Consider the following 71712-nt stretch of genomic DNA (forward strand, 5'->3'; position numbering starts at 1 on the left):
GATCCAAGCCATTGAGTAATCACGAAACTTCTAAGTACCGAAGTGTGGTATCATTTTCACTTGCCTTATCTATCTCATATGTAGATGTGGCACTCTTTGGAAGTACTTTTCCTCCATCCAGAGGTGGTATCTTTAACCGATGAAGATGCACAAGGTAATGTATCAATTTCACTTGAAGCTTACTTGTAGTTTCAGGCTTGGTCAAGTACGGTACAAACCCTATACTAGGAGTCCCCCAAGTCGCCGAGCTAGGAGATTTGTTGAATGAGGTAACAGACAAGGTAAGCAATCAGACTTCCAAGTAAGCAACCTGGATCAGAGGTTCGACTTCAACTTCCGGTTGATTGTTCTCCTTCTCCTTGTGTCGTAAACAGCAACAAGGATAAGGAGAAGCAAATGGAGAAAAGATGATATAAGATACTTTTGCTTTTGAAGAAGTAACTTTCCACAGGCTTATTCTTGAACTGGGCTGGAGGGTTTTCTGGTTTCCTCTAGAGTATAAGGCCGACTCAAGAATTTGAGGGTCAAAACAAGTCCATCAAATCTAGAGTACGTTCGACCCTGATGATATGGGATACTTTTGTTGTTGACAAAGTAGTAGATGTATCGGCACGTGTTATGTTACGCTTGTCTCCACATGCTTCCTTGTATCCTTCTCACTTGCCCTATATGTTCCTCAGGCAGATGTGGTATCTTCTCTGGAAGCATAAGATGTTGAAGATGAGTACTTGAGAGCAATGCCAGGTAAGTAATCAGGCAAGGGGTTCCAGGCAATCAATTTATGACTGGAAGCTTGATTCTAAGTGCTGACTAATTACTCTCTTTCTCCTTGTCTTGCAGGTAAGAACAAGGCCAAAAGAAAAGACAGGGAAAAAGCATGATATGGGATACCTTTGCTTTTAACCCTGATGATATGAGATACTCTTGCTCTGGTGTGGCTTGTTTGCAGAGGTATTATCAGGGGGAAAATAAGCTGAGTATTTCGAGAGACTCTGTTGAGAGTGCCCTTTCGGATATGAAGAAAAATTGAACATTTTTTTATTTGTAAGTCTGCCTGGCTATGGAGGATGAAGGTCGACATATATAGGAATTATCCCAACAGTAAGTGGTAACGCTGTTCCTTTACCCTTCTTGATCATAGCAATGTAGTGGGATCTGCAAGATTCACGTGTTTTAACTTTGTTAGAGCACTGTGAAAAAAGTGGTATGTGGTATCTTGAAAGCTGATGTTGCGTGTGAAGATTGCAGACAAGCTTTATCCAAGGAAATCTAGCTCTCGAAGTTCGGAAAGCGTTGCCTCTTTGGTTTTCGAACAAGCAATCTTGTCGGGGATCTGGCTCTCAAGATTCGGAGAACGGTGCCTCTTCAATTTTTGAGAAAGTAATCATGTTGGGAGTCTGGCTCTCGAGATTCGGAGGGCGGTGCCTCTTCGATTTTTAAGCACGTAATCTTGTTGTGAGTTTGGCTTTCGAGATTCGGAGAGTGGTGCCTCTTCGATTTTTGAGCAAGCAATCTTGTTAGGAGTGTTTTCTCGAATGTAAGTAAAGGTTGGGCATTTTTGCTGGTCTGCCTTGCCACGAAGCACGGAGGTTGACACACATAGGGACTTTCTAGTTATCAAGCAGTGGTGTCGTTCCTTTACCCTTGTGGGTAATAGTTGGGTAGCTGGACCTTCAAAATTTATGTGTCTAAACTTTGTCAGAGATCTTTGGCAAAGTTATCTGTGGTACCCGAGGAGTTGATGTTGAGTGTGGAAAGTGGTGCATCTTCGGAATCCGGAGAGTGATGCCTCTTCGATTTTTGAACCAACGACCCTATTGCCCTTTCTTTTATAAGGGCACCAATTGTGTGCAAGAAGTACATTCAGAGAGTTATTACTTGTAGGAATTTTCCCCTTACTTAAGAGATTTATTGCACCTCATTTCTCTTTCATCATTTCTGAGAATGTCTAGCCCATCTGACCGTCATTTTGACTTGAACTTTGGTGAAGAGGCAGCCATGCCTTCTTAAGACAAAATATGACGCTCATCCTTCTTATCCCCTACTGGTCCTCTTACCATTGGGGACTCTGTGATGAAGAATGATATGACCAATGCGGTAGTGGTCAGGACTCTGTAATGAAGCTCCAAATGATCAACTTTTGAGAATTCTCCTGAGAATTCTCCTGGCCAAGTTTCCAAAGTAACAAAACTTCACCATTTTCCTTTCTAAGTGGTAGCCCAAAACTCCTCCTTCATATATATTTGTTGTGAAAGTTGTTAGGCCCAAAGAAGATGAGGCCTAGGCTTTTTTTTTTTTTTTTTTTTTGAATTTTCGAATTTTTGAATTTCTGAATTTTCGAATTTCCGAAAATATATATATATATATATATACACATATATATTTGAAGCTTTATAAGTGAAGCTTTGTAGGTGAAGCTTTGAGGTTGAAGCTTTGTTGGGCATAAGTGCTCCCCTAGTTGAGTTGTCAAGCTTGAAGGTTTTTTATTATTTGTGAATGCTAGGAGTTCACATGTACAAGTTGTACCATTCGTCTTCTGGTAGGTGGAATGAATGGTGAGTTGCTTTCATCACTTAGTTGGTGGTACGAAGGTGAGTTCTTTCATCACCTTTCATCACATTTCATCACCTGGTTGGTGGCACGAGGATGAGTTCCTTCTTCACCTGGTTGGTGGCATGAATGGCAAGTTGCCAAATGATATTAGAGTACGGGTTGTACATTTCATCACCTGGTTGGTGGCATGAAGGAGAGTATGGGTTATACATTTCATCACCTGGTTGGTGGCATGAAGATGAGTTCCTTCTTCACCTGGTTGGTGGCATGAGTGGCAAGTTGCCAAATGATATTAGAGTACGGGTTGTACATTTCATCACCTAGTTGGTGGCATGAAAGAGAGTATGGGTTGTACATTTCATCACCTGGTTGGTGGCATGAATGACAAGTTGCCAAATGATATTAGAGTACAGGTTGTACATTTCATTACCTGGTTAGTGGTATGAATGAGAGTATAGGTTGTACATTTCATTACCTGGTTGGTGGCATGAAGGAAAGTACGGGTTGTACATTTCATTACCTGGTTGGTGGGATGAAGATGAGTTCCTTCTTCACATTTCATCACCTGGTTGGTGAGAATAAGGGCAAGGTGTCTAGGCATATTATAGCAAGTGTCGAATGACACAAAGTATGTTGAACCCTTTCAAAGCATAGTTGGCTTATGTATGAATGTGTTGGAATGTATGATTGAACGAATATACTGTGAAGCTGTTCGTTTATTTATATAGTCTTATTGACATATACTTAGACTTTGTTTCATGTTGGAAGCATTCATGTTGAAGCTTTGAACCCGAGTGTTTCATTGCTAGGAATGTAAGAGGATTAGGACTGAGTTGTCTAAATCACCTCTTTATTGAATTCATACTAAATAGTCTTCGTTACATAGGATGCCGAACTGCTGAAGCTTAACACTTGTACAATGTGAGTTTACTTATAATAGTACTTCAAGTGATCAGCATTCCATAGATGGCCAAGGGTCTTGCCATTGGAGCTTCTAAGCTTGTAGGAGCCAGGGCGACTGATGCCAACAACTTTAAACGGTCCACCCCAGTTTGGACTAAGTGTTCCTTTACTCGGGACTCTGTCGCAGAGTAATCTTTTATTCAATACCCAATCCCCCACTTTGAAAGAACGAGGTTTGACCCTTGAGTCAAAGTAGTTGGAGATGCACTGCTTGTAGGTGACATTCCTCAAGTGAGCCTGGTTTCTGTGTTCCTCGACTAGATCTAAGTTGAGGGTAAGTTGTTTGTCATTTTCTCTTTTAACGTAGTTTTGGACTCGGAACGTTGCTTGCTCAAGCTCAACTAGGACAACTGCCTCTATACCAAAGGCAAGTAAGAATGGGGTTTCTCTAGTTGATGTCCGATACGAAGTGCGGTATGACCAAAGAACTTGGGGTACAAATTCTGGCCAACAACCTTTAACCTTGTCCAAGCTGGTTTTCAAAGTTCGCTTGATTATTTTATTGATGGCTTCAACTTGTCGATTAGATTAGGGATGAGCTGGAGAGGCAAAACATAAGTTGATGTTGAACTTAGAGCAGAACGTCCTGAACTTATTGTTGTCGAACTGTTACCCGTTGTCAATGACTATCTCATTGGGAATGCCGAATCTACAAAGGATGTTCTTCTATATGAAGTCTTCTATTTTTACCTCAGTAATGGTTGCCAAGGGTTCTACTTCGGCCCACTTTATGAAGTAGTCAACTGCAATGATTGCATAGCGGACCTTGCCTTTCCCTGTAGGCATTGGGCCGATCAAGTCCCCAATGGGCCAAGGACCAAGGGCTGATCACAGGAGTAAGCGGCTCGAGAGGGGAGTGAGGAATAGTTGCGTAGCGTTGACACTTATCACATGAGTGGGATATTCTGATGGCATCTTGGTGGAGTGTTGGTCAGTAATATCCTTGGCGAAAAGCCTTGTGTGCTAGGGATCAAGATCCAACATGATCTCCGCAGACTCCTTCATGTATTTCCTAAATGACAGTTTCCGCCTCTGCGGGCGTAAGGCATCTTAGGTATGGTAGGTTAAAACCCCGTTTGTAGAGTTGGTCATTAATGATTAAGTAACAGGTAGCCTTGTATCGAATCTGCTTAACTTGGACTTCGTCATTTGGAAGGGTGCCATGAGTAAGGAATCTATAAATCGGGGTAATCCAACTATCCCCCTGTTGTAAGTTGCACACTTCCGCAGCCATAGTGCTTGGTGCTGCCAATAATTCGACCTGAATTTTTCTCCCAATGTTGTCTTCCACCGCTAAGGTGAGGCGAGCCAAAGCATCTTCATGACTGTTTGACGCTCGAGGAATTTGGGTGATCTGGTAGTGGAAGTGCTGAAGCAACAATTGTGTTTGTGCCAGATATGTTGCCATAGAGTTATCCTTAGCATCAAAGTTGTTGGTGACCTGGTTAACCACCAAGGTGTTTGGCCAAACGTAAGCCTGCTAGAAGGGCTTCATATTCGGCCTCATTGTTCGACGCCTTGAATTTGAAACGAAAATCATACTCCATCGCCACTTTGTCAGGGGTCGTAAGGACTAGTCCTGCTGCACAATCCTGTTGGTTGGACGAGCCATCAATATATAGACTCCATGCTGGGGCTGTTGGTTCTATTTTCTTAGCTTCCGAGGGTAATGAAACCACTTCTTTAGGCGTATAAACAATGTCAATAGGATATGTGAAGTCGACGATGAAGTCTACCACTGCTTGGCCCTTCTCAGCTGGCTTTGGTTGGTAGGAGATGTCAAACTCACCCAATGTTATCGCCCATTTGATCATTCGCCCGAAAGTGTCAGGACTTTGGAGTATCTATCGAAGAGGATGATTAGTAAGCACGATGATAGAGTGTGCTTGGAAGTAAGGGCGAAGTTTTTTAGCAGACATGATCAATGCTAGAGCCAATTTCTCAATGTTGAAGTATCGTGTCTCTGCATCTTGTAAGGCCTTACTAGCGTAGTAGACAGGTTGTTCGACATTACCATCATTTTGAATGAGAACTTACTACTGAAGCCGATACCGACAAATAGATAATGAGAGTGTCACCAACCTCAGGTTTGGAAAGCAGAGAGGCTTTACTCATGTAGTCTTTGAGGTTCTTGAATGCCTCAGTACATTCATCAGTCCATGTAATGTACTTCTTACTTCCCTTAAGTGCTTTAAAGAAATGAGCACATCTGTCTATGGCCTTAGAGCTGAACCTAGTTAAGGCTGCCACCTTGCCAGTAAGGCTCTGGATGTCTTTTGAAGTTACCAGTTCCTTCATGTCGAAGATTGCTTTAATCTTCTCGGGATTAGCCTCAATGCCTCGTTGGCTTATCATGAAGCCTAAGAATTTGCCAGAGCCTACGCCGAAGGCATATTTGTTAGGGTTCAACCTCATTCGATACCTCTTCAGAATGGTGAAAGTTTCAAATAGGTTGGTGATGTTTTGGTCAGCATGTTTGCTCTTGAGTAGCATATCATCAACGTAAACTTTCATGCTCTTCCCAATCTATTCGGCGAACATTGAATTAACCAGTATCTGATAAGTTGCTCTTGCATTCTTTAGGCCAAAGGGCATGACTTTATAGTAATATAGTCCCCTGTCAATAGTGAAGACTGTGTGTTCTTAGTTCGGAGGGTTCATGAGGATTTGGTTGTATCCTGAGTAAGAATCCATGAAGCTCAGAAGTTCACACCCTGCCGTAGAGTCTATAAGTCTGCATATTAGAGGAAGATGAAAGCTATCCTTCGGGCATCCTTTGTTTAGGTCGGTGTAATCGACACACATTCTCCACAAGACCTTTTGGAGCAGGAGACTTTCCTTGGTCGGATTCTTCTTAAAAATGACAACATTTGCTACCCATGTTGGATAATTGACTTCACGGACGAAGCCTATGCCTTTAAGTTTTTCAACTTCTGCCTTCATTGCCTCGTACCGTTCAGCGTCATAAGATATTCGCTTCTGTCTCACTGGCTTGGTCTTAGGGTCAATACTTAAACGATGACAGATGATATCGGGAGAGATGCCTGGCATGTCCTCATATGACCAGGCAAAGACCTCAGTGTTCTCTTGTAAAAAAGAGATCAATGCCAACCGAATGAGTGGTGACAAGGTGGTGCCAATCTTCACCATGCGATCCGGATAATCTTTTGAGATAGAGACCTTCTCCAACTCTTCAGTGGGTTGTGCTTGCTAGGTGAAAGAGTCATCTCGAGGATCGTCGGGTTGATTGTTGCCACCGTGAAAATCCAAGTTGGCTTCGTCTGGGCTAGTCTTTATGACTTGGTCATGTATAGAAAGGGTTTCCTTAGGCACAGGCAGGTACTGTTGCTTGACTGAAGTGTTGTAACATGATCGTGCACTAAGTTGATCTCCTCTGAAGTAACCATTGCCATAGGGGGTTGGAAATTTCATCAACAACATATGTGTGGATACCATGGCCTTGAGATCATTAATGCATATGCGTCCGAAGATGACATTGTATGCCATTGGGCAATCAACCACCAGGAAAATAGTGGTAATGGTAGCTTTGTAAAGGCATGTACCAATGGTGAAAGGTAAGTGTATACTCCCCAAAGGTTGCATGATATCACCGAAGAAGCTTACCAGAGGGGAAATCAAGCGATCGAGCAAGTGTTCAGCTACATTAAGTGCCCTGAAAGCTTCAGCAAACATGATATTGACCGAAGCCCTCGTGTCCACCAAGATTTTTCGTACTTCAAAGTTGGCTATATGAGCTTCCAAGATCAGTGGGTCGTTGTGAGGGTAGATGATACCTCTTTCTTCCTTAGGGTAGAAACATATTGGATCCTAGTTAGGCTTTTGATACTTACCTCTCTTAATGTCTTCCACGTGAAACACTTGGTGGCTAGACCTTAAAGCTCGTTCACTATTTTTCACAGCCATGTTGGAAGATTTAGATATGGGTGTGCCACCACTTAGGGAATATATCACACTCACCTGGCGTTGGTTACGGTTACCCCTTGGAGGGTGACGGAGGAATTGATCAATTTTTCCTTCACGTGCCAAAGTTTCAATATGATCACGAAGGGTGATACACTTCTTGCCGTCATGGCCGTTATGTTCGTGGTAACAGCAAAACGTGCCCGTGTTCTTTGTGGGCTTGTAATCCGGGTGCCTCGGCTTTGGCTTCGGTATCAGGTGTGCTATGCTGGGGTAAATGGCTACGCATGTGGTGTTCAAAGGTGTGTATGCCTTATACCTCGGGGTAGGGGCTGTCCTGACACGTGCTTGACCCACTGTGTTGACTGCCTGAGGTAAAGGATTATCATGGCGATACCCTTGGTTATCGCGGTAGTGTCTCTTACTCCTTTTACTAAAATGAGACTGGTGAGGATGAAAATCTTTCCTTTTGCCCTGAGATTGATATGTCTGTTAACTTGGCAAAATATTAAGTAAGGCAGGGGGAGGCACCAATGCCGTTTGGAAAGTCAAGGTCTTCTCATTTGGTTAGATCTGGCTTCCACTCCCTACTTGCTGATAAGGGGTGGCTGTGGGGGTTTCCCTTGATATGTCCTTACCTCGGCGGAGGCATGGTTGTAAGCTTGTGCCGTCACCTCAGAGTAAGTCTTTCAAGTGTTGGCATTGATCATGTACTTGAAGAAACAATCACGTAGGCCTGCCGTGAAGGCCTTGAGGGCGGTCTTGTCATCTGCCTCAACGCAGCGAGAATACTCATGGCTAAAATAACCGGCATACTCTCGTAGTGACTCGTCCAGCTTCTGGGGAATAGTGTACAAGTCATCTGCAAAATGCAAGCGATCGGTCTGGAAGATGTGTTGAGAGACAAACAGTTTCCTCAGTTCCTCAAATGAGTCTACTATCTTAGGTGGAAGACGACAATACCAGTTTAAAGGTTCGCCAGAGAGGGTGGCGGGGAAGAGAAGACATCGTTCTTCGTCGGTGTGCATTCGATATGCCATGGTGGACTCAAAGAGGTTAAGGTGTTCAATTGGGTCTTCCCTTCCAGTATAGAGTTGTAAACCAAGCTTTTGTTTTTTTTTTTTGCTTGAATGGGGTGTCGAGGATCCTCCTTGTGAGAGGGCCAGGCCTGGGTTGGTTCCAATCAGGTATCTCCGCCTGACGTTTGGCCTTCAATTTGTTTACATCCTCAAGGAGCCGTAGGACAAGGGGGTCTTGAGTGGAGTCATATACGACTAGGATTTTCTTTCGTAAGTCTCTATCGCCTCTTGAAAGTAGGAAAGTTTGAGCAAGGGCGTGTGATTTTTCCTTGGACTCGCCGTACTGACTCCTAGGGCAAGTCTGTCGGAATACCTCAAAGTTCCATGTACCTTCATGTTCCTCTGGGACTTATCGTTCCTTCCCTAGATTGGCAGCTGGCCTAGGTCGTGGAAGGGGACCGAGTCTTTCAGAAACCCTTGGGTCATTGATCTTTAAGCATATGTGGAGGGGATTCTCTCGACGTTGCTTTAGAAAGTCTCGGTAGTCACGATAAACAGCTTTCGATCCTTCCAACCCTTCTGCAAGGAGGTGTCTTCCTCCACTTCTCCTGCTTCGGGTCGAAGCAGCTGGGTTGAGAGAAGTCTCATGTTGATTAATGTTTTGATGATTAGCTTGCTCCTCATCAAGGATACCCATGTCGAATGAAGGTGACCCTCCGTGTTGGGGGGCACCCAAATGATGGTTGATGTCCACAGGGGCAACGAGCTCGCGTGTTTGAGTACACCTAGTTCTTTTCAAAGAACTTTTCATACTGCTCTTGGATGACCTTATTCTTCATTGCTATCTTGTTGTTCTGAGCTTCTAGCTCATCGACTTTAGCTTGAAGAGCAACCCTCTTTCCTTCCTTCTTTCGTTGCTTCGCACTAAGTGTAAGAGGGGTGTCATTCTGTGTGTTGTGGCTTCCTTCGCTCCCCATGTTGGAGAGGGATGCCTGGTCAAAATAGAGTGTACGAATGGTGGAAACCAGCTTGACAAAGCTGAAGAGAATGGGAATAAGTGTCGTTCCCACAGACGGTGCCAAATGTTGATGCACAAAATCAGTGAGGACTTTGGTACAACAGAAAGTGTTAAGTTTGGAACCTTCGCTAGATTGCTTCGGTTAGTAGTGTGGATAAGTATGTAAATGGATAGGGACAGGGAAGCAAACACAAGATGTACGTGGTTCACCCAGATTGGCTACGTCCACGGAGTAAAGGAGTTCTCATTAATTGTGAAGGGTTTACACAAGTACATAGGTTCAAGCTCTCGTTTAGTGAGTACTAGTGAATGATTTAGTACAAATGACATTAGGAAATATTGTGAGAGAATGATCTCTATTTATAGAAGAGAGTTTCTAGTTTCATTCTAACATTGACACGTGTCGTGTTATGATTGGCTTTTGATGTTGACACGTGTCATGCTATGATTGGCTTCTGATGTCGACACGTGTCGCGTTGTGATTGGCCTCTGATGTTGACACGTGTCGTGCTATGATTGGCTTCTGATGTCGACGTGTCGCGTTGTGATTGGCCTCCTGGTTTGAGGGAAACTCTTTTGGGTCCTCGACGGTATAACGTTGACCGGTGCTCAGTAGTTTCGGGATTGATCAAGTATGGTACAAACAGTTATGATTTTTTCACTAGTGATTGAGTCGTTCTATTCATTTGTGTATGGATTGTACAAACATGTGCGGAATGCCACTACGTTATGCACTATAATTATAGAGGGCTGCTTTAGTGTTTAGGTATACATACATTTTATATTTATTTAAATAAATTATTTTTCTCTTTATTACATTTTTTTATTGCAATTTAATTTTATTATTTTATTACAAAATTTTTAAAATAGAACAAAAAATTAAATTTAAAAAAGAATGTATTTTTCTTTTTGCACGACAAATACCTTCGTCTTGCAAAATTCTAGAGACTAACAAGGTTTCATTGTGCAAGAATAAAATGTCGTCGCGCAAAGTTTCGAGAGACGAATATTAGTCGTCCCACGTTTGTATCCTGGTATTTTGTGCGACGAACACATTCATTCCTAAAAATTTTGTGCAACGAAGGCTAAACTGTTGCGCCTCGTTCTTGCAACCAATGCTATTGTTCGTCACGCAAAGTCTTTCTTCACGATCTTTGCGCGACGAAGTTTCCGTCGCACAAACGTTTGTACGACGAAAATACACTTTGCAGGACCAACTTTTGTTCGTCATGCAAATAGTTAAATGTAATAGTGATAATGATGCGTGATGCACACTGACAGATGGATAGCTGAGCCTTGATCATTGCTACATTTGGATTCAAAGCATGTAAATTGGCTTGCTCCAATTAGTTTGAAGAAAACCAGTAACAATATGCAAAAGGAAGAGATCATGAACAATTTATACATTTTTGAGCTAGTAATAATAATAATCACTAGAGATTTAGCCCACGCGTTACCGCGGGAATGTCAAATGTTTATATAGCAAGTAAAAACTACAGTAGTAAAGATCTCAAGCAGAGTTGATAATCTCATTAACGGGCACAAGCTCCTTACTTCACTTAGCAAGTTCACCGGCAAGGAGGGTATCGCTTGACATAATCCAATCCACATCATACCATGTTATGTCAAAGTTGGTCATAACATTCAGTCCCCGACATTTGATCGTAGATTCGTTGCTATGTCACAAGCCTCAACAACTTCTTCTTGAATGCCTGAAAGGTTATAGATTAAAGATAATCGAAAAAAAATTAGGATTTTATAGAAACTCATAAAAGCATGAGCACAAATTTCAAAGTTGGGAATAAGGTTCTAAAAGACGTTAGGCGCTAGTTGGGCGGTGGGTTGGGGCTTAGCGCCTAGGCGGACTAGGCGGATTTAAGTAAATTTATTATATTTCGTGTAAATAAGTGCTTGTTTATACTTAAAATATATATAATATCATCATAAACTACAAAATAGAATAACATATATACTATGAACCATTGGAACATAATGAAAATATGGAGAACAAGCATATAATGTGTGTTCATTTAAGTATTCAACAAATCTCTTACAATTTATTGAAAAAAATAAAATGCAAATGAAAGTTATCTATTTTCTGTCTAAGTGAGTCGCAACCTGGGTGTGTCTAGGCGGGCTATAGGGGTGCTTAGGCGAGCGTCTCAGCATGTATAGGTGCCCTTTCTTAATTTTCAAATGCCTAGGCATTAATCGGGACGGTGACTAGACATTTAGCGCCTAGGCAGCGCTAGGCGGGTATTTTTAGAACAGTGGTTGGGAAAGCATGGGAAGCCTTTGAAGGAACAATGTTAGCAAAAGCTTAGTGGGCAAGTCAAGTTGACCACCACAACCATATAGCAGTATCCATAACCTAGGTTGCACAGACACAGACACGAATACGGCGACAAGCAACATGGAGACACAGAGTATCACATCCCGGCCCGGGTCCTCACAACATCCTGGGCTCGACTCCGCATTAGCACGATATTGTCCACAGTGGGCCCTGACCACACATTCACGATTTTGTTTATATGAACTCACACGAGAACTTCCTAGTAGGTCACCCATCCTGGGAATGCTCTTGCGCGAACTAGCTTAACTTCAGAGTTCTGATGAAACCCGAAGCCAGTGAGCTCCCAAAAGGCCTCATTCTAGGTAGATATGAGAATATACATATAAAGCTTACATGATCCACTCCATTGGGCAATGTAGGATGTTACACAAAGACATGGCAAATCTCAAAAAACAATGACACAGATACAACTAGGACACGACGATTAAATTATAATAATTTATATATATATATATATATATATATATATATATATTACATATATTAAAAACCATACTAATTTTCCTCTATTATCCTTATCAAAAATTTTAAATATGCCCAATCCAAATACCCAATACCCAATTAAATTTTCAAAAGAAAAAATCAATTTTTTTTTTTTTTAAGAAAAATCAGAGCTTGTTGGTGGGGGGCAACAAATGTGGTGGAGCGAGAAAATAGAGGTTGGGCAACAGATGTGGTTAGAAAGTTGAGAGATTTTGGGGATTTGAAACCATTCAAATTCAAATTGTAGGGATTCTAGTGATCTTCACATCTTAACCATTTATTGTGCGATCAGAAATCATTTGACATTTTTATTTAAAATTAAACACAAATAGTATATGACAAAAATTGACAACAAGATATACAATGAATGACTATGATGTGAGAATTTCTAGGATCCCCACAAAGTGGATCCGGAGAGAATCCGCTTCCAGATTTTAGAGAGTAAAGGCGGCTATCCTTTAGAAGAGAAGGGGATTATTTTATTTATTTTTTAGATGACTTGGCCCAAAGTGCAACGTTTTGGCTAAATTATTAAAAAATAAATACATAAACCCCCTTCTTTTATAAAGACAATGGTTTTAAGAGACAAGAGTGCTACAAAGACAACAATTTTAAGAGACAAGAGTGCTACAAAGATTGGCTTTTTAAAGTCATGAAATCATATCATTCTCTCTTTTTTTTTTTCCTACAATCTAAAAATAATGATAACATGCTTGAAGAATACACACAAAATGGACATTTTGTATTGTAAAAGTGAAAGTTTGAAAAATCACTCACTGAATGTCCCAAGATTCTTATTTCTAGCAAAGGTTAGTAAGGTGTATCCATTGCTAATAATTTATTTATGTTGAAAGGGAATGATTTCTAATTTATATAATTGCTGTGCAATTTATCCTAATTATGCAAGTTTATTTATCCATATACATGACACAAATAATCTAATTATTCCAGTTAGCAAGCTTTATTTATAGCCAATAGGCATATGATTTCTATATGTAATGTGGATGTATGCTTTTTTAGCTTTAGCTCATACTCGTGGCCTGAAATCCATCATTTAGTTTTGCTGTTTTCGCTTTTACTCATACAATAAACAAATGAATGATCAATTTAAAAAGAATGAGAATCACTTTATATGGTCTCTTTTCTTGTTACTAACTGTGAAACTATTAAGTATTTGTGGAGTTGGACTCCAGTGGAAACTGTTTATATATGTTGCTTAGTACGTACACACAGAGCACACACACACACACACACAACTTGCATACATCAACACACACACACACAGAGCACACACACACAACTTGCATACATCAACACACACACACACAGAGTACATGGATACACAACGTGCACACACAGAGCGCGCACACACAAAATTAGCATACATCAACACACACACACACACACCCAAAATCAGCATACATGGACACACACACAGAGTACATACACACACCCACACACACAGAGTACATACATACGTACAGACGCATACACTTATAGACTATATACCTATCAATTGTTAGATTAAATTCAATGATGGTAGAACAAATATTAGATGAAATTCACACACACACACACACACACATATCAAATCCACTCCAGTAAAAACACTGAGAACTAGCAGATGAAATTTATATCAAATCCACTTTATGATAACTATTAGAGATCAGAATGTGTCAATCATATGAAGAAACAATAGTGAGAACGCAGAAAAGTTGAAATTTGAAAACCCCAAATTCTAATATCTATTCGAACCTAAAAATAATTTTTTCAACTGCACAGATCAATTATTGAAAAGTTTTTGAACCCAAAACAACGAAGTCGTTCATAACCCAATAATAATTTACCAAACAAAATCGAAGTCGTTCATGATCAGCAAAACAAAATTGAAGAAGAAAATCGTCAAATTCAAAATTTAAGAAGCAAATGAGAGCGAGTAGGACACAAATGAGGGCAACAGGACGAGGGTGAAGGAGTAGGACATCTCTCTCGCAAGACGCTCTTAGTATTACTGTGAAATTTAGGGGTCCTTGCTAAGAACTCTTAGCGAAGGAGTTTGTTTGAGCGAGTTCAGTTTTATCCCATTAAACGTAATCCCTCTGCCTACCAAACATGGGACTCAACTAAAGCTTAGCTAGTCCCACTTAGTACTGGTTTGGTACTAAAGTGTTTTTATAAAAAATGAGTATAAAACAAAACTGAGCTAAAAAATGTGTTTGGTAAACACTTAAAAACAACTTATTTTCACAGTTTTGGATGAAAAAAAGCTGAAAACGTAAAGTAGCAAAAATGAGCTTATTCTCACAGCATAGCAGAATCAATTTTTTTTCAAAGCACAACAATACCAAACCAGCCCTTAGTGAGGGTAAACAAATGAGTGATTATGGAATACAAGTCCACTGCCTTAACATCGATTACTTAAAAAAATCAATAAGGTTTCACATTGAATTAGTATACGCGTGTGGCAATTGACTCTTTTTATTTATTGTTTATTTTTTTATTAAAATATATTTTAAAAATAATGAACGTGCGAACCACTCACATTCCCACTATGTATTTTTTAGTGTGAATTTTTTTCTTTTTTGGTTGGAAATCCTTAATGGAAGAGGGATAATTTGGGTATTAAAAAATGGATTGCTGCCACTTAGTACAATTTAATGATATTTCTGTTCTATTGTATGTCAAGAGGTTTTATGTTAAAAAAAAATCTATTTAAAGTACATTATTATTAGCCTATTATTGTAAGATTGCTAGCCTTGGATGACCAGGGAAGTCTAACAAGACTTGGAAGCTCCGACCATCTTCTCTTCTCTTCTCTGAGAGAGAAAAAACATCCAGAACCCAAAATCTAGCTCTGCTATCGCCTCACACCTCCCAATTCCTTAGATCCTTCCCATTTCTCTCTCAAAACGATGCCGTCTCGGAGAAGAACGCTCTTAAAGGTCATCATCCTCGGCGACAGCGGGTCTGTCTCCCTCCGTCTCCTTCTCTTTTCGCTTGAATTATTTGTCCGTTTTAGGGTTTTATGTTTTGAAATTGGGCGGATCTTTCTGGATCTTACTTTACAGACTATGATCTGAACCCAAATGTTGGTCTCTTATTACAAGTTAGGAATTCAGTATTTTGTTTTTCTAAAAAGGAAAATTGGATGATGGGTAGTGATGAAATTGTTATATACTTGTTAGGATAAAGATTACTTTCTGTTTTTTTTGGTAAAATAAAGGGGTTTGTTTGATTTGTGATTTGCAGGGTGGGGAAGACTTCTTTGATGAATCAGTATCCTTTGGAAGCTTGGATGTTGAATTAGAGTACTTGGGTCATTTAATTTTGTATGTAATCCTTTGGTTGTTTAGTTGAAGTAATTTTGATTTAGTGGATTTTGGGTTTGCCCTTTAACAAGATTCGCATAGATATGTAAACAAGAAGTTTAGCAATCAGTACAAGGCGACAATCGGAGCTGATTTTTTGACAAAAGAAGTGCAGTTTGAAGACAGGCTCTTCACCTTACAGGTTTTTCTAGTTCTAATGCCTTTTTATTGGATTGGTACTGATTGGACAAATAGTGGCCTTTATAGATTCTCAGCTGATGCCTTTTTGGAAGTCAATTGAAAATATAACTTGTTAATTTTTGCGTGCGCGGGCTAGCATTTTTGCCCCTATATTTGTTACTACTTTCTCTACTGTCACTGTAGAGAAGGATTCACAAAAACTGCTTTGTTTCTGTCCATAAAGACTAGAAATCGCATTAATGATTAATCTGCGTTCACTATTGAGGAAGCTGAACTTTCACCCCTTTTTTTTTTAATATAGCAACCTGAACTTTCATTATGCCTTCATTCTCTCCCCTCTAACCGTTACAGTTGTTAAGATTTTCACACATTTTAAACTGTGTAGCCTTCCTGATAATTGTTGACTGCCATACGTTGTTCAATTATTCCTTTTCCTTCAAGTTTTTATGTGTTTAGGCGTCTGGTTTGGTTTTTATCTATCAACCAAATTAAGTTTCTGTATAGACAGGCTAATTGTAAATTGGTACCTCGCTCCCTCTTTCCCTCTCTCCCTCCCTTCCGCTTGCTCTCTTCCTCTAGTATATTGATTTCAGCAATATGAAAGGGTTTCAAGCTGTTCATTTATGGAAATCAAAGTATCAGAGATGAATGGATTGTTAATTGCTTGTTATCTTAATTAATCATTGTGAAACAAGGCGTCTTGTATGGCTATTGGGTGAAGATTGTAATCTAGGTAAATATGTTTGTTTTTAGCATAACCAATTGTTGTGATTTGGCTCGTCAAAATACCAAGGCCAATTAGGTAGGTTTTCAATTGGTGTTGGGAAAGGAGAAGAGGAATGTGCACAGGTTATTTCCCATAAGAATTGGGAAATCGGTTTTTCTTTGTGATCCCAATCAGTTTTGGATTATGAAATAAGTTAGTATTCCCTATTCTAAAAGGATTTAGGAATTCTACACCTGTTAGGCATGTAACCATCGATCTATGACTCTATGTACTATAAATAGCCTTGTTGGGGGCTGTTTATTCACATGATAAGCAGAGAGAATACAAGGGTAGAGAGCCAAGAGTGATAGAGAGATCTACAGCTAGGTTTTGGAGTTTAGCCTAAGTGTTTTCAATAAGTTCTTGTAACTGAGTTGTTATTCTTAATAATACAGGTGATTTCTCGAGAGAGATCAAACACGGAGTAGGCAAAGTTTGTTTACCTTGCTAAATTCTTTGTGTTTGTGTGTGGCATGTTTACTATAGTGTTCATATATTTGTATAGCATCATCTTATAAGTTTGCATAACACCGGAGACTATCGGTAAACAAGATCAACTAAGGGGAATTAAAATCAACACCAAGTAGAGTTCATGAAAAACAATCTAATCATGAGTTTAACTCGGGAGTGCTTGTTAAGGCCTAAGGCCTTAACCTCATACATTTTTCAGCGGCTAATTGTGTCTAACAGTCAGATCTTATTTGATTCGTTTTGTTAGATCTGGGATACAGCTGGCCAAGAACGATTCCAAAGCCTTGGTGTAGCTTTTTACCGTGGTGCTGATTGCTGTGTTCTTGTGTATGATGTGAATTCAATGAAGTCATTTGATAACCTTAACAACTGGAGGGAAGAATTTCTCATTCAGGTGTCTTTGGTTTTTTTCCTCTCTTTCTTCCTCAAGAATTTCATTTCTTTCAAACTCTCTGTTAATGTCATTTTCTTTTTTGGATAACTTCCATTTCCATTTATTAATAAAAAGGAGCAGTTGAACTTATGATGACAAAATCTTCTACAGGCGAGTCCTTCAGATCCAGAAAATTTCCCATTTGTCGTTATTGGAAACAAGATTGATGTAGATGGTGGAAATAGTCGAGTGGTATGCATCTCTACTTGGAAAAGAAAAATCATCTTCTCTTTTTCTTACATGCACACACTTAGCTCTCACCCTTTCATGAACATATGATTTGCTATCCCATGTGCTTCAAGTCTACATGTCATTTTTTTGTTTATTCTCCAGGTTTCAGAGAAAAAGGCTCGAGCTTGGTGTGCATCAAAAGGAAATATTCCATACTATGAAACCTCTGCAAAGGAAGGCATTAATGTGGAAGAAGCTTTCCAGTGCATAGCAAAGGACGCTCTGAAGAGTGGGGAAGAGGAAGAAATGTAAGTTGAACCTGGAACCCTACGCTATGCACCTGCCATGCTCCCTTGTATTTTGATAATTCATTTCATTTGCTTTGCATCACAAGTTGAATCATCTTGTACTAGGCAATTATTTTCATTCGGAATTAAACTTTGAGGCAACATTACAGATCACCTGTTCAATTTAGTTGTTTTTCTTAGAACTTTGTTCAACATTCTCAAAATATAACAGCTGTCCCACTGACATATAACACGTCTCAAATAATCAAAATTGGTGTTGCATGATGTCCTTTAGTTTCAATCTTATGGTTCTGCGTGTGCTTTATTCTAGGAAACTTATGGTTAGTGTATATCATACATTTTACTTCATTCGCTAAATATTGGTATTAGCAAGTGACGATAGCTATACTGATTTTTACTTTTATTTTTTTGAGTATTACATAAATTCAACCGTTTGAGAGAGATAATTTTTCCATTGCTCATCTGTTGATATTGTTCTATTTTGTTTTTTTGCTTCATGTAGATACTTGCCGGATACCATTGATGTTGGAAGCAGCAATCAGCCAAGGTCAACCGGTTGCGAATGCTAAATATAGTACCCGAATTCTTTGCCAGTGAAAAATAAGTCATGTTTGGAAGTATATTTATCAGTATGTATGCGGTGACACTGTACATTAGTCTGTGTGGGAAACAAATTGCTCCCCATCAATGCTTTTTCAGCTAGGTTGTATGGCGCCCTTCTTCCCAAGTTGTGTTTGATCCGACCAGGTTACGTTTGATTTCATCCCATTGATGTCCAGTTATTGTTAGTACGGATACGGTATTACTTGTATTTTCAGGAAAATAATGCAGTTTTCATTAGTTGTAATGATTTTTACGGATTGATAAAACGTCTCTGGTTCGACAAGGCATTTCGAGTATTGAACACGGAGAAACTGCCCCAAAGCCAAGTAACCATGGTATCCCCTACTACAAGTTACTTACGGGCAAACTAGTAGCGGAACTGAAGCGCATATTTGACCATTGGATTTGATCCAACGGCTGAAACTAAGTGGCCGAGGATCGCGTTGGATCAAATCCAAACATGTATGTGTTGCAATCGAAAGCCCCTAGTAGTCGAGAAGAAAGGCAATTGCGCCTTTATGTACATTCCAATTGCTCCAAAATGTAACATGAGCAGCAGAATTTCGGGCAGAAATTAACTTGAATGTAAGCTTGCATAGGGTAGATAACAAACTCTGCAAATGCATATTTTGGTCTCCATATTACAATAAACAAGTCAAACGCTCTCAAGCCATAAGATATTAAACAAACTTTGCAACGCATTCACCAAATTGTTAGAAACTCAATTACATAAGGCTCACTGATAGAATTTCAAATTTGGCAGTTTACCTGAGTAAGATTTTAGGGCTGTCAGTGGAATCCTTTTTTTTTTTTTTCTTTGCTTAGCTTGTCACCTCGTACGGTTTCCATGGTTAGAGTTGAAATATCCAAAACAGAAGAAAGTGGATTACTGAAAATTACCCCGATAGGCCCTCGTCTGTTTTGTAAATGGGAGTATCGGCAGGCATGGGGAGAGGCTGTTTCAGTGTAGCAGAAGAGCAACCACCAATCTGCCCATCTCTAGCTCGCTCTTGGTACAAAAGATAATTGATGATGGCTGCAGAAGAATAATTAATATCTATTCACAAGTTCTCAGGTGTTTACTTGGACCCAACTGATGAAAGTTTGTCCTTTCTGGGAGGCCATATTGAACTTCCTGCCAATGTTGTGGCTGAAAATTGGTTTGACGGAGTCGGGGCAGCTGCCCCCATCGGTCTTGACATAGGTGGCCTTTGGGAAGTCATGCCTAGCGTGGGCCTTGGAACTGAGTTTGCAATATTCATGGCCATTCTATTGGCAGGAATTGATGATGGCATGCCTCTAGATGAACCTGGTACACCAAGGCGAGATGCAATTATCTGTGCCCGCTCATGGTAGAGCTTCTGTCTTGACCTGTCCAATTGCTCTCTTACCCTCATTACAACATGTTCCATCTCGTTAAAGAATCCTAATTTGGCGTCCAACTTATGCAACTGCAGTTAAACAGAAACCTTCAAAAAGTTAACTATAATTAATAGCAAACAAACAATAGGTAGGCATTTTGGCATTTGGTGTGACCTGCTTCTCCACCAACATTGCTGCAAGTTGTCGGATTTGATCTTCTTCCTGTTCTGCTAGAAGCTTTGCCTTCACTGCAGCCGCTGACACTGCAGAAACTGCAGCAAGCTTTAGTTTATCAATTTTCTCACCCACCTTTGTCTCCATACTGTCATGTTTTTCTATTTTACCATCTTTAGTTTGATCGTCACCTGGAAAGTACAAACAAACAGGAGATCAGTAAATCACGGGCATTGAACTTGAAATTCATGAAACTCATGGACAAACTGTTTCCTTTTTTCAGCTGGTGTTACACAGTATTAATGATCCAACCAAAGCTGGCAAGCAGAAGAACCATTCCCAGATATCTAAAGAAAATTAAAAATAATTCCAGGATACGAGAGAGAAGAGTCAGAGACGTACTTGCTTCCTTTTCAACCACTGAATTTGATGTAACTGGTTGCTGAGGCTCATCCTTTTGTGGGGTCTGAGAATCACACACCATATCCACATCCTTTGGTACCTCTGTAGGTTCAGGCGGTTCTTCTGATTTGGCAGTAACCACTGGTTGAGGTCCATTTATTTCTGTAGCCAGAGAATTAGATACATCTACATCTTTTGTTGCCTCTTTAGATTGAGGAGGTTCCTCTACTGAATTCGACGTAATTGGCTGTTGAATCTCATTTTTTGTAGGGGGAGCTGAATCAGACATATCCACATCAGTTACTGGCTCTGTAGGTTCAGAAGGCTTTCCTGCTCGTCCTGATTCCTTCTCAGAACTTGTTTGATGCCCTGTCTCCACTTTTGAATCGGTTGTGTCCTCCACAGTAGTTGGTGATTCAACCCTTGGAAACTCTAACTTGTCTGAGTTCTTCAAATTTTCAGTTCCTACTTCCTCATCAGAAACTACGCCATCTTGTTCTTTTGCAGATTGCGACTTTTCTTCAGAAGAAGATTTTTCAAGTTTCTTGTCACTGCTATTATTTGATGAATCTTTATCTTCCAAACCTGAGGTGGAGTTATCCTCTTTCTGGCTTTTGTCTTCATTGACTTTGTCTTTCTGTGCTTCCACTTCAGCAGAAACACTGCAAAAACATCACTCACATCAGATAGAATATACAAAAACTGGTAGAGGATAAATTCTCCACAACAAATAGCATACCTATCAGGACCAGCATGTTCCTTACTGCCATTCGGTGGATCTTCCAAAATAAAGCAATGCCTTGCAGCCAGCGCAATACCACAACTGGCAGATATATATTTCAAAGAATTATGTGCTGAAGCAATAGCAGCATCAGGTCCCACCAAACGTGCTAGGAATGCTGCCTGTAAAAGAGTGGAACCTATAAGCAGTGACACATTAGCAATACCTGAACGCCAAAGTATGAGTTACATATTTGCTTATTGCAAGGTAATGCTTAAGCCCCAGGATATGAGCAAGTTTGGTAAACCGTAAATGACATCACATACATGCATGCACTCATACATTTACACATACAGTTATCATCCATATACTTAAACATGCATGACTGAAAATGAATAATACAATAGAAGATCAATTCAAACGCAGAAACAGGAAAAGGTTCATAGGTAACAAATTACAGTCAGTCAGTTATCTCAACGTTTGCCAATACGCAAGAAATTTCTCTGCACCTGATTTGATAGTTTGAAACATAATACAGAAAGCAATTGCAAAAATCACTAGGCACACTAAAGATATAAAATTAGTGTAAGTTGTTGCAATTTTCAAAAGAACGTTCCCTGATTAAGTATTTTTACCAGCAATGCACTGTTAAAGCTAAATTCAATTTGGCTAACCATGTGAAGTGTATGTCACAATGTTGGATCACTTCAGTTTATTTTAAAGCACTTATACACTAATATGTGAGTTAATAAACAACTTAAGTTACTCTTTTAGCTATTTATTTCTTTGTGGGACGTGTTCAACAGATTTACTTAGAGTCCTGTGACCTAGAGATGCTCCATATACCCGCACATAAGCAGTCAGCTTACCAATGCCATGGCAGGGTTTCCCACTTTTGTAAATGAAAGTTGACCTTCAGGTGTTGGAGAATAACCAACAACTTCGAATGCTTCTTTAAGAGCCTTTAGTGCAAAATTCTCATCTGTTTCTTGATCAACTTTCAATTCACTGGTATCTTCCAATTTTGAAGTTTCCTGACCGTCTTTGACTTCATTTAAATCTTCTGGCTTTGAAGTATCCTGTCCAATGTTTACTTCAGTCACTTCTTTTGAAGTTTCAATCGGGAAAGTTTGGGGGTCACTCGCACTAACAGCAGTCTTATTCTCTGTTGCTTCAGAGGCACCTTTGGGGGCCGATAAATCATTTCCGGTTGAAGTTGGACATGCAGTCTCTTTGGCACTACCATCAAAACCATCGTCATAATCAAGAAAAGTGTCCTCAATTGGCATTTGAACAAAGTGCAGTATACATTGAGCTTTTGTTTTTGTTGCAACATGTTCAGCAATCTCATTCCAGTTTTCTTTATAAAGTTCTAATGCTTCAAGGAGAAGGAGAGTCTCCTGATCAGTCCAGTTCCCACCACTTACACTTGGAACTTCAGCAGGCTCCATAAGAATGAAATCTGACGAAGACATGCCAGAGTCGAATTTCCCATTATTAAAGCAATCAGTGCATAGATCAAAATCTGCCTGTTAAAATGAAAGTAATCAGCAAAAACAATAAAAGTACACAGGGAGTGGAAATATGAAGAAGATAATTTATATAATGATGACATCCATATCATCAAAAAGAAACTTCCATCGACATGACATGGAAACTATTCTAGATAGACTTTTTGTGGTGGAATGCCTTATAAATAACAGAAAGTTACTTTAAAACAATAGCAAAAAGTAATCACCAGGGAGTATTAACAATCTAATGTCAGCAGGTGATAGCTGCCAACTTCCCCGAGAATAAAATTATTGTGGACCTGACAACTGTGATCTGGAGAGATATAGCTTCATATAAACAATAGTTTGATCGCATAATAACCACACACTTCAGGCATACCAAATACGAAACAATGGAAGTTTGGCAAAATGACTTGTTTTTCTAACTAACAATAATCTTCGTGTTTAGGACCAACAGTTGGATAAAATGAAGGTTAGCAAGGTGTATAACCAAAAGCAAGCACAACTACAAAATTCATTAATAAAATCAACAATCGTTATAAAAGAACCAACCTGCTTCTGGCAATGGTAGCGCTTGCGTGAGCAATCAGCTGAACAAGAGTTGCAATGGTACTCAACAGCTGGCCCTTCAGGCCTAACCAACTCTTCAGCAATTGCAGAATCGGGAAACAACCCAGATAGCACTGTTGGGGTCGTTATATTAGTCTTGGGAACAACTGATGAGCGTGATTGTAATGCTTCAAAGTGATACAACTTATCAACCAAAGAATCCTTTTCAACCACTCCATCACCGTCGATGCTGGCCACAGAAGAACCTGTTGGTGGGAATGGGTGGAAATTAATCAAACCCCAATGGTCCAAAAATTCCATTACTTCTTGTCTAGCATCAAATTCTCCAACTTCAAGCTCCAACAAGTCCTTTAATTCAATAAATGTGCCCGGATTTGCGTTGAATTTCTTCATGATGCAATTACGTATCTCTAAGTATACGTCAGGAGTCCGAGTCACAGACTTCCCATTAAAGAAAGACGGCAACATTTGCTCCTCAATGGAGTGAACCTTTGTCCAAGAAAACCAACCTGGAAGCCGGAACAATAATCCAATCAAGATGCAAGTTTAAAAACACCAAAAAGGTTCCGCTCCACATAATCGAAACAATGTTTTAAGAACACAAATAATGCCTGCAGAATAAATTCATCGTAATGACTTTCGCCTGATGTATTTTCCCTAAGTACTTTCATTTAAACAACATTCTTCGTAAAGCTTCTAACAAGTTCAGCAACTGGAAATTTATCTCAGCCTCTCACTTTCACTAAACAAAAACTACATACTACACCAAATCGCAACCAAAACAACATGAAAGATTTAATTTTCACTCAATTCTAATCAAATTGTGCATAAGAAGCAAGAATTTTCACAATAGCCAAAGAGTCTCACCGCAATGACTAGGAACAACATGAGCATTGGCACTGCGAGATCTAATGGATTCAAACCCAGCCTCCATAGAAGCCTCCAGAGCCTCCAAATCGATCTCCCGTTTCACCAGCTCAGCCACCGCCTCCCCCACCGGGTCAGGCCGCTTGGCTTGCGCCGCCGGCTTCGCAGCAGCCCCAGCTGATGAAGCCGAAGCGAGGCTGCTAGGGCCCTGACGGGCCCGGGTCAACGGGCCGTTGTGGATCGAAGTGTGAGAAAGCAAAGCCTTCTCGCGAGCGAAACGTTTGGATGGCGTCGATGAAGAGGTTGAGCCGCCGAGGCTGCTTGCCTTTCGCTTTTGGGCTCCGCCACGACGCCGAGTAGAAGACGGCTCGGCGGTTGGAGAGTCGGCATTTGACGGCGGCTGAGTTCCGGCAGCGTCGCGGCGTTTTTCTTCCATGGATTGATTGGGAGGGTTTGGTATGCGAATCTGGGTGTTTTGTTTTCGGACGCAGCACACCCAGATATACGCAGATGTGAAGTACTGCTGTAGAATGATACTGCACTCTCACTCTTCGTGCAGCACACCTTAGAGAAAAAGCTATTTTACCTGATTTTTTTTGTTTTTTTAATTTATAAAAGGCGACATTTTCTTTGAAACAGCCAAACAAGGCTTAAGTAGTGAAATTTTTAATTATGACGAAAACACGGATGATACACTATATGTTTTTATGTAAGTGGTGAAAATTTTAAAATTTTAAGTTATTAACTTTTTAACACACATATCCGATCATTTATATAGAAACACATGTGTGAACACGGAATTTTCCTGAAACGAAAGAGACAAGAACAACGTGCACAAACAAATATTTGTATTTGATGATTTTGGGTTACAATCTCTCTCAAATTTGATCCTCTGATTCGATCTCCGTAAGGTGTTGATTTGTGGATGTGCGATTGATCCAAGGGCCGTCAAGGCTTGATCTTGGATGAACTGTTGGAAGTTTCTTCAAGGGGTCGTGGGCTTGATCTTTGAAGGTGGATTTGAGCGGATCTTCAAGGAGCCGTTGGGGCTTGATCTTGAGGATGAGTGTTTCTTCAAGGGCCGTTGAGGCTTGATCTTGAATAACGGTGATGAGCGGATCTTCAAGGGCTTTTGGGCTTGATCTTGAAGAACAGTGATGAACGGATCTTCAAGGGATTTTGGGCTTGATCTTGAAGAACGGTGGATTGTTGATCCAAGGGCTGTCGGGGCTTGATCTTGGAAGAACGATGAACGAAGAACGAAGAACACTTTCTTCAGGGCCGTCGGGGCTTGATCTTGAATTGGTGGATGTTTGTTGATCCAAAGGGCTGTTTGGGCTTGATCTTAGGATGAACAATGAACGAAGAACGAAGAACACTTTCTTCAAGGGCCGTCGGGGCTTGATCTTGAATTGGTGATTGTTAATCCAAGGGCCGTCGGGGCTTGATCTTGGAAGAACGATGAACGAAGAACGAAGAACGCTTTCTTGATTCTTCGGGAACCTGGATGCTTGAGAGCTTCGGAGTTTCAGAGTTTCAGAGCTTCAAGGTGTAATATGAATTGGTTCCTTTCAAATGAATGAAATTGGCTTCTATTTATAGAATTTTCCAAGGCCTAATTTTGAATATAATATTCCAGATGAAATAAGTCGTTTCTGCCAGGTGTTGACATGTGTCCTGTTTGATGACTTTTCCAACTTATTTCGATTTTTTGTTTAGACATACGCTACGTGTAAAATTTATGTAATACATGAGCGTTGAAACTTTGATTTATCGGTCAACATTTATTTACCGAAATTTCGATGTCTACAAATGCCCCCACTTCAAGGCGCGTCGTATACATGTGCTTGTCACGTGTAGGAGATGCGTTTTGAAGTCCCTTAATGTAGATGTCGATCCAAGGGCCGTCGAGGCTTGATCTTGAATTGGGCTGGAGATTTCTTCAAGGGCCGTTGAGGCTTGTTCTTGGACTTTTTTTTTTAGATTTCTTCAAGGGCCGTTTGAGGCTTGTTCTTGAACTTTTGTTTGAAATTTCTTCAAGGGCCGTTTGAGGCTTGTTCTTGAACTTTTGTTTGAAATTTCTTCAAGGGCCGTCGAGGCTTGATCTTGAAGGTTGAAATTGGACCACAAGGAACTTCATGTGGTAGATGATCTTTGGCTTTGGTAGTGGATGAATCGGTACGTATTTGTTTTTGCGCTTTGTTGACTTTCCACAGCTTTGATCTTGAACTGGGTTGGAGGATTTTCTGGATTCCTCCAATTGTTGATTTTCCACAGCTTATTCTTGAACTAGGTTTTGATTCAAGAGTGGTAGACACTTGATCTTGAATCGGACTTGTGATTTCCTCAAGGGCCGTCGAGGCTTGATCTTGAATTTGGCCGGAAACTTCTTCAAGGGTCGTTGAGGCTTGATTCTTGAAGGTTGACTCGAACACATGACAAGCAGGCATGAGGTAAAGGTGTTGGTCTGTTTCTTTCTTCAATCTTTCCAAGTGCTGACCGATTGCTTTCTTTCTACTTGTCCCACAGGCAAAAGCAAAGGTAAAGGAAAAGCATACCATGAGATATCTTTGCTTTCGACTCTAATGATATGAGGTACTTTTGCTTTTGAAGAAGTTATGGATGAATCAGTACGTGCTTTGTTATGCTTGTCTCCACATGCTTCAATGTATCTTTTTCCTTTGCCTTATCTATTCTTCTGGCAGAATGTGGCATCTTCTCGAGTTCTTCAGCTTAGACTTCTTCTGCTGAGTTGACTGTGCAGGCTGCATTCTTCTCTGCTTGTTTCTTCTGCACGTTGTCTCCACATGCTGCAAGGTATCATTTTCACTTGCCTTATCTGTTCTTCAGGCAGATGTGGCAGCTTCTTTGGAAGTACAGCAGCAGTGGGAGACGAGTACTCGAGAGCAGTGCTAAGTAGGCAATCAGGGAAGGGTTCCAAGCAGTCGGTTCCTTACCTGAGTTTGAGTGGAGGTTCCGGCATATTATTTTCTTTATCCTTGTCTTTGTAGGTAAGAACAAGGACAAAGGAAAGGACAGGGAGAAAGCATGATATAAGATACTCTTGCTTTCTACCCTGGTGATATGAGATACTTTTGCTTTGGTGTCATTTGTTTGTAGAGGTACCCCAAGGAATAAGAAACACTGAGTAACTCGAGAGGCTTCGTTGGGAAGGCATTCTCGGAAATGAAGAAAGGTTCTCAGAAATGAAGAGAGGTTCTCGGAGATGAAGAAAGGTTCTATATGTCTGCCTTGCTATGGAAGGTGAAGGTGGATAGTTATAGGAAGTCTTTTAATACTTGTAGAGGTACTATTCTTTCACTCGTGTCGGCAACCAATGCGTGATTGATCGGTATGGCTTCACGTACTTTCTTCTTTATCAGAAATCTTCGACAAATTGTCCGTAATTTCCGCCAAGCTGAGTGTGCATGTGACAGGTGTTGACGAGGCTGAAAAAGACTGGCGCCTCTTCGATATCTGGGATCGGCGCTTTGACAAATTGCCCGTGATTTCCGTAAAGCTGAGTTTGCGCGTGACGGGTGCTGACGAGGCTGAAAAAGACTGGCGCCTCTTCGATATCTGGGATCGGCGCTTCGACAAATTGCCCGTGATTTCCGCAAAGCTGAGTTTGCGCGTGACGGGTGCTGACGAGGCTGAAAAAGAATGGCGCCTCTTCGATATCTGGGATTGGCGCTTTAACAAATTGCCCATGATTTCCGCAAAGCTGAGTTTGCGCGTGACGGGTGCTAACGCGTCTGGAAAAGCAAGATGCTTCTCCGATTTCTGAGCTTGCCTCTTCGATTTTTGAATTGGCCTCTTCGAATTCTGAGCTCGTTTCTTCAATCTCTGAAATCCCGTCGAGTGTTGATTTTTATAGAGGCACTCAGTTCGTTTCAAAGCACACTTGAATTTTTTGCTTGTAGAAAACTCCCTTCTTGCACTTCTAAGATCTTGATTTGTCCGACCTCTTCTTTCTTTAACACCTTTGAAAATGTCTAGACCCTCCGACCGTCGTTTTGATTTGAATCTTGGTGAAGAGGCAGTCCCATCTTCTCCAGACAACATATGGCGCACATCCTTCATATCCCCTACTGGTCCTCTTACCGTTGGGGATTCGATGATGAAGAATGATATGACCGCTGCGGTGGTGGCCCGGAACCTTGTCAGTCCCAAAGATAACAGACTACTTTCCAAACGGTCTGATGAGTTGGTTGTTAAGGATTCTCTGGCTCTCAGTGTGCAGTGTGCAGGTTCTGTGTCTAATATGGCCCAACGTCTATTTGCTCGAACCCGTCAAGTTGAATCATTGGCGGCTGAGGTGATGAGTCTCAAACAGAAGATTAAAGGGCTCAAGCATGAGAATAAACAGTTGCACAGGCTCGCACATAATTATGCGACAAACATGAAGAGGAAGATTGACCAAATGCAGGAATCTGATGGTCAGATTTTACTTGATCATCGGAGGTTTGTGGGTTTCTTCCAACAGCATTTGCCTTCGTCTTCTAGGGCTGTACCGCGTAATGAAGCTCCAAATGATCAACCTTCGGTGCCACCTCCTCCTGGGGTTCCGCCGAGTGATGAGGCTCTGAATAATCACCCTCTGGTGCCTCTCCAATCTGGGGCTCCGCCGAGTACTGAGGCGCCACCTGATCAATGAAGGCTTTTGTTTGTTTGCACATTTTTTTTTGTAAATGTTTCCTCTGTAATTTTTCAGAGAAATCAATGAGATGGACTTTATTTCTCTCAATGCATTTGTTGTTTTTATTTTATATATATATATATATATATATATATATATATATGGTGCAATCCGCACCATAGGACTAATTAATTAATTTTTTTTTTTTCACATGGTGTCGTCCACTATCATTCTTTTTTTATTTTTTTATTTTTTGCTTTCGGTGGTGCTTACACCCACCACCACTCATGAACCTTTCAAACCCCTTTCTTCTTTTTCTTTTTCTCTTTTTTTTTTTTTTTTCGGTGGTACTGATCCACCACCTTGCTCCACTATCCCATTTTTTAATATATATATATATATATATATTTTTATAAATGTTGATGATGGGTAGAGGAATTTGCAGGGAGTGGAGCAAGGAGTCCCGCTTGATGGCGTCGTCGGGGAAGAGGTTTTGAGGAGCTGGAGAACTTGTGCAGCAGCCATGGTGGAAGAAGACGAATGAGTGCAGTTCGTGGTGCATGTAGGAAGTCTCGGCTTTGAAGTAGACGAGGGCACGACGAGGGCAGATCCACCATTTTTTTCTGAAGGCTTTGCGGAGCTCTGATCGAGAAAAGATCCTCAGCAAATCCTTGTCACCCTTGGCTGGTTGTACAGCTTTATTTACATCTGTTGCAGTCGTCACCTCACCTGTTAACTACCTTGGCAGCCTCACTGCTCCGTCGAGCATCCTCGAAGCCATGTCCGTGTGGACGGAAATAGCCGGCGCTGGAGGAGACAAGAAGGTGCTTGGTGGACCTAGACCAAACTTGCTGGAGTTGCAGCGGATGGGGTCGAGGGATGACTGCCTCCTGGTCTGAATGGACAACCTCAGGCTTGAACAATGTGCAGGACCACTGACTTGTATCTTCCTCTGGCTTGGAAGCCCCAGCTACAATCCAATACTGCCGGCGGTTTGCCCTTCTCAAGTACCTGTTGTTGTAACAGTTTTTGATATGCACGAGTCCTCCGTTACCGCTGTCTGCCGACTCCATTTGGAACTTTGCGTACTCTCTCTTAACCTTGTCTTCGGAGAGTTGGACAAGCCCATCAAGATTCTCGATTCTTTCATGTATGTAGCGCAGGTACTTTTGGTCGTCGTTTGATTTCAGCGCAAAAAACCTTGGTAGTATGGTTGCCATGTTATTTGCAAACATATCTTTCTCCATTCTCTCTCAATTTTAATTTAATTTAATTTAATTGGGATAATCTATCTCTCTCTCTCTCTCTCTTTCTTCATCTTCTCTTCTTCAGCTGTTATTTTATTTATAAAGCCCACACCTAACTGAGGTTCGTCGTCAAATGGCCGGAGATGGCCGAGTTCTAGCTTGAGGTCCGTGAGCTTGCCGGACCTGGATTTGGGTACCCCGAAGTTCCACAGAGACGGAGGGAGAGAGATGAGAGATTCACGAGGGTGGTGCTGCTGATGTGCCGTCATCGGGGTGGCTCTGGTACCTCGGTGTGTGGGTGTGGGTTCGATCGGCGAGAGAGAGATGAGAGTTAGCTGAAAGACGGACCTGGATTCTAGCTTGAGGTCCGTGAGCTCGCCGGACCTGGATTTGGGTGCCCTCTGGGTGCCCCGAAGTTCAACAGAGACGGAGGGAGAGGGATGAGAGATTCACGAGGGTGGTAGTGCTGTTGCGCCGTCATCGAGGTGGCTCTAGTTCCTCATTATGTGGGTGTGGGTTCGATCGGCGAGAGAGGGAGATCCGAGATAGTGCGAGAGATGAGAAGAGATCCGAGTGGAGATGGGCTTTGAGAGCTGGGCCCGGATTTGTAATTGGTGGACAAGGAAAGAGATGGGCCTGGATTTTAGTCTATGGTTTTGAAGGGCCTGGGCTGCATCTAATGGCATCAACCGGTTCTGGGCTTCTGGGCCTGTGCTCGATGACGAACCTGTTGTTCGTCTGTGTGTCCTTTTGCTGCTGGGCCGAGACATACATATATACAATTTTTTTTAATAGAATTGACCTTTTTAGTAAAAACATATATATATATTTATATTTTATTTTATTTTGATGTGATGCTAGGAATCTTTAATTTTGGAGAAGGCAGAGCATGATGATGGGATCCTAACGAAGCTTTCAGAGACGTGGTATTTGGAGTAAGCAGGACGTGGGCATATCTGTGCTTTCTGCTGCCTAGGGTTTGTGCATGAGACTGCAACGGGGATTTGTTATGTGGCGCTTGAGGCAGAATGTAAGGTGGCAAGCTTCATGACCGGCTAGTCATTTGACGGCGGTCATTGAAATTTCTTCATCGTTTGAAGCATGGTGACCATAGTGACGAAGCTGATGCTGACAGCCTTGCTGCTTGGAGCCTGTTTCCAGTGTGTCACCTTTGTCACCTTTACCTTGTGGGGTTGTGCAAAAGACTGGAACGAGTTTATGCTGTGTAGTGTCTTTTGGTCACAACTTTCCTCGGTGGGGGACGTTGTCATGCACATTGACCTTGCTGTTTGCCATGGGCTCTTTGCCGCTGCTGCTTGGAGCTTGTTCCAGTGCGTCACCTTTACCTTGTGGGGTTGTGCAAAAAACTGCAGCGAGTTTATGCTGTGTAGTGTCTTTTGGTCATAACTTTCCTCGATGGGGGACGTTGCCGTGCACATTGACCTTGCTGCTTGCCATGGGCTCTTTGCCGCTGCTGCTTGGAGCTTGTTCCAGTGCGTCACCTTCACCTTGTGGGGTTGTGCAAAAGACTGCAGCGAGTTTATGCTGTGTAGTGTCTTTTGGTCACGACTTTCCTCGGTGGTGACGTTGGCGTAATGCTCACCTTTGTAATACGACTTTGTAACCAAATCAATCCTTTAAAGAAATAAAGTATTCATATCTTGAATTTTGCTTTTTATTCTTCAAAGTGTTTGTGTTTTTGATGATGATGTGACTGTACTTGAAGTTTTGAAGTTTCAAGTTGCCTACGTACTCTTCCAAAGAAGAGATCAAGTCATAAAGTAGTTCAAATGAGTGATGAATTTAACAGTGATTTTGATGATGATTTTGATGATGATTTTGACAATGATTTTGATGGTGATTTTGATGATGATTTTGACAATGATTTTGATGGTGATTTTGCCGTACACAGTTTATGCTCTTACGGGCCATGAGTGTTGGTGCCGTTTGCAGTTTTAGCTCATGCAAGCAAAGAGCTTTAGTGTCGCCTTTTATGCTCGTGCGGACCAGGAGCGATTGGTGTCGTTTGCAGTTTCAACTTGTGCAGACAAGGAGCATTTGGTGCCGTGTTGCAGTTTCAGCTCGTGCAGGCAAGGAGCGTTGGTGTTGCCTTTTATGCTCGTGCAGACCAGGAGCTTTTGGTGTCGTTTGCAGTTTCAGCTCGTGCAGGCGAGGAGCCTCGTGTCTTACAGTTTAGGCTTGTGTGGACAATGAGCTTTGGTTCGTGCAGTTTAGGCTCGTGCGAACATGGAGCATTGGTTCGTGCAGTTTAGGCTCGTGCAGACAAGGAGCTTTATGCCATGCAGTTTAGACTCATGCGGGCAAGGAGAATTGGTGTTGCCATTTATGCTCGTGCAGACCAGGAGCGTTGATGTTGCCTTTTATGCTCGTGCAAACCAGGAGCTTTGTGCCATGCAGTTTAGACTCGTGTGGGCGAGGAGAATTTTTTTTGGGTAGATTTGTCAAGCAATTTTGGAGAGGCGTTCCTCACAATCTTCATAGCAAGGAGCTTTGACCGCATGATTGAAGAAGTCTTCGGGCAAGAAGTCACGCATCGTGATGGCAACGGACGATCTTTGTGTCGCAATTTCATCATCTTCAACACGTTCACGTTGCTTTGAAGGTTGACAAGAGCTGCTTTGCCCCCTTTTCGATCGGCGGACTTGTGGAGGAGACGTATGCTTCTTGTGCAATTTCTTAGGAGTGACTTGAGTCCATCTTTCAACTTTGCTTGTCCTGGAGGATGCCCCCAGCGGTTGAGGTGAAAACTTTGAGTCGGAATAGCCAAAAGTGATGGTGGTATAGTTTGACTTCACCACATCGTTAAGATCTAGCTCGATGATTCCTTTCTGAGCCAGCTTCATGATGAGATCTTTCAGCACGAATCATTTTTCTGTCGGATGACTGATGAAGCGGTGGAATTTACAGTATCTTGGACTGTCGGTACGATTCATCTCTTCTGGCCGTCTGCACTCAGGCAAACTGATCACCTTCTTTTCCAGCAAGTCTTCTAACATGGCAACCACATCAGAGTCAGGGAATGGATAAGTCTTCTCCTCAAGCTCCTTCAAAGTGCGTCTACGCATCTCTTGATCACGAAAAGCTTCGGCTTGAATCGCATTGCCTCGTGTAGGGATTTTGACGGGAGCTGTGTTGACTGTCATTGCTTCCTTGGTGGATTTCCACGTAGCCTTCTCCACCTTTGTCTCAAGAACTTTGTCGTTCTTGTAGTCGGCGATCGGTTTCTTCTTCCCATAATGGGCGATGCTTAACTCCATGTCATGGGCGCGGGTGGCTAGCTCTTCGAAGGTCCGTGGTTTGATGCCTTGAAGGATGTATTGCAAACCCCATTGCATGCCTTGGATGCACATCTTGATTGAAGAGGTTTCCGAGAGCCTGTCTTTACAGTCGAGGCTTAAAGTGCGCCATCTGTTAATGTAGTCAATGACTGGCTCGTCCTTCCACTGCTTTGTGCTCGTCAGTTCTAGCATGCTCACAGTGCGGCGGGTGCTATAGAAGCGGTTGAGGAATTCCCGCTCCAATTGCTCCCAACTGTTGATGGACTCAGGCTCTAGGTCCGTGTACCATTCAAAGGTGTTTCCTTTCAGCGAGCGCACAAACTGCTTGGCGAGGTAGTCCCCTTCGGTCTCTGCGTTGTTGCAAGTTTCAACAAAGTGGGCAACGTGCTGTTTCGGGTTTCCCTTTCCATCAAATTGCATGAACTTTGGCGGTTGATAACCCTTCGGCATCCTTAAGGCATCGATCTTCTTTGAATACGGCTTCGAGTACAACTCGGAGGTATTTGAGCTCCCTTTGTACTGTGCCTTGATGGTGTTGGTGATCATCTCTTGCAGCTGCTAGATAGAAAGAGATCTCATGAGTGCCGGTGCTTGGTCTGGCTCCGGCTTCACATCGATTCTCTCCACCGTAGGCTCATCTTCTGGGTTAGGGTTCTCGCCGTCCTGTGGCTCCAGTCGACTGACGAGTGCAGCGATTTGCAAGTCTTTTTCTTCCACGGTTCGGGTTAGCCTTGCGATTGCTTCATTCATTTGAGCCAGCTGCTCATCGATTGAAGTTGCTCCAATGGTCATGACTTGCATGGCTAAACTGCCGCTCGAATCGGCATCGGAGAGCATGGATTCTCAGTATTTCCTTGGACTTTCGCCCCTTGGTGCCCTTAGTAAGGCTAAGGTGATCAAAGGCTCGTGCCTTGGGTGCTCTTGTTCCTTTGGTAGAGTTGATGTAGAGGTGAAAGAGGCGGCAGAAGTAGCTCTTGCCTTGCTTCGAGTTGTGATGCCTAAAGTGACACCACTTGCGACGAGAACGCTCTTGTTCTTTGCGCCAGTTGCAGGAACAGTTTGAGCCTTCCTTGATGCCATTAATTTTGGAAGTGTGCTCGAATTTCTTGAACGGAGAAAGAGATGAGAGGTAGAGATTGTCCCACTGGGCGTTAGGGCTGGGTTCGGTTTGAAACGGTTCGGTTTTTTGCTAAAACCGAAACCGAACCGAAATTTCGGTTTGGTTCGGTTCGGTCCGATTTTTTTTCGGTTTTTTTCGGTTCGGTTTTTTTCGGTTTTGATTTTTTTCGGTTCGGTTTCGGTTTTTTTTCGGTTTTTTCATGATTTTTTTTTTTTAATATCTGGAGCTTGAAGCACATTTTTTTTCTGCATTCGGCTGCAAATTTACCCTTTCTCTCCATTAACCCTCGTCGAAACAGTAACGATTTGAGGCATGCAACAACTGTTTCTTGTTCCTGTGATCTGAGGAGGAAAAGGATTTCATCCACCCAACTTCAGTGCCCACTGCAAAACGAAAAGATTAAAACTTTAGTCACAAAAAATCCACCGAAAAATATAAAGATTACAAAAATAATTGGAAACATTACCCAGAAAAAAAATTGAACTTCAAACGGAATTTAAAAATCAACATTGACATAAAAAAAATTATCAAAAACAAACAAAAAAGGTCAATTGAGAAAGGAGTATGCAAAAATGAAGAAAAGAATTGCGAAAAAAGGGGATAATCAAATATAGATATCAAGGTAGAAAAAAAGAAAGGGAAAGAAATGGGTGAGACTCTCACAACACAAAAATCAAACAAATCTACAATACAAAACAAAACAACAACCCATAAATTTACACCAAAATTTCAGATTCCCTCCATGGAATTTACTCTAAAAAAACCCATAAATCAACAAAATAAATAAGAGAGATTGGAGATCTTACCCTGGAGTGAGAAGATCGAGAAACGGAGAGAGAAGAATGGAGAAGAATGGAGAAATTTGGACAAGAAGGGAGTCTGGAGGCGCAGGGCAGAGAGAGAGAGAAGAGGGGAATGAAAAAAGAAAAGGTTGGCTGCTACTACTAGTGGCTAGGGTTTTGTTGATTTCTAATTGCACAAAAGGCTATAGATTTATATCTTTATAAATAGTTTAGTTATACAACCATAACAAAACAATACCAATTGCCATGTTGGTTTCGTTGAAACCTCTCAACAGGAGTGCACGGGTTCAAACCCACATGCCTCCAGAACTTTAGAGATTTTTTTATTTTTTATAATTAAAATATTATAAAAAAAATAATTAAATATATATTCGGTTCGGTTCGGTTCGGTTCGGTTTTCGAACCTCAAAAACCGAAACCGAACCAGCCATATTCGGTTTGGTTCGGTTTGACAGTTTTCGGTTCGGTTTTTTTTCGGTTCGGTTTTTTTCGGTCTCGGTTCGGTTTGGTTCTCGGTTTTTTTCGGTTTTCGGTTTTTTGAACCCACCCCTACTGGGCGTGCCAAATTTGTGAACACGGAATTTTCCTGAAACGAAAGAGACAAGAACAACGTGCACAAACAAATATTTGTATTTAATGATTTTGGGTTACAATCTCTCTCAAATTTGATCCTCTGATTCGATCTCCGTAAGGTGTTGATTTGTGGATGTGCGATTGATCCAAGGGCCGTCGAGGCTTGATCTTGGATGAACTGTTGGAAGTTTCTTCAAGGGGCCGTGGGCTTGATCTTTGAAGGTGGATTTGAGCGGATCTTCAAGGAGCCATTGGGGCTTGATCTTGAGGATGAGTGTTTCTTCAAGGGCCGTTGAGGCTTGACCTTGAATAACGGTGATGAGCGGATCTTCAAGGGCTTTTGGGCTTGATCTTGAAGAACAGTGATTAACGGATCTTCAAGGGCTTTTGGGCTTGATCTTAAAGAACGGTGGCTTGTTGATCCAAGGGCCGTCGGGGCTTGATCTTGGAAGAACGATGAACGAAGAACGAAGAACGAAGAACACTTTCTTCAAGGGCCGTCGGGGCTTGATCTTGAATTGGTGGATGTTTGTTGATCCAAAGGGCCGTTTGGGCTTGATCTTAGGATGAACGATGAACGAAGAACGAAGAACACTTTCTTCAAGGGTCGTCGGGGCTTGATCTTGAATTGGTGATTGTTAATCCAAGGGCCGTCGGGGCTTGATCTTGGAAGAACGATGAACGAAGAACGAAGAACGCTTTCTTGATTATTCGGGAACCTGGATGCTTGAGAGCTTCGGAGTTTCAAAGCTTCAGAGTTTCAAGGTGTAATATGAATTGGTTCCTTTCAAATGAATGAAATTGGCTTCTATTTATAGAATTTTCCAAGGCCTAATTTTGAATATAATATTCCAGATGAAATAAGTCGTTTCTGCCAGGTGTTGACATGTGTCCTGTTTGATGACTTTTCCAACTTATTTTGATTTTTTGTTTAGACATACGCTACGTGTAAAATTTATGTAATACATGAGCGTTGAAACTTTGATTTATCGGTCAACATTTATTTACCGAAATTTCGATGTCTACAACATGATATACCACATTGTGTAATGGTCACATTGAAAAATCTCTTGCAACTAAGAATAAAAAGGCAGGTGAAACGTTGGCACACAAGGCTATGGGGTGAGCCAAAGGCTCTATGTGATACAACCATACTTTAAAATAACGTATTTTATTTTCGAAAAATGTGAAATGATTAAAATGCTAATTGGATGCCTTTAGTAAATATGAACCTTTGAGTTAAATTCCATCTTCTCATATTTTTTTCTATTTTCTTCAAATAGTTTGCATACTCACAAGTGCATATGCGAAAATGGAGTCGAATTTGGAGTTGCGGAAGTTTGATTAAAATTTTTTGGGAACTAAAATGGCAAAATGATAATTTTACCTTGGAAGGAAAATTCGAGTGGGTCAAGGCCCACACTCGGTCACTATATCCTCTTCTTTCTCCATTTCTAAATTCATTTCTCTCCCGTCATTATAGTGGTATTCCTCTTCACTTATAAATGAGAGGTTTAGGTTCGATTCTCGTCAAAAACGAATTTGAACCATATTATTGTTAGTCTATTGTAAGGTAAGCTCATACCCTCCTCTTAGTGTAGATAATATCGATTATTCAAAAAAATAAAAAAATAATTCTCTCCCTCTGAGCTCTAACTGTCGAATTCTCTCTGTCATTTTCCCTCACCAACACCTAGCACCACCATCACAACGTTCACTTTTCCCGCCCCGGTAAGTCATTTTAGTGTTTTGGTAAGTCACCATGAATTCTAATGTGATTCTGGTGAAATTTTTGAAATGAATTCGAGGTTTCTAACCTCTGTTTGTTATCTGTAGTGGTTTCTAGAAAACGGCAAAGTGCCACTGGTGAAATCTTGGTGAATTCGAGACTAATCTATTCCAAATCCTCCCAAATCAAAGTTTAGGTAAATTTTAGACTGCTTTGTGTAATTCCTGGCTTGATTTGAGGAAGAAATCTGTTGAATTGAACGAATTCAAGCCTTAAATACTTTATGGGTAAACTCTGCAGGATCTGGCAAACTCCGGAGGCGGAGCACAGCAGTCACCGTTAATTTTAATGGCGACGATAGCGGATTCCCTTGTATCTAAAGGAATCTTCACAAAATCAGGCATATTTTATTAACACTTCAAACTGAATCCAACGACAGACGTGTGGCCATCGATGACCGTCGCTTGGCTACCGGCGACAGAAACTAAAACTATACTTGCAGATGACGGTGGCATGTCCACTTGCGTGCGGCGGTGCTTAACATCACCACAATGGCGCATGCAGTGGTGCGTGGGGACCCAAGACCTACTTTAGGTTTTCCTGTGTCCCAAATCGTGTGGCGCACTCTGTTTAGGCAAATTCAAAGCCATTAATCATGTTTAGGTGATAGAATTTGTGAAACACAAGACAGTGCTAAATAAAACTAAGTAATATTTTATAGGTGCAAGTGTAAGAGAGCTTCTTGTGGATCAATTTTGCTACCAGGATATGGCCACAACAGTTAGAGAAAGTAATAACCAAAATCGACATCATAAAACTGAAGAAGATCGAGTAATGATGATATAGGAGAAGTTGGCAAGACAAAACCAACTATATTTAGAGGTAAACCAAAACCTATGGTAAGGGAAGAATTGTTTTGACAGAGTAAGAGAAAAAATTGTCAAAAGTTTCTAGAAGATGTTCGAGTGATTGTCAAGGTTCTAAAAAACGCTAGGCGCTAGTCGGGCGGCAAACTGGCGCCTAGCGCCTAGGCGACTAGGTGGGGTCTAGTTGGATTTATGTAAATTTCTTGTATATCTTATAAATAAGTGCATATTGACACTTATAAATAAATTATACTTGTATCAAATCCATAGATAAGATAGATAATAAAAGAATGATAAAATGCAAAAGAGTATCAAACAAGTCCAAAATTTAAAAACACATTAAGCATATATGTCATATAACAATAGTAAGGAGTATTATAGGATGACACATGTACAATAAGTTCACAATTCAAGCCACATATAAATTAATCAAATTTACGACATAATATATATAAATAAACATTGATATTATGTTATTTAAAAAAAATAAAGAATATATATAGGTATATATGTTAAATATGAGGATACATGTAAAGTTCCAAATTGTATCATTTTGTAAGCCCATATTGTTGGGCCTCTCAATAAAATAAAACGTTGGTCCTGCATTCATTTTTAATTAATCTTTCACCGACTGTTTAAATAAAACTAACCGGTGCTAGCTAAAGCAAAAAGTTACAAATTGCTTAAAACCCTAACTAAAGCAGTCGCACCTTTTTGCAATTACACTCATCTTCTACAACTTGCCGCCGCACCCATCTCTGCAATTGCAAACTTAGTTTCTACAACCCGTCGCCATCACCCATCCTTGCAATTGCACAAATCTCATCTACCTCTCTCTCTCTCTCTCTCTCTCTCTCTCTCTCTCTCCATATTCGACTTCTTTTCTAGCAAACAGAGAGGCATGCAGCGAGACTTGGGGAGACAAGAAGGTTGTGAGTCTCGTGACAAAAGTTCTTTTCCAGGCAGCCACCCAGCGTCTGCCGAGCCCGTCCAGGCGGCTGCCTTACACCGCTTATTGTCCTTGCCGATTTAGTGAACAATCTCTGGTTAATCGCAACGGAGCACCGCCGCCTAATGCCTAGACGGCCGCCTAGACCGCGTTTTAGAACACTGCTTGTACTTATTTGGATGGACAAGCATACCATTGGTGGGATCCAATTCTATGTATTCCAGATACTCAAGTGACAACTTGGGAAGAATTTGAGAATATATTTTTAGAAAAATATGTCGCAACTACTTTGAAGGCTATGAAAGCAAGATAGTTCGTTAACCTTGTACAAGGAGACTTAACTATTTACCAGTATGAGGCCAAATTTGAAGAGCTTATGCGTTTTGCACCCTATATGTTTCCGAGGGTGCTGCAAAAGCAAATCTGAAGAAGGATTGAGACAACCAAACTTGGAAGATGTGGAAATTCTAAAGTTAAGCAATTATGTTGATGTGAAAGAAAGGGCGTACACAGCAAAACGATTTGGACTTAAGAGAACATGGGATTATAAGAACTATAGCAATGGACAAATCAATAAGCTGAAAAGATTTAATCCTCTTCCGTATCAACCACGGGAAAGGCAAGAACCTTGTTTGTACCATACTTGACCAATCCCGAAACTACCGAGCACCGGCCAACGCTATACTGTCAAGGACCCAGAAGAGTTCCCCTCCGACCAGGAGGCCAATCACTACTCGACACGTGTCAAGATTAGAAGCCAATCAGAGCGCAGCACGTGTCAACATCAAGAACCAATCATAACATGACACATGTCAATGTGACAAAGCTACAAGTTTTTCTATAAATAGGGGTCATTCCCCCACAATATTGCCTAATGCCATTTGGGTTAAATCATTCACAAGAACTCACTAAATTGAGAGCTTGATCCTTTGTACTTGTGTAAGCCCTTCACTACTAATAAGAACTCCTCTACTCCGTGGACGTAGCCAATCTGGGTGAACCACGTACATCCTGTGTTTGCTTCTCTGTCTCTATTCATTTACGTACTTATCCTCACTAGTGACCGAAGCAACCAAGCGAAGGTCACAAAACCTGACACTTTCTGTTGTACCAAAGTCTTCGCTGATTTTGTGCATCAACATTTGGCGCCGTCTGTGGGAAACGACACTTATTCATACTCTCTTCAGCTGTGTCAAGCTGGTTTCTATCATTCGTACACTTTCTTTTGATCAGGCATCCCTCTCCAACATGGGAAGCGAAGGAAGCCACAGCACACAGAATGACACCCCCCTTGCACATAGTGCGAAACAACGAAAGAATGAAGGAAAACGAGTTCTTCTTCAAGCTAAAGTCGATGAGTTGGAAGCTCAGAACAACAAGATAGCAATGAGGAATGAGGTCCTCCAGGAGCAATATGAGAAGCTCTTCGAGACACTCCACGAAGCTAGGCAAGCTCAGACACGCGAGCTTGTTGCCCCCGTGGAAGTCAACCATCAACTGGGTGCCCTCCAACATGGAGGGTCACATGCATTCGACATAGATATCCCTGATAGGGAACAGATTACCCCTCGACTTGATAATCAACATGAGGCTTCTCTTAACCCAGTTGCTTCGACTCGAACCATGAGAAGTGGAGGGAGACACCTCTTTGCTAAAGGGGCAGAAGGATCGAAAGCCGTCTTTCGCGATTGTCGGGATTTCCTGAAGCAACGTCGAGAGAATTCCATCCATATAAGCTCAAAGATTAATGACCCAAGGATTTCTGAGAGACTCGGTCCCCTGCCACGGCCCAAGCCGGCCACCAATTTGGGGAAGGGGCAACAAGTCCTAAAGAGACATGAGGGTACAGGGGACTCAGAGGTGTTCCGACAGACATACCCTGGAAGCCAGTACAGCGAGTCCAGGGAAAAATCACATGCCCTTGATCAAACCTTCCTAATTCCAAGAGGAGATGGAGATTTACGAAAGAAAGCTCCAGTGACACATAACTCCGCTCAGGACCCCCTTGTCCTACAACTTCTTGAGGAAGTAAACAAGTTGAAGGCTGAACGTCAGGCTGAAATACCTGACTGGAACCAACCCAGGCCTGGCCCTCTTACAAGGAGGATCCTCAACACCCCCCTTCAAGCAAAGACAAAGCAAAAGCTTGGCTTGCAACTTTATACTGGAAAAGAGGACCCGATTGAGCACCTTAACCTCTTTGAGTCCACCATGGCATACCGGATGCACACCGACGAAGAGCGATGTCTTCTCTTCCCCTCCACCCTCTCTGGTGGAGCTCTAAATTGGTATTGTCGTCTTACACCTGAGACGGTAGACTCATTTGAGGAATTGAGGAAACTATTTGTTTCCCAACACATTTTCCAAACCGATCGCTTGCACTCTGCAGATGACTTGTACACTATCCGCCAGAAGCCAAACGAGTCATTACGTATGTATGCTGGCCGCTTCAGCCATGAATACTCCCGGTGTGCCGAGGCAGACGACAAGACTGCCCTCAAAGCCTTCACAGCAGGCCTACGTGATTGTTTCTTTAAATACATGATCAATGCCAATACTTGGAAGACTTACTCTGAGGTGATGGCGCAGGCTTATAACCATGCCTCCGCCGAGGCAAAGACATATCAGGAGAAACCCCCTACAACCATCCTTTATCAACAAGTGGGAGGTGGAAGCCAGACTCACCTAAATGAGAAGACCTCGACTTTCCAAACAGCAGTGGCACCTCCCCATGCCTTGCATAATGCTTCACCGAATCAACAGACATATCAATTTCAAGGCAAGATGAAGGATTTCCATCCTCACCACTCTCCTTTCAGTAAAAAGAGTAAGGGACACTATCCCGATAACCAAGGGTATCGCCACAATAGCGCTCGCCCCCAGGCAGTCAATGCAGTGGGTCAAACCCGCGTCAAGGGTATCGCCACAATAGCGAGGTTTTAGCCTGCCATACTTAAGGTGTCTTACACCTGCCGAGGCGGAAATCGTCCTTCGGGAAATACATGAGGGAGTCTGTGGAGATCATGCTGGATCTCGGTCCCTAGCACACAAGACTTTTCGCCAAGGATATTACTGGCCAACACTCCACCAGGATGCCATCAAAGTATCCCGCTCATGTGACAAATGTCAACGATATGCAACTATTCCTCATTCCCCTCCAGAGCCTCTTACTCCTATGATCAGCCCTTGGCCCTTCGCCCAGTGGGGACTTGATTTGATCGGCCCAATGCCGGCAGGGAAGGGCAAAGTCTGTTACGCAGTCGTTGCAGTGGACTACTTCACAAAGTGGGCCGAAGTAGAACCCTTGGCAACCATTACTGAGGCAAAGATAGAAGACTTCGTGTGGAAGAACATCCTTTGTAGATTCGGCATTCCCAATGCGATAGTCACTGACAATGGGCGACAGTTTGACAACAAGAAGTTCAGGTTGTTCTGCTCTAAGTTCAACATCAACTTATGCTTTGCCTCTCCAGCTCATCCCCAGTCTAATGGACAAGTTGAGGCCATCAACAAAATAATCAAGCGCACTTTGAAAACCAGCTTGGACAAAGCTAAAGGCTGTTGGCCAGAATTTGTACCCCAAGTTCTTTGGTCATATCGCACTTCATATCGGACTTCAACAGGAGAAACTCCATTCTCACTTGCCTTTGGCACAGAGGCGGTTGTCCCTGTTGAGCTCGAGCAAGCAACATTCCGAGTCCAGAACTACATTCAAAGTGAAAATGACAAACAAATCACCCTCAACTTGGATTTAGTAGAGGAACACAGAAACCAAGCTCACTTGAGGAATGTCGCCTACAAGCAGCGCATCTCCAACTATTATGACTCTAGGGTCAAGCCTCGTTCTTTCAAAATAGGAGACTGGGTCTTAAAGAAAAGATTACTCTGCGACAGAGTCCCGAGTGAAGGCACACTTAGTCCAAACTGGGATGGACCGTATGAAGTCATTGGCATCAGTCGCCCTGGCTCTTACACACTTAGAAGCTCTGATGGCAAGACCCTTGGCCATCCATGGAACGCTGATCACTTGAAGTACTACTACAAATAGACTCACGATGTACAAGTGTTGAGCTATAGCCGTTCGGCATCCTATGTAATGAAGGCCATTTGGCAATGAATTCAATAAAGAGGTAATTTAGCCAACTCAGCCCTCACTCTTTTACATTCATAGCAAGCGATGCCAGAACCCTTCTCAATCAGAAAGCAATCCGTCTTCCACAGTCACTACAAAACAAGCAAATGAAGACCGTGTCAAGCGCCAAAAAAAAAAAAAAAAAAAAAAAAAAAAAAAACAGCTTCATCCAAAAAGCTTCACCCGAAAAGCTTCACCTCCAAAGCTTCACCCACAAAGCTTCACCTAAAAAGCTTCACCCAAAAAGCTTCACCCGAAAAGCTTCACCTCCAAAGCTTCACCCACAAAGCTTCACCTAAAAAAGCTTCACCCACAAAGCTTCACCCAAAAAAAAACTTCACCCGAAAAGCTTCACTTAAAAAAGCTTCACCTACAAAGCTTCACCTAAAAATCTTCACCTAAAAAGCTCCCTCTACATACTTTCATCTACAAAGCTTCACCATCAAAGCTTCACCTCGAAAGCTTCATCTACAAAGCTTCACCATCAAAGCTTCACCTAGAAAGCTTCATCTACAAAGCTTCATCTACAAAGCTTCACCATCAAAGCTTCACCCGGAAAGCTTCATCTACAAAGCTTCACCATCAAAGCTTCACCTCGAAAGCTTCATCTACAAAGCTTCAACACAAAACCTTGCTCCAAATAAACAAATTTTGTTCACAAAACCCAAGATGCCCTTGAACTTGTACAAAAACACTTGGGTAAACATAAACCTTTTTTGTTTTACACCCACAAGGGCCCAAAATTTTCCTTCTTATTTATTCACTTATATATGTTCCCAAACATATTATAATAGATCCAACAACAAGCCAAAGTCCCAAGTTTCATAATGGACAAAAGTACAAGCAATTCATCAATAATGAAGGTGCTACAAAAATTGGAATCTGCCCCAAAATAGAAATCCAACCCAAGAGACTTTTTCTCTCTCTCCCTCTTCCGCCTCCTTTCATCTATCAAATTTCTGCAACCTCTGCTCTTCTCCAATGGAGCTGAATTTTGGACACCCTATAGTTCTTGAGCATATGAACAACTTTCAAGAAGGAACCATTTCTGTTTGAGCGACGGAAATTAAAGTGTTGAAGCTCCAAACATGACAGTCGGATTCTTGCAGATTTCGAAGCTGCTGTGATGTTTCGAAGATCTGGAAATATTTAACCATTAGTTCATTCTGAATTTTTGATATGTTATGAAAGAGACGATGAGGAACAACTTAAATGAAGAAAGCATGCCGATCTGAACAATAGCAAATGGAGTTTCGAAGCTCACAACAAATCTGACGGGTTGACAGAAAAATAATAACCAGTCATTCATCATACCTGGATTTCTGGAGTTATACTGCTCCGAGGGATCTCAAATTTGGATATGTTGTAGTTCACGAGCTGAGGAACAACTTCAATGAAGAAAGCATACCGATCTGAACAAGAGAAAATGGAGTTTCGAAGCTCACAACAAATCTGACGGGTTGACAGAAAAATAATAACCAGTCATTCATCATACCTGGATTTCTGGAGTTATACTACTCCGAGGGATCTCAAATTTGGATATGTTGTAGTTCACAAGCTGAGGAACAACTTCGATGAAGAAAGTATGTTGATCTGAACAAGAGAAAATGGAGTTTCGAAGCTCACAACAAGTCTGACGGATTAACAGAACATTGATGAACAGTTACTCATCATACTTGAATTTCTGAAGTTGTACTACTCCGATGGATCTCAAATTTGGATATGTTGTAGTTCACAAGATAAGGAAAAAATTTCATGAAGACGACTTTGCAATCTGAGCTATAGAGAAAGGTGTTATCTTGCATCCACTCAGGCTGATTAGTGGAAACGAAAAGCAATTCCACCAAAGAAAAGATGAAAAAGAGAGAAAAGCTACTAATTGCACTTGATCTTGTCTAGTCAATAGCATGCAGCATCAAACACACAAAAGTTGGAAATATTTTTAGATAAAGCATATACGAATGTGTGACATCGAAACAAGAATTCGTTACTTTGACAAATTAGTAACACGCGAGACACCTCATTCGGCAACTCTCTTCGCCTGAAGACTAGGGGGACTCCCACCATATGCTACTGCACCTTGATACTCGGCAGTCTCACAACCACTCAGTGACTTGGATTTTTCAAGTCTCCAACCGAGAAGTTTTCCTCACTCGGGAAATTAAGGGAACACTACCTCAAACTACATGCTTCACTCACAAAGCTTCAACAATACAGGTTTCAACAAAAGCAAAAATTCAAAGAACTTTATGAAGAAGGCTTTGGTGTATTTAACACAATATGTTGAAATGAAGCAAAGCTTATTTATTAATATTTTCGATAAGCCACAAATATGTACATATACATGAGTCAAAATAAACAAACAAAAGGGAGCCTTCACAAAGGTTGCTTAGGGGAAGTCTCAGCAGTCGGTAGAGCCCCAAAAAGAGAAAGCACCGGAGGGTGGTTATCCGGAGCTTCAGTACTTGACAAAACCCCAGAAGGAGGAGGCATTGGAGGTTCATCATTTGAAGCTTCATTACCAGGTACAACCCTAGAGGACGAAGGCAATAAATGCCTTTGGAACAAACCCACAAACCGCTGATGATCAAGTAAAACCTTACCATCAGATTCCTTCATCTGGTCAAGCTTCCTCTTCATGTTTGTAGCATAGTCATGGGCGAGCCGGTGCAACTGCTTATTCTCATGCTTGAGCCCTCTAATCTCCTGTTTGAGACTCATCACTTCAGCAGCCAATGATTCAACTTGGCGGGTTCTAGCAAATAGGCGTTGGGCCATATTAGACACAGAACCTGCACACTGAACACTAAGAGCCAGAGAGTCCTTAACAGCCAACTCATCAGACCGTTTGGAAAGTAGTCTATTATCTTTGGGAGTGAGAAGGTTCCTGGCCACCACTGCAGCGGTCATATCATTCTTCATCACAGAATCCCCAACGGTAAGAGGACCAGTAGGGGATATGAAGGATGGGCGCCATATGTTGTCTGGAGAAGGCGTGGCTGTCTCTTCTCCAAGGTTCAAGTCAAAACGACGGTCGGAGGGTCCAGACATTTTCAAATGTGTTGAAGAAGGAAGAGGTCAGACAAATCAAGATCTTAGAAGTGCAAGAAATGAGCTTCTACTGGTAGAGATTCAAGTGTGCTGTGGAACTTAATGCCAGCCTCTATAAAAATCTGCACTCGACGGAGCTTCAGAAATCGAAGAGGCGTTTGCTTTCTCAAAAGCTGGGCTGCTCAGAGACCACGAGGGCCGATCTCAGAAATCGAAGAGGCGTTTGCTTTCTCAAAAGCTGGGCTTCTCAGAGACCACGAGGGCCGATCTCAGAAATCGAAGAGGCGTTTGCTTTCTCAAAAGCTGGGCTGCTCAGAGACCACGAGGGCCGATCTCAGAAATCGAAGAAGCACCTGCTTTTTCAGCCTCGTCAGCACCTGTCACATGCACACTCAGCTTTGCGGAAATTACGGGCAATCTGTCGAAGATTTCTGGTGAAGTAGAAAGCACGTGAATCTTACTGTTCAATCACCGCTCTCCATATGCAATATCAACTCCTCGGGTACCACATATAACTTTGTCAAAGATCTCTGACAAAGTTTAGGCACGAGAATTTCGAAGTTCCAGCTACCCTACTATTACCCATAAGGGTAAAGGAACAGCACCACTGCTTGACAACTGGAAAGTCCCTATGTGTGTCGACCTCCGGGTTTTGCGGCAAGACAGGTTGGCAAGAACGTCCAACCTTTACTCACATTCGAGAAAAGACTCCCAACATAATTACTTTCTAAAAAACCGGAGTAGCACCGCTTTCCGAATCTCGAGAGTCAGATCCTCGACGGGATTGCTTGTTCGAAAACCGAAGAGGCACAACTCTCAGAACTTCGAGAGCCAGATTTCCTTAGATAAAGCTTGTCTGTAATCTTCACACGTAATATCAGCTTTCCAGATACCACATACCACTTTTTCAAAGTGCTCTGACAAAATTAAAACACGTGAAGCTGGCAGTTCCCACTACATTGCTGTGACCAAGAAGGGTAAAGGAATAGCATTACTACTTGTTATTGGGAAATCCCTATATACATTGACCTCCCTCCTCAACGGACAGGCAAACCTGCAAAAATGCTCAACCCTTTCTCGCATTCGAAAAGGCACCCTCAACATAACCTCTCGAAATACTCAGCTTTATTTCCCCCCGATAATACCTCAGCAAATAAGCCACACCAAGAACAAGAGTATCTCATATCATCAGGATCGAAAGCAAGAGTATCCCATATCATGCTTTCTCCCTGTCTTTGTCTTTGTCCTTGTCCACACCTGCAGGACAAGGAGAAAGAGAGCAGTCAGTCGGAACCTGAAATCAAACCTCCAATTTGGAACTGACTGCCTGGAGCCTTTGCCTGGTTGCTTACTTAGCATTGCTCTCGAGTACTCATCCTCAACTGCTGTCAAGGTCACGAATTCCACCGGCAAATACCTCATGACAGTTGATCAGATATTGGCTCTTTACACTGAAGCTGCCAAGCGTGGATGAGTCACTATGAAGGAATGTTCTGAAGGACCATTTAAATGCAAAGGTTGCACACCACTTCTGCCATGCAAAAGATTGAAGCAGAAGGTTCAACGGTGAGCTGAAACAGATCACTACAGCACGACACCTTTCCATACCACATTCATTATTCCGTCAACAGCAAAAGTATCCCATATCATCAAGGTCGAACGTACTCTAGATTTGATGGACTTGTTTTGACCCTCAAATTTTTGAGTCGGCCTTATACTCTGAAGGGCACCAGAAAACCCTCCAGTACAGTTCAAGAATAAGCCTGTGGAAAGTTACTTCTTCAAAAGCAAAAGTATCTCATATCATCTCTTATCCATTTGCTTCTCCTTATCCTGGCAGTTGAATGAGAGACAAGGAGAATGAGAACAATCAACCGGAAGCCGAAGTCAAACCTCTGATCCTGGGTTGCTTACTTGGAAGTTTGACTGCTTACCTTGTCTGTCACCTCTTTCGGCAGATCTCCTAGCTAGGCGACTTGGGGGACTCCTACTATAGGGTTTGTATCACACTTGACTAAGCCCGAAACTACAACTAAGCTTCAAGTGAAATTGATACATTACCTTGTGCGTCAACATCAGCTAAATACACCATTCCCGGATGGAGGAAAAGTACTTCCAGAGAAGGGCAGATGAAGATCAGACCACACTTCGGTACTTAGAAGTTTCTAAATACACCATTCCCGGATGGAGGAAAAGTACTTCCAGAGAAGGGCAGATGAAGATCAGACCACACTTCGGTACTTAGAAGTTTCGTGATTACTCAAGGGATTGGATCTTGCAAGTCCCCAACCGAGGAGTTTCCCTCACTCGGGAACTTAGGGGAGCACTGTTTGTACCATACTTGACCAATCCCGAAACTACCGAGCACCGGCCAACGCTATACTGTCAAGGACCCAGAAGAGTTCCTCTCCGACCAGGAGGCCAATCACTACTCGACACGTGTCAAGATTAGAAGCCAATCAGAGCGCAGCACGTGTCAACATCAAGAACCAATCATAACATGACACATGTCAATGTGACAAAGCTACAAGTTTTTCTATAAATAGGGGTCATTCCCCCACAATATTGCCTAATGCCATTTGGGTTAAATCATTCACAAGAACTCACTAAATTGAGAGCTTGATCCTTTGTACTTGTGTAAGCCCTTCACTACTAATAAGAACTCCTCTACTCCGTGGACGTAGCCAATCTGGGTGAACCACGTACATCCTGTGTTTGCTTCTCTGTCTCTATTCATTTACGTACTTATCCTCACTAGTGACCGAAGCAACCAAGCGAAGGTCACAAAACCTGACACTTTCTGTTGTACCAAAGTCTTCGCTGATTTTGTGCATCAACAAACCTCATACATGTTAGCATGCAAACAAATCAACATATTAAGAGGAATTATCCACAAGTACAAAGGAATCAAGAACCTCAAATACAATATCGTGCTTCAAAAGTACAATTTTATACTCAAGGAAATTGGCAAATACCATAAGTTGGCCAAACGTCACAACATCCAAGAGGGCAGAAATTGATATATGCCCTAAAAGCAATCAAAGGTCGATAAACTAATTAAGAGTATATAGTGATTAGTCCAAAATTTGGGGTATGATCACTATGTATATGTTACGAATAGTGAGTCCATGGATAGGTTTAAATGCACATGTATGAGGTAGCTAATATTATAGAGACCTTGTTCATATGAGATTATCCTAAACACAGTTTCTGGTCGTTGGATTATAAAAGTAGATATCTATAATCCGGAAAGACCAACACACGCTCAGTTTGCACAATTGTGGATAAGGAATGCATGGCTCAGTCTCAAGCTATTGGCGATGATCCATTGAGACAAGTGTGTACATGATTAATAGAGATTAAGTTTATTGAACACGATTAACTCAGAGTACTTTGCGTGAATTTATATACATGTCAAGCAAGTGACTCTTAATTCCAAAACACAAATGATCCTCTAACCCGAGACATCTTAATTGTTGTATGGATAATGACATGACTTTGTGACATGCATTACACCCTTAACAGGCTATCGAGTGTATGCTTCGAGTCATTGAAATATTTATAATGACATATGATGTACAACAAGGGATCCCTAGCTCTCTTTATAAAGAAAGTAGAATACTATACTACATGATAAAGAAATCCTTGGTCAGGGTACTAAGCATGATTAAGTATAACTCTTGATAGCTTTAACATGTTCATGTAGACGTGTACGATCACATTAAGAGTTTGACATTATTAACCTTACCTTGATAATATGATTGAGAGTATTGTATAGAGAAGCATTGTATTTCTCAAAATACATTCTATATCAAGTTGGGGACTATGACATACAACTACGTGTTACTCGTTGAGACCTCTTGAGGTATTTATCCTTACTAAGAGGGTGAACCAAAACTGTTTTAAGTTCGTTAAACGATCGCACACCTATTCTTGTTTGTGGTGAATACAAAAGTGTTCGAATGATTAATTAGATTAATAGGTAGGAGGAAATAAGTAATTAAATAGTTTAATTAATTTTAATGGAGGTTTAAAGTCTAATTTGGGCTTCAAAATAGTTTCGAAACATTGGGGCCAAGCCCACTTTGACTAGATTAAGTTATAAAGTGAACTAAGGTGGAAAAATGGCCTGAAAGGCCCAATCCAAGCCAATAGACGGGTTGGCTAGTTAGTGAGTTTTGTTCCTATATTTACAAAATAAAGTGGGAAACAAACTCAAGTGATGATGTAAGGTGATGTGTAAGTGAGATGATGTAAAGTAGTGCTTCTTTTGAAAGATGTTTTTTTTTTTTTTTTTTTGAACAAATTCTCCTTAAAGTTTTTGTAAGGAGTCTTCATTCTTCACTGATCACTCTTTTCTTTAGGCTGTTTGTAGTTCTCATCCTAACATACAAAGAATGACATGCAAACCTCTCCAAGATCTTGAGAGAAAAAAAGAGAGAAAGCAAGAAAGAAAGGAGAGAAACATCATACCAAACTTTCATGCCTTTTCCTCCCTAACTAGAGCAAGTGTGTACTAGCACATCACACTTGCTCTCATCCACACTCACCACAGACAAGGAGGTGTCGAAAAGATAGAAGGCATCTACATTGGTGCCTAAAGGAGAAGCTACACAAGGAGGAGCAAGGAGAAAGAAGTTGGAGGAATTGCATGGTTGGCTTGAAAGCTAGAAGCAAGGATATAACTTTTAATCGTTCGTTTAATCTTAATGCAAATGAATATATCAACCATATAACTGAGATTTTGAAGAGGGGTATGTTTGTTGGGTGTATTGCTTCCACCATTATTTCCTTTGCATGCATGTTAATCTACTTGTAATTGTTCTTATGCATGCTTGTTAGTTTATCTAAATTTTGTTTTTCACCCATACAAAGAGCTTCTCCAAATGCAAAGAAATATGGACAACTCGCACAAGGACAAGTTTGTACATTAAGAAATGTGACAGATCAAAATGAGCATGAACTAGTGGAAGGTACGTTTCTGGTTTTCAACTCTTCGGCTAGAATAATATTTGATGGTGGAGCTACACACTCTTTTATACCAACATCTTTTGCATCTACTCTTGGGTTAGAATGTGAAAACATGAAAGTTTATTTGTTAGATGGATCTCCCGTGAGTGGCACCAAAGAAGTTAGTGTGTAAATTTTGCGAGATAAACTTTCAAATTATAGACACTACAAGAAAAATGGGCTAAGAACACAATTCATTTGTGCCCTTTTCATTATCATTGAGCACAAATACATATATGTGTTTTTAAATATCAATAAGCACCAAAACCATCTCAAATGTGCCCTCTAAACAAAGGGCACATTGGTTTGTGCCGAAACTTTTGTGTCTAGCTTGTGTATGTCCTTTTTGTGTCAAAAATTAGATTTTTTTTTATTAATATACAAAAGCACCCTAAAGGTTCTCGTGTCCTCTAATTTAATCTATTTAAATAAAAAGAGAAGGGATAGAAGGGACAGAGGGCGAGCACGTGCTTGCCACATGTGTGCAAAGAAACCTAGCATCTGCAACTCCATTTGGTAATTTATCAACCCTAGCAGCCACTCCACCTCTTCTCTCTCTCTGATTACCCTAGCAACACCACTTCAAACCCAAACGCCTCTACCCTAATTTCTCTCTTGAATACTCGAGAGTTCCTTGCTTATAAACACCTGAAGGCTTTCATTCCAATTAGCAAAACCATATGTATAACCTCTACCTTCAAACCTCAGAATCGTCTTCGTTTTCAAACCCAGGCCATAATCTTGCTCCAGGCCAAGGTCAAAACTACGATTACAGATTCCGGTGCTCCAAAAAGGTAACTATGCTCCCCCTCTGTGTTTTAGTTCTCAATTTCAAAGTGTGAGTCAGAAAAAGAAAAACTTTTTGATGCATGTGTTTGATTCTTTATGTAGGTTTCCGATCTGAGATGATGGTGATGAAATGATGGGACCGTATCTCAGATCGATGAACAACAGGAAGGAAAAGGTCTACAATCTCTTGGATCCACAAAGAAAAAAATAGGGATAATTAGAATCCCCTGCAATTGTTTAACAACTTTTAGATCAAACGTTTGTTTTTTTTTAAGATTTGATTAAGACGCTTTAACCAACAGCCACGTCAAAGTTTGTCGTTTATTTAAATTACATATTTTTTTAAGCTAAAATTCTAATTATCGGTTTCCAAATATGTCCTTTTAAGAGTTTTTACTTTTTATTGTTATTTTTATTTTTATTTTTATGTGGCCTCTTTTTTAGGGGAATATTTTCTGCTTGTTGATAATGTTTGGAAATTAATCTTCACGTTTGAAATTTGTGATCTCCCATGTTTGAAATTCGAATGAAATTTTTCATTTTAATTAGTGGTTGTTTTTACAAATTTATCTAGTTCCCGTTTGGCAACAAGAGAGGATCTTGTGTTTGCTTGGCTTCACATCGGTGTTATCGGAGCTTGATTTAAAGAGTGTAGTTAATATGAATAATGCGCATGAATAATGTTTTTTTTTGCAACAAGCTGTATTTTGGAAGAGATTGGTTTCGAAATTTTTAATTGTGCTTGGCAACGATTAGATAGCAACCAAGCAACTCATCAGGTTGTGAAGAAAAGGAACTGTGACTTTCTTTCATGGATTGAGGATCCTCCATTATGGCTGGTATATTTTCTTGATACATATCAGAAATTATATCTTACATTATTTTGAAAGACAATATGTTCCAGAATATGTGAGTTCTTCAAAGTCTCTGTTAGACACTCTCAATAATTGCAATGGCGAAGAACCAGCTCCAATTTGACCAAATTTTTAAAAGCAGGCAGATATGAAACCTGCAAGAAAGATTGCTTACTATTCACAAAAAAAACGTGTAAGAAGAATGGCAAATAATGTATACAAGCTAGGGCATAGTTAACTTCAAAATTGGAACTTCAAGAGTGAGATATTTTAATTACAATAAAAAACATGTTTGTTACGGTAACCTTCAAAATTAAATATTAGTTTACGTACCAAATGACTGGTACGTTCAAAATTAAATATTAGTTTACGTACCAAATGACTGGTACGTTCCAAACTCACATTGCACAAACAATATTTAGTACGTTTTTAATTACAATAACAAACACGTTTATTACGGTAATTACTTTACGTACCAAATGATTGGTATGTTCAAAATTAAATATTATTTTACGTACCAAATAACTGGTATATTCAAAATTAAATATTAGTTTATGTACCAAATGATTGGTACGTTCAAACTAATACTATTTTATGTACCAAATGACTGGTACATTCAAAATTAATATTACTTTACATACCAAATAAGTGGTAGGTTCAAAATTAACATCACTTTATGTCCCAAATGACAGGTAGGTTCAAAATTAATATTATTTATGTACCAAATTAATGATTGGTACGTTTAAAATTAATATTACTTTATGTACCAAATGATCGGTACGTTCAAAATAGTATTACTTTAAATACATAATAAGTGTTACGGACTAAATTATCATTAAGTACCGTGCAAAAAAACTGCTATGTTACAAACTCGCTTTACATGCCGTACCAAATATATATACATAGCAAAATGTACATTAAATAACGTACCAAAGCACAAAGCATAGCGTACTTATACTATGCACTCATGATTAAGCAATAGTTCAATTGCAGCTACAAATTAAGAGGGTTAGAAGAGGAGTGGAAGACCTTTTTTTTTTTTTCATAAGAAAAACAAAATCATGCACGAGGGACATAAGTTGTCATGGAGGTGGAAAGATTTTCTGGTAGGAAATAATTATGATTAATATATATTATGAAATTCAATGCTTCTTATTTGCAGGAGGATATGTATTATGCAGTATTTGTTTTGATTCAAACTCTGAGATATAAGTTTGGCAAGAATTTAGGAAACCTTTTTTTTATTGTTGTTATCGTGAAGAATTTAGGATTCTGGGCATCAGTGTTTTTCTTTGATAAAATCTATGGCAGGTTTTGTAATTTAAGTACTATAAAAAGGGCAAATAAAAATAATGTGACACCAAAATTGTAGGAAAATGTTTAATCAAATTTCTAAAGTGAACAAATGTTTAGTCCAAAAAATTAAAAATGCAGGCGCTTATATCAAAACGTCCCAAAAAAATAATATGCGAAAATTTTCATTTCGATCTCGATTTAACTTATTTTTTTTGCTTTATGCCCATAAATTCATACGTTTGAGCCCTACTGTGGAAGTACAAGCTTGATCGAACTTTGCTTGTGGGAATGATGACTTGTTGTGTCTGCATTGGTGGATGTATGTGTTAGTGTTGTCTTAAGTGAAATGAGCTGGAACAAATTAAGGACTTTGTTCTTTGTTCTTTGTAAGAGTATTTCTCAGGATTAATTAGGAGGTTGGATCGTTTTGTTGAGCCATATAGGGGTTAGCGATCACTGAAGGCAGAAAGAAGTCCCGATCCCACATATAGGCCATCCTGATGAATTTATTTGTGGAGCAGCAAAACTTTCCGGGGAAGATGCAATTGGCCAGAATTGGGCCTTGATTTAAGAGGTAAAAATGATCCTATCCTCGTGGGCTGTCCTCCAGTGTAAGTGTTTTTCCAAAATAAATTTTTTCAGTTTTGGGATCGATTCTAGATTTTGAATTTTTTCAATTCCATTTTCTGTATGCATGTCACAGTTTACTCACTTGGAGACTTGCTCCTATCATACAAAATTTTCATGTACCTCCTTGTCTCTCTTGCTCTATCAATTTTTGTAGTTGTACATTTGTGTGTTCTGTTTTTTGATCAAATTTAATGAATTATATCAATGGTTTTAATTTTTTTATACTACTCATGACTTTGGTAATGAGAGGTCCAAATGCTGCATATATCATCCGGATTAGTTCGTTTGTGGAGCAAACGGAAAGATAATGTCATAACAATGTTGAATTGTTTTCTTGGATGGAGAGTTGATTGCCTTGTTTTTATGTGTTTGGTAATGCAGATACGGGAATGTGACTGGTGGAGAATACAGAGAAGATGGTAGGATATTGTCTTCCAGCAGATAAGGGCAGTTTTTGGTTTTGGCATTTAAGATATTTAAGTAGGGTTTCTTTTGCAGTTGTAGAATTTGTGAATTTTGGAAGCATGAATTAAATGTTTGGGATTAACTTACAATGCTTCCTATCAAAACCAATCAAAACCATTTTCTGAATCTAATGTTACAATGTTGTGCACTGTCATTGATAAGCAGATTTTCATTATGATGAATTTTCAGTCTTTCTCAAAATTTCAATAACTAAAATTCATATGGCATTTAGTGTGAATTTTGTCGAATTTGTCTCAATGCATTGGATTGATTTATTGTACTGTTACCATGCCCGTCAATTTTTCCTTTTTAATCCTAACTGTTTTCGCTTTCAAGGAAAAGAGGTTTGTTCTTTGACGCCTTGTAGGAGAGTTGTGGCTTTGACAATTGGGGCAAATAAACACCACTTATGAAGTATGTTACTTGTTTCATTATTAGCAAATGAACATAAATTTAATTTGTTATCTTCATTTAAAATTGCAAGTTTATTGATGATGTATACTAGATATGTCATTAAAATAAGCAACTCACTTTGACCCTAAATACTATGCAAACTTACATATTTTTTTGATTCAGGTGACTATGAGTTGAAGAAATGTGTTGTCTTAGACCCAGAAGCTACTTTTACAACCTGGAGTGAGGAATATGAATCTTTGATATGGCAATTTGGAACTTGTACGTATTGATTTTAACTAACTCCTTTTTAGGTGTAATTTTGGACTAATTTTGTTTTGAATTTGACTATATTTGTTGTGGCTTCTGATGAGGTGCAAGGTTTGCTGGGAAAATGCATCTATCCAAAAAAAGTTTTATTGTATTAGAGATAAAATATGTAACATTACATTATGTTTGTGAGATTGGGAATGTGTTGTAGGCCTTTTCATTTTAAGAAAATTAAAAATTTTCATTTCCTCAATTTTAGTTTCAAATTTTAATTTTTTTAATATTTAATTCATGTTGGCACAATTACAATATGAAGTGCCAACTTGTCTGGAAAAGGTTATCTGACAAGTTGTTAGAAACGAGGCACAAATAGTGGTTCATTTGTGCCTGCCTCTTTGAGCACCAAACAGTCTATTGTGCTCTTTGATTAATGGTGACGCCCATAGAGGGCACATATACAAACTTAGTTGCTGAACTGTTGCTATTGGTTTATGGGCACATATGTTGGTGCTCTTTGGCCTTAAAGGGCACAAATAATTTATTGTGTGTAGTGGCCATTTTTGTTGTAGTGAGAATTCCGTTTGAAGATATTAGACATATTAGGATACGATATTTATCTCAGGGATGGATTGGCTTACCAATTGTAAAGTTATAATTGATTAGAACACAAAGAAAATAACCATAAATACCCTTGAGGAGGAAACTTTTAGTTCTTATGAGGATAAGAAGGCTTATAATACATGAGATAAATTATGATTACTTGAGATAGCCAGTATCATAACTGAAGCAATGAGTGGGCCACCAGTGTAATTTATTCGTATAATAAAGGAATTCATTGATGTTTTCCCTAAAGAGTTATCTGGATTACTACCAGAACCTAAAGTGGAGTTGTAATAGAGTTATACCTAGGTCAACACCTATTTCTATATCTCCTAATTGGATGGCACCAGCGGAACTGAAAGAACTCGGGAATCATGAAACTTCTAAAGCTTTAAGAGAAAGGTTTTTTCAGGCCAAGTACTTCACCTTGGGATGCACTTGCATTATTTGTGAAGAAGAGTGATACAACCCTTAGATTGTGCATTGATTATCGATTGCTGAATAGAATCACTAAAAAGAATAAGTACCCTTTACATAGGATTCATCATTTATTCGATCAACTGAAAGGTGCTTCGTATTTCATAGAAGGACCAAAATGATTTACGGTGGACAAACCTAGAGACCACTTATATTGATTTTCATTGTCAGGAACCATAGGAGTTACGTCAATCTCAGAGACCATTGTGGCTAAAATGCCTTTGTTTAGTACAGTATTTGGTTAGAGTGGTCAAGATAGACAATCAACCTCTAGTCCAACCTTGTCTTGTGTAGTGAGCAATTACTCATAGAAAAGAGAAGGACCCCCATGAAGTGGGTACATTGTTTATTGTGATGTCCAATAATATAATGTCATGTGTAAGTATCCCTTAACATAATATTGTATTAAATCATAATGAGCAATTACTCAGATAAGAGAGGAGGACCCCCATGAAGTGGGTACATTGTTTAATGTGACGTTCTAAACAAATAATACAATGTCATGTGTAAATATCTCTCAACATGATATTGTATCACTAAATCATAGTGAACAATTAATCATATAAAAGAGGAGGACCTCCATGAAGGGGGTACATAGTTTACTGTGACATTCTGAACCAATCATACAATGTCATGTGTAAATATCTCTCAACATGATATTGTATCACTAAATCATAGTGAGCAATAAAAGAGGAGGACCTCCATGAAGCGGTACATTGTTTACTGTGACATTTTGTACCAATAATACAATGTCATGTGTAAGTATCTCTTAACATGATATTGTATCACTAAATCATAGTGAGCAATTACTCATATAAAAGAGGAGGACCTCCATGAAGTGGGTACATTGTTTAGCGTGACGTTTTGAACCAATACTACAACGTGTAAGTATCTCTCAACATGATATTGTATCACTAAATCATAATGAGCAATTACTCATATAAAAGAGGAGGACCTCCATGAGGCAGGTACATTGTTTACCGTGATATTCTGAATCAATAATACAATGTCATGTGTAAGTACCTCTCAACATGATATTGTATCACTAAATAATGAGTTGTCGTAGTGAACATTAAACACGTTCCATAAAAGTTACAATCCGAAAAGAGAGAAAAGTGATAGGCCATGAGCATCAATAATCTAGCATATAATTATGTGATTATGTCAACTAAAGATTCTTAGTAACGCGTTTATATATAATCCTCTTCTGAGTATTGTTGATGCACAAAATCAGTGAGGACTTTGGTACAACAGAAAGTGTTAAGTTTGTGACATTCGCTAGATTGCTTCGGCCACTAGTATGGATAAGTATGTAAATGGATAGAGATAGGGAAGCAAACACAAGATGTATGTGGTTCACCCAGATTGGCTACGTCCATGGAGTAGAGGAGTTCTCATTAATTGTGAAGGGTTTACACAAGTACATAGGTTTAAGCTCTCCTTTAGTGAGTACAAGTGAATGATTTAGTACAAATGACATTAGGAAATATTGTGAGAGAATGATCTCTATTTATAGAAGAGAGTTTCTAGTTTCATTTTGACATTGACACGTGTCGTGTTGTGATTGGCTTCTGATGTCGTGCTATGATTGGCTTCTGATGTCGACACGTGTCGTGCTGTGATTGGCCTCCTCGTTGGAGGGAAACTCTTTTAGGTCCTTGATGGTATAACATTGACTGGTGCTTAGTAGTTTCGGGATTGGTCAAGTATGGTACAAACAATGCTCCCTTAAGTTCCCGAGTGAGGGAAGCTCCTCGATTGGGGACTTGCAAGATCTAAGCCATTGAGTAATCACAAAACTTCTAAGTACCAAAGTGTGGTATCATTTTCACTTGCCTTATCTGTCTCATACGTAAATGTGACATTTTCTTTGGAAGTACTTTTCCTCCATCCAGTGGTGGTATCTTTAACCGATGAAGATGCATAAGGTAATGTATCAATTTTACTTGAAGCTTACTATTAGTTTTAGGCTTGGTCAAGTGCGATACAAAATCCTATAGTAGGAGTCCCCCAAGTCGCCGAGCTAGGAGATTTGCCGAAAGAGGTAATAGACAAGGTAAGCAATCAGACTTCCAAGCAAGCAACCTAGATCGGAGGTTCGACTTCGGCTTCCGATTGATTGTTCTCCTTCTCCTTGTGTCGTAAACAGCAACAAGGATAAGGAGAAGCAAATGGAGAAGAGATGATATGAAATACTTTTGCTTTTGAAGAAGTAACTTTCCACATGCTTATTCTTGAACTGGGCTGGAGGGTTTTCTGGTTTCCTCTAGCGTATAAGGCCGACTCAAGAATTTGAGGGTCAAAATAAGTCCATCAAATCAAGAGTGAGTTCGACCTTAATGATATGGGCTACTTTTGCTGTTGACGAAGTAGTGGATGAATCAGCATGTGTTCTGTTGCGCTTGTCTCCACATGCTTCCTTGTATCCTTCTCACTTGCCTTATCTGTTCCTCAGGAAGATGTGGTATCTTTTCTGGAAGCATAAGATGTTGAAGATGAGTACTCGAGAGCAATGCCAGGTAAGTAGTCAGGCAAGGGGTTCTAGGCAGTCAGTTCCTGATTGAAAGCTTGATTCCAAGTGCTGATTGATTGTTCTCTTTCTCCTTGTCTTGCAGGTAAGAACAAGGGCAAAGGAAAAGATAGGGAAAAAGCATGATATGGGATACTCTTGCTTTTGACCCTGATGATATGAGATACTCTTGCTCTGGTGTGGCTAGTTTACATAAGTATTATTGGGGGGGGGGGGGAAGAAAGCTGAGTATTTCGAAAGGCTTCGTTGGGAGTGCCCTCTCATATATGAGGAAGGGTTGAGCATTTTTGCAGGTCTGCCTGTTCGTGGAAGATGGAGGTCGACATATATAGGAGTCTCCCTAACAACAAGTAGTAATGCTATTCCTTTACCCTTCTTGGTCGTAGCAATATAGTGGGAGCTGCAAGCTTCACGTTTTTTAACTTTGTTAGAGCACTTTGAAAAAGTGGTATGCGGTATCTGGAAAGCTGATGTTGCGTGTGAAGATTGCAGACAAGCTTTATCCAAGGAAATCTGATTCTCGAAGTTCGGAGAGCGATGCCTCTTCGGTTTTCGAAGAAGCAATCCTGTCGGGGATCTGGCTCTCGAGATTCGAAGAACAATGCTTCTTCAATTTTTGAGAAAGCAATCTTGTTGGGAGTCTAGCTTTTGAGATTCGAAGAGCGATGCCTCTTCGATTTTGAGAAAGTAATCCTGTTGGGAGTCTGGCTCTCGAGATTCGGAGGGCGGTGCCTCTTCGATTTTTTAGCAAGTAATAATGCTATTCCTTTACCCTTTTTGGTCATAGCAATATAGTGGGAGCTACAAGCTCACATGTTTTAACTTTGTCAGAGCGCTTTGAAAAAGTGGTCTGTGGTATCTGGAAAACTGATGTTGCGTGTGAAGATTGCAGACAAGCTTTATCCAAGGAAATCTGGCTTTCAAAGTTCAGAGAGTAGTGCCTCTTCGATTTTCGAACAAGTAATCCTGTCGAGGATCTAACTCTCGAGATTCAGAGAACGGTGCCTCTTTAATTTTTGAGAAAGCAATCCTGTTGGGAGTTTGACTTTTGAGATTCGGAGAGCAGTGTCTCTTTGATTTTTGAGAAAGTAATCCTGTTGGGAGTCTGGCTCTCGAGATTCGGAGAGTGGTGCCTCTTCGATTTTTGAGCAAGCAATCTTGTTGGGAGTGTTTTCTTAAATGTGAGTAAAGGTTGGGTATTTTTGCCAGTCTGCCTTGCCACGGAGCACGAAGGTTAACACACATTGGGACTTTCTAGTTATCAAGCAGTGGTGCTGTTCCTTTACCCTTGTGGGTAATAGTAGGGTAGCTAGACTTTCAAAATTTATATGTCTAAACTTTGTCAGAGATCTTTGGCAAAGTTATCTATGGTACCCGATGAGCTGATGTTGCGTGTGGAAAGTGGTGCCTATTCAGAATCCGGAAAGTGGTGCCTCTTCGATTCTTGAACCAACGACCCTGTTGCCCTTTCTTTTATAAGGGCACCAATTGTGTGCAAGAAGTACATTCAGAGAGTTATTGCTTGTAGGAATTTTCCCCTTATTTCAGAGATTTATTGCACCTCATTTCTGAGAATGTCTGGCCCATCCGACCGTCGTTTTGACTTGAACTTTGGTGAAGATGCATCTATGCCTTCTCAAGACAACATATGACACCCATCCTTCTTATCCCCTACTAGTCCTCTTACTATTGGGGACTCTATGATGAAGAATGATATGACAGCTGCGGTGGTGGCTAGGAACCTTCTCACTCCCAAATATAACAGACTACTTTCCAAACGGTCTGATGAGTTGGCTGTTAAGGATTCTCTGGCTCTCAGTGTTCAGTGTGCAGGTTCTGTGTCTAATATGGCCCAACGCCTATTTACTCGAACCCGCCAAGTTGAATCATTAGCAGCTGAAGTGATAAGTCTCAAACATGAGATTAGAAGGCTCAAGCATGAGAATAAACAGTTGCACATGCTCGCACATGACTATGCTACAAACAGGAAAAGGAAGCTTGACCAGTTGCAAGAATCTGATGGTCAGATTTTGCTTGATCATCAGAGGTTTGTGGGTTTGTTTCAAAGGCATTTATTGCCTTCGTCTTCTGGGGCTGTACCGCGTAATGAAGCTCTAAATGATCAACCTTTAGTCCTTCCTCTTTTTGGGGTTCTGCCTAGTACTGAGGCTCCGAATGATCACCCTCCGGTGCCTACTCTTTCTAGGGCTCTGCCGACTGTTGAGACTTCTCATAAGCAACCTTTGTAAAGGCTCATTCTTGTTTGTTTATTTTGATTCATGTATATGCACATATTTGTAACTTATCGAAGATATCAATAAACAAGATTTGCTTCATTTCAACGTATTGTGTTAAATACACCAAGGCCTGCTTCACTAAATTCTTTGAATTTTTTCTTTTGTTGAAGCTTGTATGTTGTAGCTTTGAGAGTGAAGCATGTATGTTGTGGTAGTGCTCCTTTAATTTCCCGAGTGAGGAAAACTTCTCGGTTGGAGACTTGAAAAATCCAAGTCACTGAGTGGTCATAAGACTTTTGAGTATCAAGGTATAGTAGCATATGGTAGGAGTCACCCAAGTCTCTGGTTGAGGGAGTTGACGAATGAGGCATTTCCTTTCTAAGTGGTAGCCCAAAACTCCTCATTCATATATATTTGTTATGAAAGTTGTTAGGCCCAAAGAAGAGGAGGCCTAGGCAATTTTTTTTCTTTCGAATTTTTGAATTTTTGGATTTCCGAAAAAAAAAATATATATATATATATATATATATATTTTTTTTTAAAAGCTTTGTAGGTGAAGCTTTGGTGTTGAAGCTTTGTAGGTGGAGCTTTAAGGTTGAAACTTTGTTGGGCACCATGAATTGATTTTGCTTCACACTATCTTGATCAAGATAGTGTGAAGCTTTTGTAAGTGAAGCTTTTGTGTTGAAGCTTTGTAGGTGAAGCTTTTGTGGGTGAAACTTTTGTAGGCGAAGCTTCTGTGGGTCAAGCTTTTGTAGGTGAAGCTTTTGTGGGTCAAGCTTTTGTAGGTGAAGCTTTTGTGGGTCGAGCTTTTATAGGTCAAGCTTTTGAGAATTTGTAGTTGTCCTCCATTGATGAAGCTTTTGTTGGTGAAGCTTTTGTGTTGAAGCTTTTGTGTTGAAGCTTTAAGGTTGAATCTTTGTTGGGCACCATGAATTGATTTTGCTTCACACTATCTTGATCAAGATAGTGTGAAGCTTTTGAGAGTTGTGGTTGAACTGCTTTGATGAAGCTCTTATTGGCACCATAAATTGGTTTTGCTTCACACTGTCTTGATCAAGAATGTGTGAAGCTTTTGAGAGTTGTGCTTGTCCTCCATTGATGAAGCTCTTGTTGGCATCATAAATTGGTTTTGTTTCACACTGTCTTGATCAAGAGTGTGTAAAGCTTTTGAGAATTGTGGTTACCCTCCATTGATGAAGCTCTTGTTGGCACCATAAATTGATGAAGCTAATGTGTTCATCTCCTCCCTTTTTGTTTTTGTTTTTTAAGGGGAATAGGGGGTGCTGCAAGTTTGAAATTTGAAAACTCCCTAGCTTCTGTGGAAGTTTGAAGACTTTCCATGTGGGGTTTTCTCATGGTTTGAATTTTGAATTTCAAATTTCTTTGGCCATGTTGAACCCTATAAGAATGAGAAGTTTCCACTCTTTTCATTGTCTTCATTTGCTCATTTTGTAGTGATTTTTGGAGATAGAGTGCTCTTATAGTTGAGAGGGATTCCGACATTGCTTTGCACGATCTTCAGGTTGGTAATCTTCTCCACTAGATCACATGCTTTCATTCTTGTTGAATTGTTTGAGTGTTCATGTATTTGGTTGAGAACATAATGAACTGATTGAGCTTTTCTCCACGCCCTAGGAACTTCCTTATGTTTCGATCTTTCATGTGGTGATAGAGTTTGTTTCTGTTTGTTGTAGATGTCAGAGTTTGGAAGTCTTAGTGATGAAAGTCTAGCAGATATACTAGATTTTCAGCTGAATACATACTCATTACCACTTAGTTTTGCGTTGAATCCTCTCACACTGTCCATAATTTCTTTTAACTATTTATTTGGAAAAGAGACCATACCCAGAAATTAACCACATTCAATTGCCAAAGCTATCTTAATTAATTATTTGGGATTGCACATTACATTCATGATCAAGCTTGACACATAAAGACCAAACCGCACATATCTTACAGTCATAATTAAAACCTACACTTTTCTCAGGGCCAGTGGCCTTTTCTTGACACAGAAAAGCTTAATTAAACATACATCACAGTGAGATTCGAATTCTACCTTTAGATAATGCGTAAATCATAAATGCTCTCGATCACTAGCCACGAGCTTATTATATTTTAAAAAGGACCAGATTTTTGCACGAATTCAATTCGTCTTCTCTTAGTCGTTGTAAACAGATATATTCGGCCTTGGCTCAAATCTTCATCAAATGGCTGCTTCTCTTCTTTTGCTACAAATGGCTTCTTGTCAGGGTAAGCCTGAGACTTAGGAAGTGAGCCAGTGTCCTTCGTAGAGTTCTCTGCTTTGCTTTCATCATCATGGTACGATGAAATATTTGGCTCAAATTCTTCAACCCCAACGAATGGTTTTTTCATGTTTTCATGGCAGTCCTCGGCTTTCCTTTTTGGTGTTAAATCAGGAACTTCAACAAGGAGGCCTCCAATTGCTTGGGGCATAGATTGCTCATTCATGACAGTTTTCCAGTATTCTCCTACACCTCCTCTGGATTCAATAGGTTTAGCAAACTGATCCACAAGTGAGAGAGAGTAAGAAAAACAAAATAATTTGTGTTCTATCATTCAAATTAATGACGCCACATATACATATTTAAACAAATATTTACGTACATAGTCGAAATGAATTTGACAATAATAAAGCACAATAAAAGTAAGAAAGATGTTATTATCACTCCAAAAAGTGGATCCCAAGATATATAGAAATACAAGGGAGAAGAATATTTCGTTCTTTTATTTCAAAATTAACATATATAAAATGCTTATGTTCTCAAATTGTGACTATTGATTAATTTAATTGATTCTTGTTGGAATTTGTCGTATGGATTCACAGTTTGATAATATAAGTTGGCAAGAAAACATTACACTATATATATTGTGGAAGAAAATTTTCAACGTAACTATGATAGAAGAGTTCAGTCATCTATCAAGTTTTTGGCTTAAAAGATTTGGCAGGTAACATATTTTAAGCAACAACATTATGGATATCACAAATGCTTACCAAAAGAAGAGTGAAGAGAGCTAAGGTAGCACAAAGGGACTTCATGTTTGAATGGTATTCAAAAGGTTTGCTTGTAGTTGTACGTCGAATGATATGAAACTCAGACTACTTATAGATAATTTGGGAGGAGAATAATGTCTTGAAATATGTCATAGCAGTATGCACATGATAATCAAGTTGGGGTTGGGGACGGGGTTGGTGATGACGGATAGCGATTATGAATAAAATATCATGGTGGTATTCCCGATCAGGTAAGAGTGGTGTGCGGATATTTGTTTTGATGGTTTTCAGACTTGGAAGAAATCAATGGTGGACCTAATTAGGGACCCCAAGGTTTTGGAAGGATTCCTTAATATATATGCTTTTTTATCAAGTAGAGTCTCAGTCACTTATTTTGTACATGTAATAGACTTTTTCACGTGGTATGACTCCGACATAAGATTATATATATAGATACATACATACATACATACCTTTTATCCAAAGGGATGGGTGTGTCTAAGGTGCAGATGAAGCGTGTGGACGATCCGTGCGGACAAGGATCTAACGGCTAAAAATAGATGAGCTCACGAATAGAACCTAGTCGTTGTGAGCTGGTGCATTTAGAAAATTTTAAATTTTTTTATTTAGTTGGCATGTTTTTGTTTGACGGAGAAAAATAGGAGGCAAGCGAGAAATAAGGGTTGGCCATTGCATGCATAGAAGACGGAAAAAGAGAGGAAGAGAGGCAAACATAGGGAGCTACAAACTGATTATCGGAAATTATTTAAGTATTCAAATAATTTTTTTATATTTTAATTTTATACATCATAAATAATTATGTTGGACGTACAATAATGCATATTTTATGGTGACAATAGACTTTGCATGAAGATGGACAATATCACGTGGTAAATATTCTTTATAATTCACAACGTCCCAATTCACGATTTAGTGTAGTTGTTTTCTTTCTAACATTTCCTCCCTTTGCCTTCAAGCTAAAAGAAATCCTCCTAGCTACCGCGCCTTACTCCGGTTTGGGGTCGGCGGCAGCCCGACTCCCCCTCTTTCTAGCCTTCCTTCCCTCTTTCTCTTCCTTCTCCACCCTTTGCATCTTCCCTCTTCCCCTTCTTTCCCCCATCCTTCCCACCCTTTTCTAGCTCTTATTCCCCTTTACCCATCCATCTCCACTCTTCCCTTTTCCCCTACTTTCCTTCATCCTTCCCCCTTCCTTCATTTCGCTCAAAAGTTTTATTTATTTATTTATTTTTATTTGTGAACTTTTTCTCTTTTGGTCTTTGTTTTAACTTCCCTTGAGTTTTGTTCTATGAACTCTGTTTCAATTCCCATGAGTTGGTCTCAGATTTGGACTTTCATGGCCTTCTCCTGCTCTAGTGATATTTTTCATTTTGCGTCCTCAACCATCAGCCTTTGCTACTCGGCCTATGTGCTTCTTCTCAGGTGTTGGGTGGTTGTCAAAGTGCTTTTAGCACTATCTGTTTGGATTATGGGAGCGCTTACTGCGCGGGTGGCTTGCTCACCCCCATTTTTCGTTGATCCATTTGTTTCATTGGATCATTCTCTTGGTGGTGGTGGTGTCCTTGCGATGGAAGCACATCTGGTGGCTGTTGGTTCCGTTCCAGTCTTAGGGTTTTTTTTGTTATTGTTCAACTAGCCACTTTTGGGCCTATATGCTGTATTTTCTTTTTTGCTATTGGGCTTGTATTTAGGTCACCAAGAAGAGATGTGAAGAGGACATAAGTAACATAGGGTTGAGTATGGTGATACCACCACCGAGGTCAATTGTAATGGACTCAATCGGTATTTCGATTTCAGCAACTCCTGGTATCTGAAACGGTTCTTGGGCAAAATTACTATCCCGGAGTGTTTCCGCACCAATTTCTATCAAAGTCTTGAGTTGTTGGTTAGCATAGTTGTTGTTGTCGTTGTCAACATGATATACGTCCGGGGTGGCATACATGTTCCTATAATCAATCTTCTGAACAATTTTCTAACCCCCCTCCCCACCCTTAAGGTCATCTAGATAGAAAATCTGTTTTGCCTTACTTGCCAAAATGTAAGGGTCATCATTGTACCAACATCTGTTAGTGTTCACTGATAGTAGTCCATGGTCTCGCGTAACTCTCATACTTCTATGTTGGTTTTTCACCAAATCATCGACACTTAAACAGGATCACTTGTCAACGGCCTTTGTAAAGTAATTGTACTACACTTTTTAGTTTTCCATAGGAATAAATGTTTGTACTATCGCCCCCACCTGATACATGAACCTTACTATTTTGTGTACACAACTTCTCATAATGCTCAGCCCCCAAGAACTTGACGCAGTTAATATAGCAACTTGAGAACATTTCAGCGCAAATGAGTTCTAATGCAAAGTTATATAACTCTTTAGTGTAAGAGGGCGAATCCAATGCCTTCAATTCATTCACCAAATATAATACAAAAACTCAAGATGTTAGTTTTACAAAATTTAAAGATAATGATTAAATACATACAATATGTTCAATACAAACACGTTAAGCTTACATATTTGAGAAACCAATGAGGAAACAATTCATGATGCTTTTAGGCATATATATGTGATCATCTCTTCATGCTCATCCATGTATGCCATTTTCTTGTCATAATTCTTGAGTACGAACCAATGCGCTTCATCCATATCCTTTTTGGAAAACGACTCGCCTCGTACTAGATCGTCAAAGGGTCGATTTAGAAAACAATACAAAGTTTCTCTTGCCTCACACCCCGGCCAGTATTGCACTAGGGACGATTGAGCTATCTCAACATCTTGTAGGTACATTCCACAAAATGTAAGCGACTCATATACGACCCAAACCTCTATAATTGATCCTTTGGGCTTCGTACAAACTTTTTTAAATCACAAGCAGTCTGCAAAAATAAAAAGTTATCATTAAAAATAGTCAAATCATCCATATTATGGGCGATGATATACCTTTCTATTGGATACATTCATCGATTGTTGACTGGTCCATCAAGCAATTCGTTATTCAGCAAGTGAATCATCATGTAGATCATACTTGTAAAGAAAGTCAGGAAATATCTGTTCATACTAGCATAGGACTTGCACAATGTAGTCATGCAACTATTTAATGTCTAACTTTCGCAACGAGCTTGCAGTCAATTGAAAAAAAAAAAAAAACCTCGAAAACAACATGATAGCTTCACCACATTAAAAGGCAAGAGGTTTCAAGTACCAATCGGAAGTAGGCTTTGCAGAATCACATGACAATCATGACTCTTTAGTCTAGAAAATTTACCACCATTAACGTTCAAGCAGCGCACGATATTTGAAGCATACCCATATGGAAACTTTACAGAAATAGAAACTTTAAGAACTCTTTCTTCTCTTCTGGTTTAATAAAAAAAAAAAATGAAAAGCTCCTTCTCACTTTGTCACTGTCCCTATTCATCCATAACTTGAGCCTTATGCCCATTTGTTCCAAATTGAGGCAAGCTTTGATCGTGCCCTTTATTTTTCCCTTGATGTCTAGAATTGTTCTGACTAATGTATTGAACACATTTTGCTCAACATGCATAACATTGAGGTTGTGTGTCAGTTTTAATTTCGATCAATATGGCTCCATTTTTTTTTTCTATCTTTTACTTATTGGTCAAAGAAGGGTGTTCTTGTTGGAGAGCTTTGGACTCATCCTTTTTGTGGATATAGGTTTGAGGAAAAAACAATTCAATTAGGCTATTGTATCCTGAACGGGACAAGTCAAGAGATATATTGCTGGAATTGTTCGTGAACTTTTGTCAAACCGCACTAGACTTGAATCTCCTTAAAGAGAGTGAAATACCCGTGCCTTAACCTAATTGTCTACGTGCTTCTTAGAAGAATATTACAATTTTCTTGTATTTTCCCAACATTATGTATTTTATACATATAAAAAGCAGTGCTCCAAAAATCGGCCTAGGCGCTGGGCGACAGAGAACAACCACGATTTAGGCCAACTTGTCCAACAAAATAGGGTAGGAGTTAGGTGCCCGCCTAGGCGCTCTCTAGGCATTCTAAGTGGTGATTCAAGCGATGGTTCTTTTTGCAATCTCGCTGTCATTTTCAATCGCTGACGCATCTCTCGGCTTCGCTTGTTGCCGATTTGATGGGAAAAGGAAGGATGGGAGAGAATGGTGAGGTGGTGAAGCAATGAGAACGGTGGATTGGGAAGCAAATAGAGAAGCATGCAACTTTGTCGGCATGCTGTAGGAGGGGTGGGGAATTAAGAGAAGGAAAACGACGACTGGTATTATGAGAAAACAAATTGAAATGGTAGAGTGAGAGATTGGTAAAAGAGGGAGTTTTAATGGGACAGGAAAAGATGGTACAGAGAAAGAAAAAAATGAATAAAATATATAAGGATTGATGAAACAAAGGAATTGGATCCCATCCGGATCTAATTTGTGGCGATCATAGGGATCCCTACATCTTATTCATTCATCGGGTATCGTGCAGTCAGAAATTATTTGATTTTTTTATTTAAAATTAAACACAAATAATATCTGACGAAAACTGACCTCACGATGTACGATGAACGGTTAGAATGTGGGGATCCCTAAGATCCCCATAAAGTGGATCCGAAGATGATCCCTTTCTTGTAACAAAGGCCAAGGCAAGGTTTAAGAGTAGAAAAATAAGTAAAATATTGAAATGATTGATAAAACCAAGACCAACTCGATAGTTTATATTTTTTTAATGATAAAACCAAGACAACCTTGACAATTTATTGTATACTCACGTCCAGCCATCCAACAAGTTCTTAATAAACCAAATTCAACTTGACAATTTTATTTATTTATTTTAGTTTTAATTTTTTTTGGTAAACTATTTATTTTAGTATTTGGCAATGTTTTGTTATTTCTTTTTCTTTTTGAGTTTAACTTATTTATATAATAAAAGTATATAATAAATTTACTTACAACTGCTTAGTCCACTTAAGCCCTTGCCTAAGCTCCGTCTAGCGTTTATCATGACTGTTGCCCGATTAGCGCCTGTTTATACCATATTTAGGGCCTCCGTATTTAGACCTCGTACAAATACTCGGGAGACTTAAATGTAATTATGTGATAAAGGAAGGGGCAAATATGTAATAAGTGAGGAGTCCTTATTTTATAAAAGGACCCCTCACCCTCACAATTGGAGGAGGTCAATTCCTAGGCCCTCTCACCCCTTCTCAAAGCTTTCACTCTTAGAGCTCTCCTTGTCTCCCTCAAAAATATAATCAGTGTGGACGTAGCCTAAACCTTGGGGTGAACCACGATACATCTTGTGTTATTTACATTACTTGCAATTCACGGTCGGATTTACGTTGTACCAAGACCTCCGGTTTTATGCATCAACATTTGGCGCCGTCTGTGGGAATCGACACGAAAAGCTATGTCGGTTCTCTTTCATTTTTTCACCTCCGCCGTGAATTTGAAAACCAAAGCTTTCCTAGATCCCACACACATTCTCATGCACCTGAAGAGACATCCACCTCTGAAGAAAAGTCAGAAGCTGGTCTAACAGGGCGCACCAAGAAAGAATTAGCAGCACTTCATAAGAAGTCCTTCCATACGGATCGAAATTACAGCGCATATGGGAAAAGAGAAGGCTTCAAATTGGGGAAAGTCACGATTGGTGGTTTTGTTCTGGAGAAGAGGCTAAAGCCTCAATCTGAAATTCCTGGAGGACAAGCAACAATTGCTTTCTCAAAGTTGAGTGCCGAAGCTGGATCCACCATTCCGTCGACCAGGCGGACAACTATACTAGTGACTGTCAGATCTCCACATCGCTGCTGCCACTCTCTCTCCATCTTTTGAGTTGTTCTTCCAAGTCCCTCCCTTTATCAACATTGTCGTTGAAAAATATCACTTGCACAGTTGCATTTGCACTATCACTCTCATTGTTCTCTCTTCGCTCCGAGTCACAGTCGAGTACCGACTTCCAGTTTCGATGACGTCGCCGCTCGTTGACAAAGAGTATTTCAACAAAATTGACAAGGCTTGCCGCCATCTCCTCGCTCTCGTTTATAGCAGAAGCTGCGCTCCGATCATGCTCCGCTTGTCGTGGCATGATGCTGGGACCTACGATGCCAAGACGAAAACGGGTGGGCCGAATGGGTTGATTCGTAACGAGGAAAGAGTACTCTCATGGTTCCAACAATGGCTTGAAGAAGGCTATTGATTTTTACGATCTGCCACCCAATGGACAATCTGATATTCGAGGTGAGGAAAAATCTGGAGGCGGTGGTTGACGGCGTCGTGCTGAGCAATGAGGTGGCGAAGCTCGAGGCCATCATCGAAGGGCTTAACAAAGCTCTCACTCTTGACTTGGAAGCTGTGACCTTTTTCTGTGATGACTACAGGATTTACCAGTATAACTACCTCCGCCCCGGAGACGCCGTCATTACCCTCCACGACGCCCACCAAGTCCTGGTCGACTTTGGCACTAGCTACATCGGAAAGTTTTTCGTAGAAGCAACCCGTCGGTTCCATAATGCAGATTGGGTCACGGTTAGAGAGGGGGAGTCAGATTTTGTTAAACAGCACCAAAAAG

General features: G+C 40.4%; 3 protein-coding genes and 2 long non-coding RNA genes across 5 annotated transcripts; 1 reads left to right on the forward strand and 4 right to left on the reverse strand.

Annotated features, from left to right (window-relative positions):
- The first annotated feature begins 15045 nt into the window (after positions 1-15045).
- Positions 15046-18815, forward strand: LOC126621752 (ras-related protein Rab7). The gene is made up of 7 exons (XM_050290332.1): positions 15046-15275; positions 15560-15586; positions 15721-15820; positions 17304-17450; positions 17601-17681; positions 17823-17968; positions 18471-18815. Exons 1-7 carry the CDS (start codon positions 15223-15225, stop codon positions 18535-18537), a joined length of 621 nt encoding a protein of 206 aa, XP_050146289.1. The 5' UTR covers positions 15046-15222; the 3' UTR covers positions 18538-18815.
- A 245-nt stretch (positions 18816-19060) lies between these two features.
- On the reverse strand, positions 19061-24751 carry LOC126621750 (SWI/SNF complex subunit SWI3D-like). The gene is made up of 7 exons (XM_050290330.1): positions 24179-24751; positions 23294-23820; positions 22100-22759; positions 21249-21412; positions 20510-21171; positions 20108-20298; positions 19061-20022 (listed from the first exon to the last, which is right to left on the reverse strand). The coding sequence occupies exons 1-7, from the start codon at positions 24612-24614 to the stop codon at positions 19651-19653; spliced, it is 3012 nt and encodes a 1003-aa protein (XP_050146287.1). The 5' UTR covers positions 24615-24751; the 3' UTR covers positions 19061-19650.
- Positions 24752-34591: 9840 nt separating this feature from the next.
- On the reverse strand, positions 34592-35445 carry LOC126621755 (uncharacterized). Its single transcript, XR_007623183.1, has 2 exons — positions 35290-35445; positions 34592-34866 (listed from the first exon to the last, which is right to left on the reverse strand). It is a non-coding gene; the product is annotated as an uncharacterized LOC126621755 (long non-coding RNA).
- Positions 35446-44355: 8910 nt separating this feature from the next.
- LOC126621756 (uncharacterized) lies at positions 44356-45024 on the reverse strand. The gene is made up of 2 exons (XR_007623184.1): positions 44850-45024; positions 44356-44674 (listed from the first exon to the last, which is right to left on the reverse strand). It is a non-coding gene; the product is annotated as an uncharacterized LOC126621756 (long non-coding RNA).
- Positions 45025-64006: 18982 nt separating this feature from the next.
- LOC126621753 (uncharacterized) lies at positions 64007-65217 on the reverse strand. The gene is made up of 2 exons (XM_050290333.1): positions 65154-65217; positions 64007-64663 (listed from the first exon to the last, which is right to left on the reverse strand). The coding sequence occupies exons 1-2, from the start codon at positions 65196-65198 to the stop codon at positions 64256-64258; spliced, it is 453 nt and encodes a 150-aa protein (XP_050146290.1). The 5' UTR covers positions 65199-65217; the 3' UTR covers positions 64007-64255.
- Between the last annotated feature and the right edge of the window lie 6495 nt (positions 65218-71712).

The sequence above is a fragment of the Malus sylvestris genome, chromosome 5 (genome assembly GCF_916048215.2).
Source record: "Malus sylvestris chromosome 5, drMalSylv7.2, whole genome shotgun sequence".
Lineage (NCBI taxonomy): Eukaryota > Viridiplantae > Streptophyta > Magnoliopsida > Rosales > Rosaceae > Malus > Malus sylvestris.

Excerpts from the sequence above, each read along its gene's own strand:
- LOC126621752 (XM_050290332.1), top strand. The coding sequence starts at position 15,223 with ATGCCGTCTCGGAGAAGAACGCTCTTAAAGGTCATCATCCTCGGCGAC. Across the intron at positions 17,451-17,600 it reads GGGAAGAATTTCTCATTCAG|GCGAGTCCTTCAGATCCAGA; the intron begins GTGTCTTTGGTT and ends AATCTTCTACAG. Across the intron at positions 17,969-18,470 it reads AGTGGGGAAGAGGAAGAAAT|ATACTTGCCGGATACCATTG; the intron begins GTAAGTTGAACC and ends TGCTTCATGTAG.
- LOC126621750 (XM_050290330.1), bottom strand. The coding sequence starts at position 24,614 with ATGGAAGAAAAACGCCGCGACGCTGCCGGAACTCAGCCGCCGTCAAAT. Across the intron at positions 21,413-22,099 it reads GAAACCCTGCCATGGCATTG|GCAGCATTCCTAGCACGTTT; the intron begins GTAAGCTGACTG and ends ACTCTTTTACAG. Across the intron at positions 21,172-21,248 it reads GAACATGCTGGTCCTGATAG|TGTTTCTGCTGAAGTGGAAG; the intron begins GTATGCTATTTG and ends ATGTTTTTGCAG.
- LOC126621753 (XM_050290333.1), bottom strand. The coding sequence starts at position 65,198 with ATGAAGTCCCTTTGTGCTACCTTAGCTCTCTTCACTCTTCTTTTG. Across the intron at positions 64,664-65,153 it reads CTCTCTTCACTCTTCTTTTG|TTTGCTAAACCTATTGAATC; the intron begins GTAAGCATTTGT and ends CTTGTGGATCAG.